Below are 60948 nucleotides of genomic sequence, written 5' to 3'. Positions count from 1 at the left end.
GTCAATCTAACGTTCTAGAGTTAGTCTTACGAAGGAGGATACCTTATTAAGGATCTAGACTGTAGTGATCAAGTCTTTTGGACATAAATATAGTAACCCTAAGTGTTAGTCACAAATGCATTGTGATCTCCTATTCTCCTATAGGTACCCGGTTTTGACCTTGCATAACTGTAGAACATGCCCAAAAAAATCTTACAAAGGAAAATACATTGATTGGGATAGAACGTCTCCCATGTGCAACTGCATCAGCATCCAAGTATGTGATATTGTACATCTCCAGTGACCTAGCTTAGTGCCATGGCACTTGCAAGCTAATATGCAAGAACAGATACCGTAGTCACCACTTATAAAAATGATATGTTATTCCTTCTCACAGTTTTCTTTTTTCTTTTCTTTTCTTTTGGATATTTTTCATGAATTGTGTTAATTCCTAACCAATTTAACAAGAAAATGAAGGAAGGAATACGAACCTTTCAAATGTTGATCTCCTGTAACTGCACAGAAACATTGTGAATGAGATTCCATTAGCTCAAACATTCTCAAGATTCATCCAGACACATCTGCTTTAAGAGGCTTGAAATCATCCTCCAATTCATGTTAAGCATCTCCAATCTGTACCTTCAGACGGAACAAGGACTCTGCCATGTGGATATGTCTGTAATAAGATCACGAAGCTGGTCTATGAGAAGCTTGAGATATTTGTTCTTATTTGCAAGTTCCTGCATTCAAATATGATATAAATGGATCAGATATTCAGCACTTCATTGAAAAAAAAAAAAACAATCACACATGTTATTTTAGCAGGAAACAAGGTAGGGCTAACAATGTTATTGTCAAAGACTCCAAATCATATTCAAATATGCTACTTATTTATGGATTACTTTCAGAATGCTATTATGATGCACGCTTGATAGAAGTTCTATGAAGTGCCAGTTTTGCAATACACATGGAATATGGGTGATCAGAAGTCAGGACAGCCAGAATATTGAGTTCTTCCTGTTCCATGTGAAATTTTTCTTCTTTTTTTTTTTTTGAAGAAATGGGCACCAAATCTCGAACCTTTGACTTATAGATTAGAAAGAAAATTTTCTTTTCTTTTCTTTTCTTCTTCTTTTTCTTTTTTCTCTCTCTTTTTTTTTTTTTTTTGGGGGGGGGGGGGGGGGGTGGGACGTATGAAAAGTAGCACATTACTTGAGATAACCGTCCATTTTGCAGGCCACTGATGGGATGTCTACCATAGTCTGATCACTTTGCTTTTTAAGCTATGGCCCATCAACATAGAGTAGCACAAAATTAACAGTCCGGAGTCCTGATCACCAAAAAGTGTTACATGAACATGCAGATGCTTTGCATGCTTCATGGAACAAATGCTTTTCGTAGTAGCATTCCCCTTCTTAATTCTGAACAAGTTAATCAATGGTAGAATTTGATATGTGTGACTATAACAGTTCCAACTTCCAAGCCAATGAAGGACAGAAGATCAAGCGAAACTGTAGAAGCTGAAGGAGCTGCCATCAACCGTGGCCGGAGAAAACAGAGCTGGAATCAAAAGATGTCGCACAATAGAGGTCTAACTCAATGAGGCTGCATTGAAGTGATAAATTTGATTGTAGGTAGTAGGTACTTGTGTTGCGGAGAATGGCCACTCAAAGAATGTGCATTTGGCATAATGGGCCTGCAAGGTTGCCCCGAGGAATTTATTGGCAATTTTTTCTGACATCTATGATAATTAGGGGTGTCAATGGGGCAGGCCTGGGCCAAGAAAAATGAAGATTTTAAGTACGCCCAGCCCAAACAGTTCAAAATCAGGGCTGAAGACAACCCCTAGCCTGGCCCGTTGACAGCCCTACTGATAATTGTATGTGGGTAGAGGTTCCAAGTGCGGCAATCCTCCATGCTCCAGAATTTAAGGAAATGGTATGGCAAGGACCCAGGAGGGTCCTAAATAAGAATATATTTGTAATATCAACAAAAATAAGTGGGCTTTTAGATAAAAATATATTTGAAATATCACCAAAATAAGGGTTAGAATCATCTAATCAATATGATACGAGGGATTGTTCCATCCACAGCGGAGCCACCAATTGGATTTTTCAGATTTTGGTAATTATACACCACATTTATATCTAAAATACACATGCATTGGGATTGTCATGGTATCCACGTGTACAGGATTGTCCAGAAGGAAAGAATCGGTTCTCCCTCCCTCCCTACTCCCCAACACAGGATTCATCCTGCCTGACCGATGCAAATATCAGACTTCAATATATGTTTTCTCACCTTCTTGGTGATGAACTTGTGCATGCACATACAGGGTACTGCAGAATCATCTCATGGTGTTGACTGTTGCATATCAGATCAACGCATGGGCATGACCTTGGGTATGTGACCTTCTTCTTTTTTTCTTCTTTGAGAGGTAACAATAATTTATTGAAACGCCGCAAAAGCAGACTAAGAATACAACCCCCAACACAAAAATCAGAAAAGAGCACCGCCCATGGCGGCCTTAACATAAACCACCCAACTATACACCAAACTTTTAAGTTTGTAGATAACCGCTTCTAAACCCACATCCTTTAAAACAACGGCCATTCTGGGCTCCCCGAAAGACCAAAAAAAATAGCCATTAGGAGCAATCTCCAAATCACCTTCCCTGATTTACTGACTCCTCCGCCATGCCACACCCAAATTAATTTTCTAACCATTTTTGGCATTGTCCAAGCCACTTGCAAAACATTCAAGAAGTGATCCCAAACTCAGCGGGCAAAGGAGCAATGGATGAAGAGATGATCAACGGACTCCGCATTTGCCATACCATGTATGTAACCATCATCTGGAGCAAAAGTTGCAAGAACCTTCCACCCAAGGTTATGCTCCCATTCCCATTAGTGCTCCAGGACCACATTACCACTCTTATTGCTTCATAGGAATTTACACTTGCATTTGGAATAAATGTTTCCCCACCCACAAGGAATGACAGTGTACAAAAAGCTATTCATCAGAAACATTATTGTTTCAAAGCCCGGTAAGGGAGTAGAAAGAATGAAAATTTTAAACAATATAAAAATGCCAAAAAAGACTGCTAAGAAAGGAGTAAGGCTAAACGTAAGGCTATGATGAACTCCCGCCCGAATCCACTCCTGCTCATCCTGCAAGCAGGCTGCAGCTGAGGTCACAAAAAGCACACACTCCACTTTCTTAGTGAGACATCTGACCTGGAATTGATGTTTCTAAATATAGCCAGTCCAAGGCTACAATGAGGATTGGTAGGAGCTTATGCACTTAGACGTGCACAAATCCACAAACCCACCATCTGTTTCTTTCTTCCACCCACCACTGAGATTAACCATTCAAATCAACTACAAAGGTTGCTTCTCATTCATAACTAGGACATCATTAGGAACCAGAAAAATGAACCGCAACAATGACAACGGGCAAAGAGGATAAGGAACTACCAGAACTATCCCTAAAAAAAGGAAACCATATAAACAAAGTCAATTGCAAAACTTGAGCAGCTAACCTGCTCAACAAATTGGCTGTTTTAGCAGCAGTAATGCCAATATATATCATCACTTTATCCTTTGTCAATGTTTCAGCATAAAAAACATTGCTAGGCTGTACCATTTGCTATAGCTAAAACAAGGAGAAAGCCCGCTGGATGCTTCTGAGTCTGATATGACTCGTCTGAGTCAACTTGGATTTGGTACTACCCAATCTGGTTTTGTACCACAAGTGAACCCCCCCAAGTTACCCTGCCTCAAGCGGGTCGGGCCGATACACCACGACTCGAGTTGAGACTGAACAAGTCAATCCAAGTTGCCGAGTCTAAAAAACATGGTCAAAAGACTCAAAAACATAGAAATCTCTTTCACTGGATTAAATTTTCTAGATGCATTATATAGTACCTTCTTTAAATTAGCAGCACGCTCTTCTAGTCTCTCGATTTCAGCTGCATCTGTTTTTGAATCCAGTGCACTGGCTGCAGCACCCAAGTCATGTGGTTTTCCCTGCATTAAGAAAACTTGCCCATTAATTACCCAATCATAATTTATTCTGCTATGAGAAGTGAAATGATTTGGTGTACAAGAACTACAACGTAGGTTTGCTAAGGGTGACTCTGTTGGCTGTTGAGGTATCAACTGCTGCTGTTCAAACAAGATCAGGTAGTGAAGTGGGATCAACTAGACCTATCACCTCCTAGAATATCAAAGCAAGCAGGAACCACTTCTAAGTACCATATGATTGCAACCGGATCATGATAAGACTACCCTATCAAATCTCCAAAATGGAAACTTTACACCAGATCATTCCCCTCGTACAAAAGTAGCAATGAGATGAAAATAGATGTAATGGTATGATAAGTGAAATGAGTGCAGCAGTGCTGGTCTAATTTAATCAAAACTCACACAGTACAAAGAAAATTAATAAATGGCGGTGGAGAATTTCTTCCATCTAAAATACTATTGATGGGTAGTCGAATACCCTGAATTTTTACTTCAAACAGAAATGCACCTACAGGTAAACCGCCTCTACTCACCTTATCTTTACAGCAGCAAGTCATGACAGAGCTGCTTTCATTAATTCATTCTGCCAAAATTAACAAAGACAAAAACAATACCAGTGCAAATTTCCATTTTTCCTGGCAGGTAATCACAAAAATTCTGAAAAAAAAAAAAAGTCCACCTTTTTTCTATAGGTAAGCTGGGCTAGAACCCAAGATCCCGATGTTGAAACACTGTCTACCATTGAGCTATGAGCTCATCTAGGTCCTTTGTTCTCATTTTTACATCAGGGTTTGCAAACTGATTCTTGCCTATCAAATCATTCACCACCGATATAGGGTTGTGTCGTCCTGTATCAAGCTGTTTTGAGCTGAGACAACCGTATCGAACAATATATCAAACCTTGTTCCACATTCTGAGAACGTGACATGGTAATGTGTTTCGATCCAATCATCTCTCCAAAAAGGGCTAGACTGGTATGCATATGTGTTTTTCACCATTTCTCAAATGGTAGTGAAAACATGTCATAATTGTACGTCAATCCACACCTGCCACATTCTTGGCCCATTGAAGATGGTGCATACCCTGAAAACATATTAATTGCACAATTCTAACCATCAGAATGGCGTCCCTAAGATGGAGGGCTAGTAAAAAGATGGTCACTGATCCAAATTCAAGCCAATATCTGATCGTTATGAGAATCTGATCAATGTGATTTTGGGCTGTGCTCCATCAATAATGTGAGTGGTCTGGTTTGAGGAAGGTGCCACATGAGTCTCCAGTCCCCACCATTCAAAAAACAGTGGAAAAAAAAAAAAAAAAGACAAGCTTTTCGAAATGACCACAGAACATGAGAACCGCACAATTATCCTTGTCACCAAATTGACAAACACAAAAACAATCCACAAATTCAAATCATCTAGGTTTTCTCCTTAACCTCTAAGAATTGGGGGCATGGTCATTTATAAAGGTGTTCCGATCAACTCAATCTGCCAAAGAACAACGATAACAAAACAAAAACAACCCAATCCCCCATTCCTCCTGACGGATAACAGCGAAGAAAATCTAAAAGAAAAAAAAAGTTATGAACATCAAGGTTTTCATTTTTGCCATTTTGGGGATTGGGACAGTCATTTTTCTGGAGGCATTCAATCAGTTCAATCTACTTTTGGGAGGGGATGACATCAGCCGAATTGTACTAATCAATAAAAAAAAATTGACCCACTTATCTATATATGAGATGCTAACAATTATCAACAAAATGAACGACAAGCAATTAAGGGCTGTTTTCACCCATCCGCCATGCATGTATGTCAATCTAGACCATCCAAATCATGGGGCATCATGGACCGATCATATCCTAAACATTAACCGGATTGAAGAGAAAAGCCTAACTGTCCAATTATTGCCACCAAATGAAGCCTAAATATAAATGAGGCTGGTCCACTGCAAAGCTTTGTAGGTTAAGCTTGACCAATAGGGCAATGTGTGGGGGCGAAGTGTGATGTATGTATGGCATCCAATCCGTTCATCAAGCACATTGTGATGCATGCATGAGATCCAATCCGTTCATCGTGCCCCTCATGTTCTCATTGGGCCCAAAAAAAAAAAGCCACTCCAAAATCAAGTTGGCCACACCACAAGGAACAGTTGGTATGGGGCACCCGCCATTAAAAACTTTCCAAATTATGCAACACCCACCATGCTCTTCATATTCCATCCAATCCATTTAGAAGATGTGCCCCACTAGGATGAATAGACAAACCAAAAACAGGCCATTCCGAAACTCAGGTGGGCTACACCACATGATTTTAGCATGACTTGACATTAAAAACTTTCCAGATTATGCAGCACCCACCATGCTCTTCATATTCCATCCAATCCATTTCGAAGATGTGCCCCACTATGATGAATTGAAAAACCAAAAATAGGCCATTCCCAAACTCAGGTAGGCTATACCACATGATTTTAAAGGCTTTAGGCATGACTTCATATAGTGTGGCCAACCCGAGTTTCCGATCTGCCTCATTTTTGGATGCCAAGGAAAACATGAGTGGGCACAAATGATGGACAGATTGGATGCCACACATGCATCACGTTGGGCCCCACACACCGCATTGTAGGTTAACGGGTTGTTTGCATACCTATAAGTGTTTAAGTTGTAAGTGACTTTCACTTGTTGCTTGTTTGGATGTAAATTGTAAGTCATTTATAGGTAAGTAGTTTTTTGGTATTTAAGCAACATGTAAGTCACTTACAGTTAAGAGTTTTTTTTTTTTTTTAGCCAAACTGTCAGTCACTTACAGGTAAGATGTTTTATATTCACACCGAATAGAGCTTGGAATAGGGAATTGTTCCAAAATCTTATAATCACGTAAGAAAACTTGGCACAAAATACCCCGTTAGATTTAGCCCATTGAGATGAATCATTGGGCTGATTCCTAGGCTAAACCAATCATTAGGTAGGTGAGGGAAATGTGGGCTGCGAGGGGGCAGAACAACCTTGAGTGCCCAAAATGCCAGAGTTCGTTTGCAAAAGAGAAGGCAAAAGGACTGGGCACCACTGAGGAGATTTGACGGCCCTGACGGCACCATCTTTCAAAAATACAAGCTAAGATAAACAGCAAAGGCTACAAATCACACTAAAATCACATATATTTCCAATTGGCAACGCCAGATCCAAATTGCATAGCAAGGCCAACAATGCTAGGCATCTCTCACTCAGTCCGACAGGCATTTCACTCACATCCTAGAAGGGAACGGACGAATGTCACCATCAATTTTCCAAATCTTCTCTGTCTAATTTCCCAGAAAACCTCTCACAGATCAAATGCCATTTCTGCAGACTTTCATATGAAACTTTTCCAACAGTCCGAGAATGTTACATCTGATCTCCGATCTTGCACAGAGGAAAAAAATTCCATCCTCTGACATACTCAGCTCAAATGCAAAGAAAAGAGAAAGAAAAATCATTTCCCCCAAAATCAAAGCAATTGAACTCAAACAAAATATGACCAAGATAGCTACAACGAGATCCACGGAACAAAAACCCATCAATCACACCCTAATTCGAGAAATTAGAGCTGAAACTCAACAATCCGGAGCTTGGGAGAAGCAAGATTTCTAGGGTTTTGAGTCAAGATTGAAGAGTTTACTGGCAACAGGAATAGAGTGTCTCACCCTCTAGTGTTTAATTTCAAACATTCGAACGTTGCCTGAAAGTCACTTAGGGGTTGTTTGGATGCCTGTAAATTCTATAAGTGGGTAGAGACTTACAAGTAAGTCCCTTACAGGTAGTGTTTCGGGGAGAAATTTCACCTAAAAGTCACTTACACTTACATTCAAAACTGCCGGGAAACTTCATAGGGCTGGGGGTGAGAAGTCACTTCCGTGACTTAAGCTGAAAATCACTTACAAGTGAAATTCACTTACAACTTAAAAACTTACAAGTGCCCAGGGGGTCATTTTGATGCCTTTAAGTTCTGTAAAAGTGGGAAGTGACTACAACTAAAAGCCACTTTCAGGTAATAAAAGTCACAACTTAAAAACGTACAGGCATCCAAATGAGCCTTTAGTAAGGTAAGTGACTTCCTACCTCCTCCCTCCTGTTTTCAAATGAGACTGGCAGCTGAGTGACTTACAGATAAAAACCCCCCTCCCAAACATGATGCAATCGACCCGCATCCCACACATGCACGCTCCGCATGTGTGTACAAGAAAAGAATCGCTTTCCCTTTTTAGTGCATCACTACTCTTCTTTTCTTTAAAATCTCTACATTAAGAAATTTCATTTTTCTTTCATATCTTTATACTAAGCGAGTAATAATTTTACAATTTTCTTATTTAAGTACTTTCTTGCTTAGGTGCTTTCTTATTTAGGTAGTTCCTATTTTCTCAAATCTTGGCTGGCTAGAAATTCTATTTTTAGATTCAATAGCTTTTATTATAGATTGTAAGGACTGATTATAAATAAGGCACATGGCATATGACCTATAGAATAAGACAAGTTGAATAATATTTTTTTTTTATGAAATTTCTCTTATTTTCCCTACGGTAGTTGTTGAAGCGGAAGTTATCTTTGGATTAAGACTAGAGGACCATTGAACTTGCTCACAGTCTTGCATTCGCATTCTCTAGCATTCAGCTAAAGGATTGTTGGGTCCTTTCCCACATTCTCATTCTACTTTTCTTAGACCTATTTGCTTCCGCTTTCGGGTTTGCATTAAAACACCCCTTGCAAGTGACTTATACAACTAACCTAACTTACTGGTATCCAAACAACCCCTAAGCTTAGCCTACAAAGCTTTGTAGTGGATCCGGCTTCAAAATAAACTAGAGAGCGGTCCCAATTCAACAGAGAAAAATCGTTAATATCAGTTGGCTTTTGGGCTATACACGATTTACGAGGGGCCCACAATTTTGGCAGTATGATTAATGTACACACATGTCTAATGAATCACCACCATTTTAAAATGAAGTAATCTCGATCTTTAATTTCTTTTCATTTTCTCTCTTTTACCTTCTGAGAATTTGGAATCGCCGTGAGAACAGCACGAAGAGCAGCAACAGCAGATTTATACCGAAGCCGAGCGTCTTCGAGAGCTCCACCTCCCAAATCCATCTGATGCGACAAATCCGAGCCGTCCGTGCCGTTAGAAGACTGAGCCCCAGTCGAGGCGGGCGTGGACCAGAGAGCGGGATTGCAGAGCTCGTCGTTCATAGAAGAAAGGATCTGGAATGCAGCTTCGATCGTGTCTTCCAAATGCTTCTGCCCCTCTACCGCCAGTTCCTGCGCGCTTTTGCCCCCTCTGTCTTCCATCACTGTAGAATCAGAAACCCTAGCTCCGCAGAGCTCTTCAAAACCCAAAGAGAAAATTATCACTGTAGATGCTACCTTTTATCCAGCTTCATTTCTCAACGTTTCAAAACTTACCTTCCCAACTTAGACCTTTCACGTACGGACAGAGCATTTGAGGACGAAAACCCTGAACGGCAGTGAAAAGCGGAAGCGGATTGACCGGTGTACCTCACTACTGTATGTACGTGTCGTGCGAAGACGAGCACTGACGCTCCTCGAGCTCCGAACGAACGGTTCAAAGGGGATCAAAGTTTGATGGGCCCCACAGTGATGTATGTATTATATCTACACCCTTCAGATATTTTTAGAGATCATTTCAGAGCATTATCCAAAAAATAAATCATATCCAAATCCAAGGATCATGGACCACACCATAAATAGCAACCGAGATAATGATTTTCACCATTAAAAAATTTGTACGACCCACCATAATGTTTATTTACCATCCAATCTATTCATAAGGTCACAGATACCTGACTTAAGAGGATAAACAAATTTCATAATGGTCCAAAACTTCTGTGGCCCCAAAAAGAGTTTCAATGGTAGATGTTTACTCTCCCACTGCTTTTTGAAGAGTGGTCCGCTTTATAATTGCATGTGTCTTATTTTTCGTCTCAAGTCTTAAGACGAGCTCGCCAAATGGATAGACGGTTTGGACATAACAGATACCTCTTCATGAGACCCGCACAACTTGCTAACGTCAATACAGCAGCCATATGGCTCATATGAGGTACATCGACCAATCCGCTTCCGTGAAAAGCGGACGTGGATTTCCTGCAAAAGACTCTGCGAAGAAGTCCCTGCGCTAGGAAAGCAGGTGGGGCCCACTGTGACGTTTGTAAGAAATCTTACCCGTCCATCCGTTTTTTTAGTTTATTTTAAGACTTGATGCCAAAAATGAACAGTTTCAAAAGCTCAAATGGGCCAATAACGTAATAATTAAATGTCCGTAGTTGAAATATTCGTGGACCACAGAAGTCTTATATCATGCTAATATTTTTTATTTCAATTCATCCCAGTAGTAATGAAGTTATTAACGGAATGGATGGTATTTAAACATTACCGTCGAACCCGTGTGGGTTTCAACGGTAAGAATCTTCCTAACTATATTTTCCTTTAGCATCGCCCACTAGAGCTTTAGATACGGTTCATATGTTGCATTATGTACTGAAATTAACTCATGAAACTGATGGAAGGGGAGGATTTCTCACAAACATCATAGTGGCACCGTCTGTATTCCAGCGCAAGACCTTCAGTACTTCACGAGGAAATCCGCGTCCGTGAAAAGCAGTGGTATTTCCGCCCTCCGTAAATGAAAGGTCTAAGTTGGAAAGGTAAGTTTTGCGCCGGTGAGAAAAGAAGCTGGTTAAAAGGCAGCGTCTACAAAAGTTTGCAGACAAACAGAGCGGATTGGCCGTCATGACATAGGGATATCTCTGTGCCAGGGGCTGTGTGGGGTCCACATAAATGTTTGTGACAAATCCACTCCGTCCATCTGTCTTGAAAGACCAGGATATGACAGGATTCTAAAAATCAGACACAGCCAGAACTCAGGTGGGCCATACCAACAAAACAGTGGAAAAGCAACTTCCACCGTTGAAACCTTACTGGAGCTAACCATGATGTTAATATGTCATCCAAACCGATCATAGAATTATTACCACTTAAATAAACTGTAGGAACAAATGTCATCCTGATGAGTTTCGTATATGCCTGACTTTCAAAATCCTATCCTTTTATAATCCCATCCTTTTATGATCTTTCAAAAAAAAATATACGGATTGGATTTGTCAGGGACATCTCAATAGCCACGCAGCAGGCAATCGGCTCCCGCTGCGAGTCATTTCCCTCGTTTTATCTTTTATGACACGAGGGTCCGCGGCTTTGGACGATACGAATAGGTTCTCAGTTCTTAGCATTGGGCCACCTTTTTTTTAATCCAGACCGTTGATCCGTTGATTCCCATATTAGATGGAGCAGTAATTTTTTCTTTAAAAAAAAGTAAATTGGATTGTAAGATCACATTGACCAATAATTGGAAGTTTCTAAGTTGAATGTAAACCGTTGTTATTTTTTTCTTCTTAACCGTCTATTTTTAGGCTGCAAATCGAATTGAAACGAACGTGGCTGTGCTAAAAAATTAATAGGGGCATCATCATCATCATATAAGTCACAAGCATCATCAAATAACCATAGGTCACCAGGTCATTTCTTAACTCTAATTGTGGAAGGGAGGTTGATTACTACCCTGCCCATTCTTAGGTACAGGGGCTCTAGGGCCACCATCATATTTGGGTTTTAAGTACATGGTACATTCATTTTGGCATATTATTTTAGTATACAGACTAAAAAAACAACGCAGCTCTAAAGCTCATGTGGACCGCATGGTAGAGATAGGACACCTGTTGACATTTTTTGAGACCCATAGAAGTTTTGAATCAAGCTATATTTGTGTTTTCCCTTCACCAAGGTCTGTGACCTTATAAATGGGTTGGATGGCAATAAACCATCACAGTGGGCCCTAAGAAGGTTTCAATGATAGGTGTCCTTATCATTGTTGTTTCTAGTGGTGCAGTCCACTTACGCCTTGGATCTACCTCTTTTGCATTCTTTTTTGTGTTCGTGTACACTAAAATGACATGCCAAAAGGATTGGATCTTAAATAAACATCATGATTGGCACTAGGAAGGTTTCAACGGTGGCTGTTACTGTCCCACCTTTTTCCTGGTGGGGTCCACTTGAACTTCGGACCAGCCTAATTCTTTGGCTCACTCTCTAAAATGATCTCTCCAAATGGATGGATGGTGTGGATACAACACATACATTTGGATCTTTCTCACTCTTTGGATTATGCCCTAAAATGATCTCGCGAAATGGACGGGCAGTGTGGATACAATACATACATAATGGTCCAACGGAAAGAGCATTTACCCTTCCGGGTCCTTACTCTTGCTCCGGTGGTAGACTCTAAGGAGTTTCAACCCCTGGTCAAGCGTTGAGTACCCATATGTGGTGAAATTCCACTAGCATGAGTGTGTGGGGGTGTGTGCACGTGTGTAAAAAAAAAAAAAAAAAGTATTTAACCTTCCGTGGTCGAGTGCCTGTACTAACATAGCTCCAACGGAAAGAGCATTAATTGTAAGGCAACAAACTTTTGGCGTGTCACTTCAGGCCTCTGAAGTGTTCAATATCTAATCCGCCTGGGTTTGCGGGGACATGGATATTTGACCAGCTTTTCTTTTAAAAAGACCAAAATTCAACCAGACGGACTGAGTGGATTATCTAGCACAGGGCTTGGGTGTCCTATGCAGTGCTTGAAATAAGTGTAGTAGAGGACTACAGTCCTTACTATTCTCTTCCTGCTGGATTTCCATGTGCGTCGGCTATGGTCAGAGAAATTCAATCTTTTTTATTCCATGGAAACCAGAATCAAAGGAATATATTTGATATTTTCGGATTAAAAAGAGAACAATATAGCAGAAGCAATTTTCCCTATCAATGTTTATCATCTTCCTGTTTGTTTGCTCCTCATCTCCTCCGTTCATTCCTATAAGGCCCCTCGCTCTCTCGATCCTTGAGAAATCCGAGGAAAGCAAGCAGGAGAAAGAAGTTGAACCCACCTGACCATCCATGGCCGCCACTTGACCGTCCATGGCCGCCACCTGACCATCCATAGCCACCACCTGACCATCCTTGCCCGCCGCCGATACCGCAATCATCACGTGGGGGGAACCCGGTTCCACCATCATCAAGGTCGGGTGACTTTTCCTTGCCTGAAAACCAACACATAAGGCGCATCCAGAACATGGAAGAGATGTTCACATAGAAGATTCATTTCTACTGAACAACATGCAAATGATATGATATGCTGCACCATAAGATCTCATCTAGGGTGAATCAGACCAATCTGCTTGTTATGTGGGCCACACTCGTACAATTGAGTCAATCATCGTCCATCTATTCATGTTGATGGTGTAGCTTGCCTGATGAATGGATCACCTTGGTTACTGCCCCAGGTGATCTTTATAATGAGACCCACCTTTTGCATGGATTGGATGTTATACACAACTCAGTGAAACATTGAGAGGAAAGAAGGAAGCTTTGCATGTGAATGTTCACATACACTGTTATGGGAACATTTCTCAAGATGAAATTAAATTACATGGTTTCTGTTGCCATGAAAATAATACAAAACAAACCTTCAAAAAAGAAAAGGGAATAATACAAAATAAAAATATTCATAATCACAGAAAGAAAAAAAAATGATTCATGAGACTCCACACTAAGACTAATTGTTAGTGGGTGCACACGCATGCTTTGAAAGCAACTGATTTACAGAGAAGAAAACATCGAATAAAGACAACCATCTTTGGCCAAGTCTTTTTAGCATTTTGACTTCTTGGGTGCAGAGGCCTGTGATCTGCTTGATTCTTGGGCCCAGGTTACAAGATGAAACCTACTGATGGATGGCCTGGATCGCATGTGTGCCATGATGCCACGTGGTGGCAGACCAACACGACTCAGATTAGCAAAACTCCAGTTCACACTATATTATCCCAGCCAGTAATAACTGGTTTCAAGAAAATAAGACAGGAATATAGGAAACAGCTAGGGCCCGTTTGGCTGGTCGGATTGGAAGGGATTGGATGGTATTGGAAGTTAAATCCCGGGTTGGCCTGGCGTGCTAAACAGAGTCGGTGATCTGATCCCAATCCCATGGATCTTAAGACAATCCACTGACAACACCATCATTACCTTTAAATCCCATCCAATCCACCCTAATCCGTTCAAATTTGCTTGGTACGTGTTTGGTTCGAGGGATTGGAAGGGATGGGAAGGTTTAATCCCGGGATTGGCCGGGCGTGCCAAACAGACTGGATATAGCAATCCAGGCATATAACAATCCTATAGATCTCAAGACAATCCACTGACAACACCATCATTACCTAGAAATCGATGCCATCCACCCTAATACCATTCAATCCCTTCCAATCCACCCGGCCAAACGGGCCAAGCGATATGGAAGAAGTCACTGATTGACTTGAAAATCTGCCAAGTTGACTCAGTTTGGTCAAGCTACAGGTAAAATCCAAACTCTTTGGCTTTTCCTAGGAAATTGTCCTAAGTTGATGATAGGCTCCAACCTGAATTTTATAAAAACAGCTAGTTCTCTAGAAATGAAGAGATATTTTTGCAACAAAATTTGCCTTTAATTACTGCATTGCCACTAATCATACAAACTAGCAATGAATAGATGTTACCTTGAATGGGTTCAACGGTGATTGTTGAAGACTGGCGAGTAAAGGTTTGGGTTTGCACTGCTCCACATCTTGCATTCTGCAAAAAGAAACCAAACCCATGTGAAGACCTCTAACGCAATTCACTTTGGACAGCAACAGTGCCTATAACACATGGATCTCCTTCAAATCCCATGGTGGAGCATGTATTGGATATGAAATGAAATGGGGGCAGGGTATGATTTCCATTGTTAGATATGCACACTGCTATACCCAAATGCTTTATACTCAGAGATTAAATATTAAACATTAATTAAAATAAATTACAAAAATATTTTAATAATATCCAGCGTGATATGATTCTAAGCGAGTCTGACACTTTTACCCATGTGAGAGGTTTTAGGCACAAGGGTATCAGATCTTGAATTGATTTTGGCAAAAATTCATGATTTCGATCTCCAAGAAGTGGGCGATTTGTAGGAAGTAGACAGACTTGAGAGAGCGGATTTGAAGGCAAAGTATGTCTCTCTTTCCAAAGAAGAGGAAATCAAATGGCGGCAGCGCTCTAGAGCCTTGTGGTTAAAGGATGGGGATAAAAACATGCGATTCTTTCTTAGTATGGTTAGTGGTTGCACCTGGGTTAACAAAATCAGTAGCTTGGTTGGTTGTCAACAGCATTAGAGGTACGAAAAAAAAAAATCAAATTTGTGATGCAGCTGTCCGATTTTTCAAGTCCTTGTTCTCTTGTGATCATTGGAGGGGACAAAGGCTGAATAACCTATCTTTTCCTCGCCTCTCGGCTGTAGAAGCAGATTCGATTGAAAAGTGATGCGGACACGGGTGCATTCAAGGTGTACCAACGAAGAAAGCGCCAACCACAAGTGCCGTTCTTGTGGATAGGCGAATATTGAGGAGTTGAAGACCTTTCACATGTGATTGAACATATAGAAGAAGACCCCACTTAGGGAAGACACATGTGAAGGAAGATTGGAGAAAGAGGACCGAGCGCCCAAACTTTCCCATACTTATGTTATTTGTACGTTTTTGACTTAGTTAGCGGTCTTTTAGTAATCTTATATCTTTATTTGCTTATCCTAGGGGTATTTTAGTAATTTTATGTCTTTATGTGCTTATTTAAGTGAGGTAAAGCCCTAAACACGAATTTCAACTATTGATGAATGAAAAGCAAACCCTTTGGTTGCCTCCTTCCTCTCTTCTCTCTAATGGTGCTTCTTCTCTCCCCCTGATCTTCTTCTTCTAATTTCTTCTTGTGCCTCTCCAACTTCCTCAAGGTAATAACTTTCTTTCTTCTATTTTTTTTGTTTTGGCTAATTCCTCTTCGATCAAAATCTTGAGAACCAATCTAAACCCTAAATCCCCAAATTCTCAAATCCCTAATCCGAGAAACTTCTTGGTTCTTCGGACTAGTGATCTTCATTGATCGATTGGGTGTGACCATGCAAGATCGGGAGGTCTCATCCCTCGCCGGATCCAACCTAAGTAGTAATTGAATTCCATACTCCATGGTTGTAGTGATGGCCCGCTCCATTGCATGTTTCCTTTATGATTTTCTCAGTTATGATGATTATTGTTAGAATTTTAGATCATTTATTCCTTTTATTTCCGCTGTTTAATTATCTCCATGAGCATGCATCATAATTAGGGCCGTCCTGCGTCAAATTTGGTATCAAAGCCTAGGCTTGCATGGTTTTTGTCTAGATCGAGTTATCAAATTAGGGTTTTGATTTTTAGGTTTAACTTGGGAAAGTTTCAAGTTTAGAAAGTTTTCAATTTTCGAAACTTTCCAATTTTAGAAAGTTTCTAATCTGGAAAATTTTCAGATTTGAGTTGTTTCCTGTTTCAACTTAATTGTGTCAGTTCATAGTAGTTTTGCATTCATCGCATTCATCTTGAAAGTCATAACACCTAGTAGTCTAGTTAGGTAGAGTTTGGTTCAAGTCTTCATTGTATGCCCACGAGAAGAGGTAGAGGTTTCGGACTTCAACCTACCATGAATAACGAGCAGTTATCTGAGCAACTTGCTCAATTGATACAAAAGATAACCGCCCTAGAAGCGAGTCAAAGGCGTGAGTTTGCCCGCCTTGAGAACCAAATTACCACCACCATGACTAAGGTGGAGCAACTAGAGGCGTCCCAAAAGGAAAACCCCGCTATAGGGGAAGATGCGCACTCCCAATTGGAAGGAATCATTGAAGAACGTGTTGCCACACGTGGTGGTAGTGAGGATAGAGATCGTGGTAACGGTCGTGGTGTGGTGCGAGAGGCACGAGCCACATGTGGTCATCAAGACCGTTATGATCCAGATGAGCGTGCGATGAAGAGTGTGAGAGTTGATGCCCGAGTTTTGATGGACGCTTGGATCCCAAGGCATTCCTTGACTAGGTTGTTGACATGGACCACTACTTTGAGTGGTATGGCATGTCGAGAAAACCGTCAAATGCGGTTTGCTAAGATGAAGCTTGTGTGTCAAGCGAAGCTATTATGGACCAACACCGAGCGTAGGGTAGAGAGAGTTGGTAGAGCCCCTATCACACATTGGTATGAGATGAAAGAGAAGTTGAAGGAGAAGTACCTTCCTCTCTCATACCGTCAGAAGCTCCTTGACCAATGGCAATCCTTACGCCAAGGGTCAATGTCTGCTGTTGACTACATCGCTAAATTTGAAGAGTATGTGATGCGATGTGATATCCGAGAAGACCCTCTAGTAACGCTCTCGCGTTTTAAGACGGGCCTTTGTGCGGATCTTCAGCGCGAGCTTATCACTCGGCCCTTAACGGACTTAGATGAAGCATATCAAGTCGTGCAGGAGTTAGAGCAGTATCTGAAGGCTCCTGTCGTTCGTCGTTTTGAGTCCCGAGACTCCAATACTAGATCTAGTTCCCAAGGAACTAGACCTAATATTGGTAATCAACCTAGGGCACAGGCGACCATTCCGCCTAAGCCTAGGGAGGACAAGGGCAAAGGGGTTCTTGGTGCCGGTCCTAGTAACATGAGCCAAGTGAGGTGCTATGAGTGTGGCAACCTTGGCCACATGTCTAATCAGTGTCCTACGAAGAGCCGTGGGAGAGCCTTAGTTATAGACGAATCCCACGAGGGTGGAGATGACCAGGGTGATTATGAAGTTGAAGAGTATCACCCTGAAGGAGGACTTACTGATGAAGAAGTGGATGGAGAAGCAACGCTTGCAGTAGTTAGGCGTGTGTTAGCTCAGTCTAGAAGTAGTGCTGACTAGCGTCGAAGCACTATCTTCTACACTATTGCCAAGTGTGGTGAAAAGAATTGTAAGGTGATAGTGGACAGTGGAAGTTGTCAGAATGTGATTTCCACTAGCACCTTAGATCGCTTAAAACTGAAATCCACACCTCATCCAGACCTGTATAAAGTTTCTTGGGTTGACAAGACATCCCTACCTGTCACCCAGCAATGTCTAATCCCCATCGAGTTTGGGTCATACAAAGAGTCCCTGTGGTGTGATGTTTTACCTATGGATGTGGGACATGTTATCCTAGGTAGACCGTGGCTATTCGATAATGATGTCACGATCTTTGGCCGTTCGAATGCGTGTACTTTTATGTATAATGGTAAAAAGATCAAACTTAATCCCATGCCACCTGAGAATACACTAGGAAAGAAGAAGGATGAGAAGGCAAGTGAGCCTAGAGAAATGGGAAAATCCAAACCTAAGTCTTTACATATAATCAGTAAGAGAGTTTGAAAAAGAGGCTAAGGAGGATTCTATGGTGTATGCCCTTGTGGCTAGAGAAATTACACCTGAGGTTCCATCAGAGTTGCCCTGTGAGGTGACCTCGGTCCTGAAGGAATACAGTGATGTATTTCCTGAAGACTTACCGAATGAGTTGCCACCTATGAGGGACATACAGCATGCCATTGATCTTGTCCCAGGGTCTACTCTACCGAACCTTCCTCACCACAGGATGAACCCTGCAGCGCATGCAGAGTTGAAGAAGCAAGTTGATGAGCTTCTGCAAAAGGGTTTCATCCAAGAGAGTATGAGCCCGTGTGTCGTGCCTGCATTGTTGACGCCAAAGAAAGACGGCACGTGGCGCATGTGTGTGGATAGCCGTGCCATAAACAAAATTACTGTCAAGTATAGGTTCCCTATACCTAGACTTGATGATATGCTTGACATGATGGCCAGGTCCACTATATTCTCTAAGATAGACCTCAAGAGTGGATATCACCAAATTCGTATACGCCCAGGAGATGAGTGGAAGACGGCGTTTAAGACGAAAGATGGGTTGTATGAGTGGTTGGTCATGCCCTTCGGCTTGACTAACGCACCCAGTACTTTCATGCGGGTGATGACCCAAGCTTTGAGGCCGTTCATGGAAAAATTCCTAGTGGTGTACTTTGACGATATTCTTATTTATAGTACCACTAAGGAATCACACCTTGAACATTTAAAGAAGGTCTGTAGTGTCCTTAGGAAGGAAAAGTTGTACGCTAATCTTAAGAAATGTGCATTCATGTCTAACCAAGTTGTGTTCTTAGGATTTATAGTGTCATCTGAAGGGATGCGGGCAGACCCTGAAAAAGTCGGGGCCATAGTTGAGTGGCCAGAACCAAGGAACATTCATGAGGTGCGAAGTTTTCACGGCCTAGCAACTTTTTATCGTCGGTTCATTAGGGGTTTTAGCACGATCATGGCTTCCATTACCGAGTGCATGAAAAAGGGAGAGTTCGTGTGGTCTAAAGCCGCCGTCAAGGCTTTTAAAGAAATTAAGGGCAAGATGGTGGAAGCTCCTGTCATGCGTCTACCTAACTTTTCTACAGTCTTTGTAGTAGCGTGCGATGCGTCTGGTGTCAGTATAGGTGGAGTGTTGAGTCAAGAAGGACACCCAATGGCCTATTTCAGTGAGAAGCTGAATGAGGCAAAACAAAAATACTCCACTTACGACAAAGAATTTTATGCGGTAGTGCAATCCATGAGACATTGGCGACACTACCTCCTACCGCAAGAATTCGTTTTGTTTTCTGACCATGAGGCTTTGAGATATTTGCATTCTCAGAAGAAACTCAACCCAAGGCATGCCAAGTGGGTAGCGTTTCTTCAAGAATATTCGTTTGTTTTGAAACACAAGGCCGGGGTTGAAAACAAACCGGCGGATGCCCTTAGTAGGAGAGTGGCGTTGCTCAACTCTTTGAGTGTAGAGGTAGTCGGATTTGAGCAAACTGAAAGATGAATACCCCATATGTCCCGATTTTGGGGGTACTTACACGTCGCTCTCTAGTGACCAGATATTATGGGTGGATATGTTCTTAAAGATGGCTTTCTTTTCAAGGGAGGCAGACTTTGTATTCCCCGTATGTCCCTTCGTGAATTCCTCATCCTGGGAGCTTCATTCGGGAGGGATAGTGGCCATTTTGGTCGTGATAAGACCATTGCCCTCGTGGAAGATCGTTTATATTGCCAGCCTCAAGCGAGACGTAGCCAAAGTTTTAGGGCAATGTCGAACATGTCAGGTGGCAAAGCAAAGAAAGCAAAATCTTGGGTTGTACACGCCATTGCCAGTGCCACATGCTCCGTGGCAGGACATTAGTATGGACTTCGTGCTCGGGCTTCCCAAGACTATAAAAAGCACGATTCCGTTTTTGTCGTTGTGGACCGTTTTTCTAAAATGGCGCATTTCCTCCCATGTTCGAAGACGTCAGATGCGTCTGATGTTGCTCGTCTTTTTTTGATGGTGTGGTGCGTCTCCATGGGTTACCTAAAACCATAGTGTCGGATCGTGATGTTCGATTTACTAGCTATTTTTGGAAGACACTGTGGCACATTATGGGAACTCATTTGCAATTTTCTACTGCTTACCACCCACAACAGATGGTCAAACTGAAGTGGTAAACCGTAGCCTTGGAAATCTTCTACGTTGTCTAGTGGGTGAACATGTTAAGACTTGGGACCTAATTTTACCAACTGATGAACTTGCTTATAATGGGTCAGTTAATAGATCTACAAGGTTGAGTCCTTTTGAAATTGTAAGTGGTTATAAACCTAGAATGCCCATAGATCTCTTACCTATGCCTGTTACCCAAATTCTGAGTCAGCCAATGCATTCGCACGCCATATTCATGATTTGCATACACATATTAGACGGTTAAATAAGAGCAATGATGATTATAAAGTTTTAGCTGATTCTCATCGTAAAGTGCAAGAATTTCAAGAAGGAGACTATGTAATGGTGCGAATAAGGCCAGAGCGATTCTCTCAAGGATCTGCAAAGAAATTACAAGCACGTAGTGCTGGACCATTCAAGATATTACAAAAGGTTGGGTCCAACGCGTATCGGGTTGACCTTCCATCTGAAATGAGCATTAATCCAACTTTTAATGTGGAAGATCTAGTCCGTGCCCATACTCCCATTGTTGATACATCATCCCTTTCATGGCCTTTTTCTGAGTTGGCTACCCAACCCCTTCCACCCCTCCTCCACCCATTACCCATAAAGAAGCAATTGAGGAAATCTTGGATGACGAGATAGTATCCACGAGAGATGGGGGTTTCCAAAGGTATCTTGTCAAGTGGAAGAACAAACCATCGTCTGAATCTACGTGGCTGTCGGGCGACGCATTGCAGGGTATTGATCCAGATCTACTTGAGCGTTACAAAAGTTTCAACTCGTCGGGGTCGAGTTTTTCTCACCCGAGGGAATTGATGCGGACACGGGTGCATTCAAGGTGTACCAACGAAGAAAGCGCCAACCACAAGTGCCGTCCTTGTGGATAGGCGAATATTGAGGAGCTGAAGACCTTTCACATGTGATTGGACATATAGAAGACCCCACTTAGGGAAGACACATGTGAAGGAAGATTGGAGAAAGAGGACCGAGCGCCCAAACTTTCCCATACTTATGTTATTTGCACGTTTTTTGACTTAGTTAGCGGTCTTTTAGTAATCTTATATCTTTATTTGCTTATCCTAGGGGTATTTTAGTAATTTTATGTCTTTATGTGCTTATTTAAGTGGGGTAAAGCCCTAAACACGAATTTCAACTATTGATGAATGAAAAGCAAACCCTTTGGTTGCCTCCTTCCTCTCTTCTCTCTAATGGTGCTTCTTCTCTCCCCTTGATCTTCTTCTTCTAATTTCTTCTTGTGCCTCTCCAACTTCCTCAAGGTAATAACTTTCTTTCTTCTATTTTTTTGTTTTGGCTAATTCCTCTTCGATCAAAATCTTGAGAACCAATCTAAACCCTAAATCCCCAAATTCTCAAATCCCTAATCAGAAACTTCTTGGTTCTTCGGACTAGTGATCTTCATTGATCGATTGGGTGTGACCATGCAAGATCGGGAGGTCTCATCCTCGCCGGATCCAACCTAAGTAGTAATTGAATTCCATACTCCATGGTTGTAGTGATGGCCCGCTCCATTGCATGTTTCCTTTATGATTTTCTCAATTATGATGATTATTGTTAGAATTGGGGACAAAGGCTGAATAACCTATCTTTTCCTCGCCTCTCGGCTGTAGAAGCAGATTCGATTGAAAAGCCATTTTCGGAGGAAGAATTTGAATCCATTCTTGACTCGATGTGTGGGGATAAGGCTCCTGGGCCCAACGATTTCTCAATATCTTTTTATCAGATTTTTTGGTCTTTGCTTAGAGCCGATGTTATGGATTTCTTTCACGAATTCTATGCTAAAGGTCGCCTTTCTAAAGAGCTAGGAACTACCTTTGTTGTCCTTATTCCAAAGACTGAAGGCGTGGAGATCGTGAAAGATTTTAGGCCTATAGGCCAAATGGGGGGTCCTTAAAAGATCCTTGCCAAAGTCCCCGCCTCTAGATTCAAAAAGGTTTTGTCTTCAGTGATCTCAAAGAATCAAGGAGCTTTCATGGCAGGAAGGCAGAACCTTAACACCATTCTTATAGCTCACGAATGCATTGACTCCAGGCATAAGCAAGGAAAAGGCGTTATTGTTTACAAGCTAGACATAGAGAAGGTTTATGATCATGTAGATTGGAGATTCTTGGATTATATGCTCGAAATAATTAGTTGTGAAGCTAAATGGCATGGTTGGATTCAATCTTGTATCCAATCTCCTTTCTTTTCTATTTTGCTTAATGGGCCTTTATTTCGCTTTGTCAAGTCTTCTTGTGATATCAGGCAAGGAGACCCTTTATCTTCTTACCCCTTCGTGGTCATTGGACAAGATTTTAGTAGGATGCTCTATAAGGCAGAGGAGACAGGCCTAATCCATGGTTTCGAGGTGGCTGAAACGGAGATGCAAGTTAGCCATCTCCAATATGAGGACAATACACTCCTTTTTATGACGCAATTTCACTTCAATCAATAATCTTCGGAAAGTTGTGGTTTGCTTTGAAGCGGTGTCGGGCCTTAGCATCAATATCTCCAAAAGTGAGATGCTTGGAATTCATCTCTCTTGCAAGGCCCTTTAACAGCTAGCTAATGTTTTCAGATACAAAAGGGGATCTTTCCATCCTCATATCTCGGGCTGCCCCCTTGCATAGAAAAACTTGCAAAACATCTTTAAGATAAGGTCATTAAGAGAATCGAACAAAAATTGTTTACGTGGAAGCATCACTACCTTTCCTTGGGAAGCCATCCGACTCTTATCAAATCGGCCTTTTTCCAATATGCCCACATATTTCATGCCCCCTCTTCAAATGTCCAAAGTCTGTGTTGGACAGACTTCAGAAATTCAGCTTGCTTAAATGGGATGAAGTGTGTAAGCTGATTGTTGAGGGAGGAGCAAGCCTGAGAAGATTGGACCTCATGAACATCGCTCTTCTTGGAAAGTGGCATTGGAGATTCAATTCAGAATCAGATCGAATGTGGAGGGAGCTTCTCTGATGAGGACATCACGTCACGTACACCCTTACGTACATATCAGAGAGGAGGCGGGCCATGCCGATTTCCCTATAGTTAGGCAAGTATCTGTGATCGTGCTGAAGACCTCATGTGCATGTCCGAGAATCTGGAAGACCCCACACTAGAAAGATGCACATGAGCTACTTTATGGAGTGATCCAGACTATTGGATCAGAGGGATGTGACGATTGGGCCATTGGATTGCATGGATCACATGATCGGGCCATTGATCGTTGATTGTTTATATCAGTTTTAGACTGTATCATATTTTAGGATTTAGTTTTTTCTTATTTTATATTTGTATATATTATGAGTGTTTTAGTTTTTTTTTATTTAGATTAGGGCTATTTTCGTTAAAATTCACAAGATAGGGGGATTTTTGTAATTTTTGAAACTTCTTGATCTATAAAGGGGGGGGGGGGGGGGTGACCTCTCACGTTAAATTTTGTGATTAAAAAAAAAATTAATTATTGCTTTCTTCTCCCATCTTCATGGGATTTAAAGATACTTACATGCGATTTGGAAGGAAGATTGGTACGAGCCTAATCTTCATCAACGGAGGTGCGAGGTCTCCATCTATCCCCACACCATCTTCTCTTTTCTTCTCCATCCAGGTATTTTCTTCAAATTCTTAATTCTTCAATCTCAAATCTTCGTCTTCTCCCAAATCCAACTTTCCCATACCTATCCACAATCCAAATCATAACCAACCTAAATCCATCCTCCCACGCCACACATGTGACCGTGCGGCCACACGTGTGAATCCCACCTACCCCTTTTGGGTTTCCCACCATCATTATCAAAACCCCTTTCTTCCATCCTTGAAACCTTAACCATAAACCTAAATTTCATAATTTTCCTATTTTCCCAAATTATTCAAACTTTAATTTTCACCCTAGGTTGTATTAGGTTTTCTATTTTGAAATAGACTATATCCTATGTTAATTGGATGTCTCTACATCCATTAAATCCTAGTTTCTTTTTTATTTAATGATCTTGTGTTACGATGTTGGTAGCTTAGGTCAGGATTATGCATGATTTTCCTTTTATTTTCATGATATTTGTGATGAATATAGTGACGTTTGTGTTTTTTTGTTAAATATCTTAATTCGGTTATTTGATCTCACATGTTACTTAGTTCATGTATCGGTCCTGCATAATTCTTTCTCTCAAGTATGGCTCTCAGCTAGGCGGATGGGGCATAAAATCTTCACCTTTATATCGTGCATCTTATGTTCGGAAGGCTATCGTCGCCACCAAGCAAATCTTTCGTTCAAGAACTTCCTTCGCATTAGGAAAGGGAAATCTCATTCGCCTATAGATTGACACTTGGTGTAGGGATAGCCCTTTACAGGACTTATTTTCATATTTGGCCCATCTTGCCTCTAATATCTTCATTAGAGTGGATCGTTGTTTTTCATTCATGGATGAGTCCATAGTTTGGGCTCCTCTTTGCAGGCGTAGCCTCTCGAACGTTGAAGTGGAAGATCTCCTCAAACTTCTCGACCATTTGAAGCTTCATATGCCCTCCATTCAAGATGAAGATTTGTTGGTTTGGGAAGTCTATTCTTCAAGTCTATTCTCCATGCATTCCTTCTACAAATTGATCTCTTCACTGCCCTCATCCTTCTCCTTCCCACACCTTTAGTGGTCCTATGGCACTCCTCTGAGGATTGCCACTTTCGTGCGGCTTGTCAATAGGAAAAGAATCCTGACCATTGATAACCTTCAAAGGAAAGCTCTCATTCTTCCTAACATCTATTTGATGTGCATGAGGGATGCATAATCTATTGACCATCTCTTCATCCATTGCTCCTTTGTTCGAAAAATATGCGATAATTTTATCAGTACTTTCCATGTCTCAATGGTCATGCCGTAATCGATCGATCAGTTCTTATGGCACAGAGGCATGGAGGTTAAGGCATGGAAGGCAATTTGGAGGCTTGTGGCAATGGGGATTCTTTGGTTCATTTGGAGGGCTCATAACAAGCGCTGTTTTGAAAACAAGTTTCTTTCTATCGAGGAAATCATATGTTCAGTCAGATTTGCTGTCTCGGACTGGGCTTTTATGTTAAATCAGCTGCTAACGCCAATCTTTCTTCATCGTTTTTTCGCTTAGCTCTTGTATTATGTTCCGCTTTGGCGGTTTCTCAATAAAATTTTGGTTCTCTTTAAAATAAAATAAAATAAAATAAAAATTTTTAAAAAGAGAGCATAGTTTGGACATATGGTACACCTATATTGCCAGATACTGAAATGGACCCTGGGATACATGCCAGATACTGAAATGGACCTATATACATGGCCAAAGAACCTGTTGGATAGTGGCATGGACCTGAATATTGGATAAAGCCAGATGCTCCTCTATTAATATCTTGGATATTTCCATGACTAAGGACGCATTCTGTTGCATGGAAATATTGTAATATTTCTTTTCTTTGTCAGAAATATTGTAATATTTCTCAAGGTTTTCCCACCTAGCATTGGGTGACTTTAGTCATGTGTAGCACCTGCAAGATTCAGTTGCCATTTCTGCATAATCCAACAATGTTTGTACGTCTAGCTTGGAGTCGAAGGTAAAACATTGTAATATTCAGGAATCATGGAAAACATCGCAGCCTTGCGGCCAAAGCAAGTTACATCTTCAGTACGCATGGATGGTTTGACTAAGATTCTAATGTCTCATGCTATTTATAGGATAGTGGATACCTTGTGTCCACGTGTTTGGAAAATGTGAGTTGTATTTATCCTAATGGATAGCATCTAGGCATCATGGGCTGAAAACCACATGAAGAAAATGTTAAGAGTCAAACAATATGCAGGTTCAGGCAAACAAAACATCAATATCAATGGTCTCAATGGGTTGTGTCCAGTTGCCTTTGGCCCATACCTGTGAATATATCCAGGCCCAAGCCCAACAGAAATCCATAATGGTCTTATCAAAATGAAATTGGTACCTATGACTTGCGAAAGAAGAGAAGGGAAGGGACTTACAAAAGCAGCAGCGCAAACCACCACGGAGGAAGGTGGCCGACGAGCACGTGAAACCAAGTTTCCACACCGAAATGGTTGGGATTGTATGCTGGGTACTGCCAGACCACATTCAATAAGCCGAATCCTCCCTCTATGTTGAATTTCTTCTTTGCCTGTACTCAGATGATACCGCATTTTAAGTGAGAGATCAAAAATACTGTTTAATCAAGGCCCACAAATGGAAAGCAAAACCCTATGCGAGTGTCAAGCTACACCTACAGCTTCATTGGCAAGCGGAAAACCATATGTCAGCAATGTCATGGCCAAGGCTCAAAATATCTAGGAGCATGTATCGGCAGGCCGCAAAATCGATACATATAGGCAGTGTTGTCAAAATCCTACGATTTATGATTCATGATTTACAATTTGAGTTGAATCTAAAGCAAAACGATTTAAATCCCACCTTTGAATCCCTTTTCATATATATCCTATGATTTTATGATTTGAATAGAACGATTTATGATTCGAATACTAATTTACAATTCAAATTATACTTGTTTTCTTCTATTTTAAGCTTTGGTTGGCTTTCATTTTATGTTTTTAAATTGGTGGGGGCTTTAAAAATCATTTAGATATTTTAAAAAAAAAAAAAAAAACTTTCGAAAAAAAAAAATCATTTAGAGAAGTTAAATTATTTTATTTTGTTCTTTACAAGAGATAAAAACTATATATATTCTCTTCAATGTTAAATCCTAGAGCTTATTTTATCATTTTTTATTTTTTATTTTTATGATTTCTTACTTCTTAACTGGTTAAAACACACCCAAAAAAAAAGAAGGTCAAAACACCAAATTGATGTATGACTTAACTAGAATGTTTGTGTGGATGTTTGCAATCATTTGCCGACTTATGTATTGTGTAATGAGGGTTAGAAATTCAAATATCATTCTGCATCAGTCTGCAGAATCAAATGCCACTTTTCCAAAGCAATTCTACATTTAAGAAAGGTAACAAGAACATAATTAATAAAGCATCCTTGTATGCTTTTTAAGAAAAATTTTATGAAAGACAAAGAAGAATCATTTAATTTTGAAGTAATAGCATGTCATGATAGTGTTAAAAAAATCTTGTGATTTGCGATTCGTACTATTCAACCCCTATTACGATTTGTGATTCGATAATGATTTTGTATCGGTGTTGTGCTTTATATATATATATATATAACATTGGAAAAGACCTCTGGCTTTCTTAGCAGTGGTCATGGTCTGAACCTCTCTCTCCAAGTCAATTATAAAATAAATGCATCAGTATCATTTTCTAAAGATACCTATACACATCTATCAATATTATATACATGCACTGGCCAACATTTTGAACCTTGAACACAGGTAAGGGTGGATGTGCAATCAGCTCACCTTCGCTTGTTAAGAAAATAGTACAGTATGTCATGATGATTATTGTTGCCCACTAACCATTCACATTTGCATCAAACCTGACCTTTGATGATAAAACCAAACTCATACACTCTTTTTTCTAGGCAAACATCCGCTAAGGTCTGTTTGGATTCATTGAAATTGAAAAGTGGAAGTGTTATTTCTGCCTTTTTTATCTGTGGAAATTAAATTTCCAAGATTCCCTTTTTAAGAGGAAAATCACCCAATTTCATCTTTTCAATTTCCTTTTCTAAAACCTTAGAAAAATAATTTCCTTGTGCTGAAGAAAAATCCATATCCTTGTAATAAAAGGCATCATTAGTTGTGTATTTCCGCATGTGTATTTCCACATGTAACCCATTGTGAACTGATCCTAACCATTGTATTTCCACATTGGGCGCATCGTTAGTTGATCCTAACCATATAGAATTCTACTTGGGGGAGAATCATTACTTGATCCTAACCACGTGTATTTCCATTTGGGCCCATTGTTTACTGATCCTAACCACGTATATTTCCACATGGGACAATCATTAGATGACCTTAACCATCTGGGGCCCATTGTTAGTCAATCCTAAGTTCCTACATGTGAATTTCCACATGGGGCCCATTGTTAGTCAATCCTAAGTTCCTACATGTGAATTTCCACATGGGGCCCATTGTTTATTGATCCTAACCATGTATATTTCCACATGGGCCCATCATTAGATGACCTTAACAATGTGGGGCCTGTTGTTAGTCAATCCTAAGTTACTACCATGTGAATTTCCACATGGGGCCCATCATTACTCGATCCTAACCATGTGTATTTCCACATTGGGCATAATTACATGATCTTAACCATGAACCACTTTTACTTCCACATGGGGCCATGATATTCAAAAATGGTTGCGAAACCACCGTAACAGTAACGGTGGAACCCATTATGTGATATGGAGTCGTAACACTCATTCTGAAAGGAAAAGAAGAAGAAGAAGAATGGCCCACAACAAGCCATTAACAGCCGTTACAGACCATAACAGGCTGATATGGAACGGATACATTTTCCTTTAGAATAAATTTTGACCATTACTGAGCCGTAACAGCCATAAGACTGACTGTTATGGCAATCATTACAATTATTGAATACCTTGCATGGGGCACACCATTAATCAATCCTAACCATGTGCATTTTCACATGGGGCCCATTGTTGGATAGTTTTAACCATGGGGGCATGCTATTAGTCAATCCTAACCAAGTTGTCATATCTGTGGTGAGGATATTTATCGGTATGAATACTGTGTCATAAAATTTGTGGAAACTTTGCAAGCTTCCAAACAACAAAGATGGAAAATGAGGTGAATTTCCATGGAGAATTTAGTAGGGGGGGAAAAAAAAAAAAAAAAAAGCAGCAAAATGTCATTTTTTTCCAATTTTCCTAGACATCTTTCCAATTTCAACGAATTCAAACAAGCCCTTGGAAGAGAAATCTATCCAAAAATACAGAGTTTCTACCCATTTCAATAAAAATACAAGCCCTTGGAAGAGAAATCTTTACCCTCCCTCCCTACCTCATCTCCCTAGAGAAGTTCTACGCCATTTAATGTTGTCTTGGCTTTGCGTGTGTACGAAAGGTGGCAGTGGGCCACATGGTCTGAGTCTAGCATTGCTTGTGTGGTGTCATTTGACATGGTTGATGTCATTTGTCACATCTGGAAGGTTGGCTAGAGGGTATCCACCATACCCTTCTTAGGGACGTCTCATTGGGGTCATTCATTTTCATTTAGTTTGGCATCTTTATAGGGCCTTTCTGCGGCATCAAATATCCGTTCTCTAATACAAAAAAGGACCATTTGGGGCTAGATTTTACCCTTGCATGACATCATCAATTAAAACTAGATGGCAAAACTCACGATAACAATACCTTTCAAAAAAAAAAAAAAAAATCGCTCGGGACAACACTCCCTCAAGAGGATTTCTAATGCAGCTCAGGGGCGCTGTCCATGCAACAAGCAAAGCATTAGCTATGCCCATCAACATCAGTGTGCAGTGACCAGTCCCCTCATTTCCAGAAAAGGAAGCATGCACTATGCCAACACATTGCAGTGACTAGTTATTTTTACAAACTCAACTAGACAAATTTTCAAGTACTTGAATAACAAAAAAGACACATGTAGGGACTTAAATAGAGCTATTTTACGAATGATCAAGGGCAAAGACAGAGTAGAAATCAAGGGATGGGATTCAGTAGGGTGCTGTCTTCTTGAGACAATGGTTTTCTCTTATTACGAGTGCTTTTACCCTATTATAGAGATAATCTCCTGACTCTTGTTTCACTATCCCATTCTCCACTGCTGTCTTTTTAGTGGAAATTTGGAATTATGTTAGAAGTAATACACAAATTAGAGGACTGATTTGATTATTGGCCCCCTAGTTTGCACCAATTTAGTGGCATCTCTTATGGAGATGCAGTCCAAACTGGGGACCACAACTTGTCCAATTAATTGGACCCCTCAAATCGTGACCAAACTTTGGGACTAGACAGTCGATGAAGTCGGACCATACAGTCCATGCTTTTGGGTTGGTTCCATAATCAGCAGTTTTAGTAAGCTAAATTAGCACGTTTCAGTCCAATTGTCTTTCCATCCAACATGCGACTTTCGGAGAAATTTGTATCATGCAGTAGGCCCCACAATGAAGATCACCTGGTGCAAGAACCAGGCTGGTCTTCTCATCAGGTGGACCAAGCCTTTGTAATCAATGATGAACAACCAACAGTCTGACCAAACTGATACGAGGACCGGCCTGATTTTTGTGCCAAGTGATCGTCGTGCCAGAGCCTAGCATTTGCATCACACGGATGTATTACACAAGTGACATGTCGGCAGTAAAGATATGGCGGGGGCAGGGCGGCTAGTTAATGTACTTACTGGCTGTATGTGATCAGTTCTCATCCAAGTTAAGTTAGTTTACGAACTTAACAGCCAGCAGTAGCCAAAGGAGGTTGGGGGAAAAATATAATTACTTGTTGCCTACTTGCCTAAGTTTCTGTTTTATAAAAATGAGTCTTAGGCAATAGTAGTTAGTGATTGGTTTATATATTGTTATTTGGAGTCTAATTTATCCTTGATAAGAAAGGTTTTATTTGAATCAGTCCTACATATGGATGGATAGACATGGAATTCCTATGATAGACACTTGATAAAACCCTAACATTTTTTTTATGTTCCTAAGATTGGACAGTTTTTGGAGAGATCCTTCAAATTCAGTGACGAGACCACCTTGAATATTTTTGTGTTGAGATGCCTTGACAAGTTCTTCAGCTCGTGTAATGCTTTTGATTAAGAATCGCGTGCAACCTCAGTTTCTAGATATTACCCATCTATCCGTTCAGCAAGAAATTTGCTTCCACACGTCAATGTTTCAAATATCAGCTGATTTATCCCACGATATATCTGGTATCCCACTTGTGCGATACGAAACGCACAGATAGTGCCGATATATCCCACATGTTCGATCCAGTGAGCATTTTCAATTTCCGATCCCTCTTTTTTTTTGTTGAAATTATGTTAAATCAGTGTCAAACAGTTATAAATCCATTGGCTCTTCATGTTTTGCATGAAAAATCATATAGTTGGAGCTTTGATTTCGATACCATTGGTTCTTCATGTTCTCCATGTTTTTTTCAAAATTTTCCTTCAACCAATTGTCAATTAAGACAAATTTTGAAGTATTTAGGAGTATGTGATGAAATGATCATCACATGCACTCTAATTTCGAAACTTTAATGTAGGTGGTCCGATTTGAGGAAAATTTGAAAATTTTCCAATTTCTCCCAAATGACTTGCAGTGTTGCACTCCAAACATGAAATGAAGAATGTATGAGGGCTGATCTACTGATTTGTAAAGTAATTGTCAATTTTTGAAAAATAAAAATCATTTTTAACTAAAAATTAATAAAATTTTAATAAAATATTTTTTTCCAAAATTTTCGTTCAACCAGTTGTCAATTGAGACTAATTTCAAAATATTTAGGAGTGTTTGACGAAATGATCATCATGTACAATCTAAATATTATGCATTTAATTTAAATATAGTTGCATTAGTTCAATCAAACAGTGCATAGATTAGGACCCCTATACAAACGAAACATATTATGTGCACGTCTTTTTTGAGATATTATGATTTAAAAGTGTGTATTAAGGTCTTTTTTAATAATCTCTGACGTTTCATTAAACAATTCAACCATTTTCCCAATGTTCCCCATATTTCCCAAAAAGTGCGATAGATTACCCGATATATCCCGTGCGTTAACCGATACAGTATCTATATCCCAGGGATGCAATACATAACACGAGACTGATATTTCGAACACTGCCACATGTTTCATAGTAGTTACTGAATCTTACACTTCTTTCCCTTAGGTCTGTGCAGCTTGTGAATTTATTGTTTTGATATTGACACGGCATCCATTATGGAATTTTCTACCTAAATCTATTGTTTCAAAAGGATACTCAGTTTTATACATCCGTGCAGTAGTTTGCTACATATTCAATTTCTATTGTTGTACTCACTCAAGGAGGGTTGATTAACTCTCTTATGTAGGTTCCATTGGTGAGATAGATAAAGCTATGATTGCATGTAAAGTTATAGTCACAAGGGGAGAGTGATTAATGATGTTGATTATATTAGTGACATTTTTAAGGTTAACAAGAGAGAGAGCATAGAGGATGGGTTGCCTCAGGAGATCATGTATTTGCTTTTTGGCCTTAGGGGTGCCTTTAAAATTTTCACATTGAAAAAGATCCAATGCTTGGATAACATGTTAGCTAATTGGAGCCTCAAGCAGCCCCACTTGTCCTTCCTTGAGGATGATAAATCCCATTTATTATCCTTTAATTAATATATCATGATTTATATAAATAATAATAATAATAATAATAATAATAATAATAATAATAATAAAATCCAATAACAAGTATTCATGTACCTATAGGCCTCTTGGGGGAAATGGGAAGCACTGGTGCTATTGCACTCAAAGAAGACATTTTGATGGAAACAAATAAACCTGCAAAATTCAAGTGCTCTGAATTAAAACCAAACTGACAAAGAAAATATTGAAGGAAATAAGGTATTTCTTGTGTGAAAACTTGGGATGAATTGATATCTTTGGGGAAAAAAAAAACAATTTTCATGTTGAAATCTACCATAAAAACCAATTCATCCTCTAACTAACCATCTACTTACCAAAATTCGACAATTGGGTTTTCTTTCAATTGCTTTGATATGTACAAACAAAGCATAGAATTGCCAAAATTTCGCAAGAAAAGGAAACGAAGAAAACATTTCTACCATAACACAAACAATTATATATATATATATATATATATATATATATATATATATATATATATATATATATATATATATATATATATTAAAGTCTTTCATCTTCAAACAAATTACAGAAATAACTATCTAATTACCAAGACCCAGAAATTGGGTTTTTTTTTTTTCCAATTGCATCGATACTTCAAAACAAAACATAGAATAGCCAAATCATTACAAGAACAAACAAGAAAAAACAGATAAAGGATTTCTAAAAAAATGCATGAATCATAAGGATAAAAGGGCATTCATACTCCTCATACTCCACCTATATAAGGGTATCAATATGCATAGGGTCCTACATGGGATGCATGCCTAGCAAAATATGTGTGATCCATCACACTCAACAGTCATAGTCACATTATGGAAGGCAATTTATTATATCTGGCTCGACCCGCACTTTCATTATACGGATATTCGCCGGCGCGTCCAACGTTAACGTGGCTTTACGCGAACACCTCAAGGCGGTACAACACGCAGTTGAGGGATTTACGTAACACGATGTGTTCATGGAGCGACTATTTGCGACATCCAATCCCGAAAGTTGATGTAACACTGCATTTGTGATTTACATACATCAATTGTGCACCACACCAACCAACCCATGAAATTACGTACCGACCAAGAGGGCAGCTACCCGTAACGCATTACGTCCATAGAGTTATAATGACTATTAGAGGTGGGATGACCGACACGATATTTGCGTGTAGGAGACATAAAATAAATGTGAGTATCTATGGGAACAATTCATAAGGGAATTTAAACGGAAATTGAAACAGTGTCATGCCTTGAAAGGAAAACAGGTAAAGAATATGATTAAATAAATTGCATGTGATAAAGGAAAAAACCTCACCTTAGCCTATTGATCCTTTAGCAATATTTCCTACGGTCAGGTCCTAATCTAATTCGCCTTCTTTTAAATTGAGCTTTTAATCAGGTTTGATACATCAAAAGATATTAGATTTAAATTATTCAAGTGGTGCATAGCGCCCCATGATTTACTATGCCTAGGTCCATCCCACCACCGAGTTGACTCGGTTGGGGGTGATGGCCCTACTGCATGGGAAACCTTAAGAAGGAAAAGGATGAAAGAAAAAAAAAAAAAAAAAAACAAGAAAAAGGGAAAGGTCTAACCCATTGGTAGAGCCTGGACCGGCCTTCCTCTTTCTCCACCGGCTTCAATCTCTTAATCTCTCTCTATTCTGTTGGGATTTCCACACGACCTGGAGATGGGTTTTTATATTTGATTCTGTGTTTCTGGATTCATCTTACGCAACTCTACTTGCGCGGGGAATAGTGGTGTGCGGCAGATTCTAGCCTAGAGTGGAATGCGGACGACCATTGATAGTTTTGGTTTCATCTTTTTGTTGCAGTCCCTAGATGGCCATTGAGCAACGGTCCTGATCGACCAGACTAAATCACCGTGACCAGCACTAACTTCCGGTCTTCTTTGCTTGTGTCATGCTCTATTTTAGTGGGGATTTGAATTATGGCCCTGATTCGTCAAATCCGCTCCCCTGGACGTTCTGGATTTGTTGTCCGACGATCTCTGACCCCTGGAATCGATGATCTGGATGGGTTTTATCGGAAGGTTTTTGAGAAGCGTCTTTTCCGCCCGGCGTAACTGTGTTGGAGTGAAAGACGGCAACGCGCATCTTCTTCCTCATTCGGACGCAGGGTCTTTTGCAGCATATTGTGAGGTCCAATGTGATGTTCGATTAGAAATCCACTCCGTTCATCAGCTTTGCGGGGTGACGTTGTGCCGTGAACTAAAATCTGGGGTAGATCCGACGATAGGACGGCCCACATCAGAGGCAGAAGATGGGATGAATCCTTTGCTGCAACGCTTTCACCGCCTCTATTACCGCGTGCGGGAGATTGCTATATGGGATGGTTGTTTCGAAATAGGTGGGGTCCATTTGTGATTGACTTCCGGAAGATCCATTTGCGATATGAGACGCGTTTGGAATTTTAGTTTTCGCTGCACTGAGATCAGATATTCCTGAACGACAGAGATTTTGTGGAGCCCTGTCTGCAATCAGCTTGGTACACATCAGCAGAACGCGCATGGAAGTACTATAGTGCGCCGGTGGCAATGAAAGCGTCGTGATTCGACGAGGGGGCCAGAACACGTGTCACAGACCGGGGTAACAGGACACGTATCAGAGATCTGGCCCATTCATTAGTTAGTAAGCATGTAGTGAACATCCCGTGCATCAAAAACAGACTCTTTTTTTTTAATATATATATGACCGCCCATTTGGCGGACCAACATTAATTTTTGGTCCACAGCATGTTTACAGTATATGCTACGTGATGAATTGCTCCGATCTCCGACGTGTGAACCATGTATCTCGAGGGATGACACGTGTACCTTCCCTCAGGTAGGGTGCACTACATCAAATCATGCACGTTAGAAAAAGAATTTGATGCAGGACGTTTTCTAACCCTACACGCGTGTTGGTCCTCCCTACCCCATCGCACGTGTCGAATGTCATACGTGTGAGAGATCCAAATTCCGCCAGCCGGTCTACTGGATTAGGTCGTCTAGTGAGATAGGTGCAAAAAATAGATGGACGGCTAGGAATCAATTTGATTCTGGTCATATTTTTGGTACATTATGGTGCATCTGATTTGCAGGATACAATCTGATTTGTAAAAAACCAGTGGAATGCGGATTAGGTGCGGCCCTGACCATGGGGCCTGCCTTTACGTGTGCATTATGCATCCACGTCGTCCATCTGTTTCGCCAGCTCATTTGGTTATTAAGTAGGCCGTATAGTGTGTTCAAGCGTTAAACCTCGCTCAAGAGAGACGTACCTAGCCTGCTATGAGAATTTGAAATTTAACGTAAATTGGATTCTTTTGTGTAGAGTTCACTTTATTATTCATAGTTGTTTGATCCGATCCGTTTATTGCGTTTAACACGCCCTTTTAGGATAAGGGTCTAAAAATGAGATAGATCTGTTGATCAGGTGGGCCATACTATCCAATCGAACATCAACGTTGACATGTAATGGCATTGACTATTTACAATCTCGCCATCTATTTCTCAACCAGCCCATATGATACCTATTATGTCGAAATACGCTGTCCAAATATCTTGAAATTTGTTGGGTATTCATCATTTTTCGTGCTCTTTCTATCAATCTATTTTGGTCTCGATCTCACAAGTATGTCCAAGATGCCCTTTTAAATGACCAACACACTCCTTAATTTATAATAATGTTTGTACATATTTAATTGACGAGTCACCAAGTGGCTTAGGCTTATACCCTGAGATCTACATGATGATCAGTTCACCACAATATTTATGTGGCCCATTTGACAGCTCCAATCATGATGGACGGTTAGATGGCTTGTTGAAAATAAGAGAATTTGATGGTTAGCACTTTGACCATGTATGTAGGTGGATGTACGGCCAGTTTCGTAAATGGATGATTATAAAGCGAGTTGCTGGAGTGATTAGGGATAGGACATGTATACCGTAATTCGAATGACTTTTTCACACGTGTAGGTTTCTTAAATTGTAATTCTAATGATGGATTAAGCATATTCATATGGCTTGACAAGATAGACGGATCAGAATTTTGATCCGATAAGTTAATGGCATTTTCGTAATTATTGTTGACCTGTGCATTTTGGAAAATCTAATGGTTCCATATAGTTATGTCATTTCTGAGTAATTCTTAGAAAAGAACATAATCTAAATCAATATAGATAAAGAATTATTTACCGATTTAGTCGAAGGAATGTACATATATCAAATCACATGATCAACAGTCAGAGGATGTTATCTATGAATGGAGATCATTCCCGACGGTTAGGTTTGTGTCAGGGCAAGGATGTAAAGCTAGGATAATTGAATTGGTATCGTGCACACATATATATTACGTTGAATCTTATGGTAACGCTTGAGAACTTTCGATGCTCGAGTATCGAAAAGTTCGGGTAAGGCCCAATATACCGTTTATTTAACATTCAATCTGTTGATTAGGTCATATAGACCTAGATGAGTAGAAAAAACAAAGATTAGCTTGATCCAAAACTTTTATGGCCCCCAAAAAGTTTTTAATGGTCGATGTTCATTCAACACTGTTTTCTTGCAATGTGATCCACTTGAGATTGGGATATACCTCATTTTTTGTCTCATACCATAAAATGATCTAGAAACATAGATGGATAGCATGGATGAAACACATACATCATGGTGGGGCCCACATAGCACCGACCATCAGCCATTGGCTGGTAGCAAGGGAGTAGCCAATCTGTTTCCGCGGATGCGGATTGGATACTGACAGGTTAAGTAGCGAACTCGCTTACTGAAGTTATGTCACCAAGTTATGTAGGCCCCATCATGATGTATTTGTTGTATCCACGCCGTCCATCCATTTGGAAATATAATTTTATGTAAAGATCCAAAGAATGAGTCAAATCCAAAGCTCCAGTGGACCTCACCGAAGAAAACAGTAAGGAGAGTGACGCCCACCATTAAAAACTTAAATAGGCCACAAAAGTTTTTGATTAAGCTGATATTTGTTTTTTCCCTTCTTTCATGTCTGGACAGATTGGATTTCAAATAAAAATCACGGTGAGCCTTAGAAAGGTTTTAATGGTAGGTATCAATCTCGCCACTATTTGTTTTTTGTGGTGGGGTCAACTACATATTTGGATCTGCCTCATTCTTTAACTCATGCTCTAAAATTAAACCTCCAAATAGATGAACGATGTAGATAAAGCACATACATCATAGTGGGCCCATGGAACTTGATGACGTCACTTCGGTAGCGAATCTCGCTATTCAACCTGTTAGTAGCTAATCCGCGTCCAAGTAGGATGCGGATTAGTTGATGTGATGTACACCGGCTATATAGCTGGTGTATTGATGTCAGCAAATTCTGTGGGTCCCATCATGAGGTATGTGTTATATCCAAACCATCCATCCATTTGGTGAGCTCGTATTAAAGCTTGAGACAAAAAATAAGCTGCAAAAAGCACTGGGAGATTAAACGTCTACCATTGAACCCTTTTTTGGGCTCCCAAAAGTTTTGGATCAATATGATTTTTTTTCCTCTTCATATAAGTATTTGTGACCTTATGAACAAATTGGATGGAAAATAAACTTAAATAGCTCACAAAAGTTTTGGATCAATATGTTTTCACTTCATCTAATTGGGAATGACTTTGTAAACGGTTTGGATAGCATATAAATATAAGGTGGGTCTTATTTGAAGGTTTTGTTGTTGATGGTGTTCAATCCTATACAACACACAATGGTAATCTTCCCACCGAGAGGAATTGAGGGCCTCGTGATGATATTTTAGTTTTTTATTAAGTATTTTAGTTTATTTATATTAAATATAATAATTTTATTTTCATTTAATAAAAAATAATTTCTTTATAATGTAAAATATTTCCAAACGAGAAAAATGGGCAAATGTGTCAAATTAACATATTTTAGATGTTTGTTAAGAAACAGTTTGTTCCAGATTCAGTACTTAATATATAGACTCCAGCCATAATTGTCAAATAAGTTTTTTTACTTCAGATTTCAGATTAGGCTTTAGATCTTACATTCAGGGTTTAGGTTTCAGATTCTATCTTTAGACTTCCGATTTAACAAACGGGGCCTAAGGCATCCTTTAAAAAAATTAATAATAATGCAAACCTGCTTGGCGGAGATCGCGAGAGGGCCAATGTGAGATTTTCTCTTGAATTCTTTTGGAGAGAGAAGACGAGCGGAAAAGAGCGAAAAGGATTGGATTTTGCAGCTTCGAAGGGGGTTTTATGCATTTGGGGAGATAGGAAAGATACACAAAATGCCCTTTCGTGGGAGTTGGGCCACACGCGTGCAAGATCTAGTCCGTCCAAAAAAACGGCCGATGGACGGCAATCATGACGAACTTTGGCTCCTCTAAAATCCGCAATCGATTTCTCCTGCACAACCGCCTTCGTTGATCATAGGTGGGCCACATAGAAATTCACGCTTAATAAGGTGATTAGGTTTGTGTGCTGGAACGTTCGAAGCGGACGCGGTTTAGCTGGTGACCGGACGCGGATTTCCTGCGCAAGGATGCTAGGTGGGGCCCACCTCCATGTTTTTTGTGAAATCTACCCCGTTTATCCGTTTGGAGAGATCATTATTAAGTTAAATGTAAAAATTCAAGGGGATCTAAAACTTAAGGACGCCACACGAGAGGAAAAATTAAAAAAAGAAATACCTATAGTTGAAACCTTCCTGGGCTCCACCTTGATGATTATATGCCATCCAAACTGTTTATAAGGTCATCCCAAAAAAATAAAAATAAAAATCATCAGAAAAAAAAAAAAAGAAGCTTTTATGGACACGAGAATGTCTCAACGGTTCTCACCAAATCCCCACTGTTTACTCTCGTGTGGCCCACTTGAGTTTTGGATCCATGTCATTTTTGGTCGAATAACCTAAAATGAGGTCTTAAAACAGATGAACGGGGTAGATTTCTCACAAACCTTTCGATGAGCCCCACCCAGCATTCTTGCGCAGGTACTTCTTGCAAAGGCTTTGGGGGATGCAATGGAAACTTAGGTGGGCCACCATGATGTTTGTAAGGAATCCACCCCGTCCATCCCCACCCAGCATTCTTGCGCAGGTACTTCTTGTAAAGGCTCTAGGGGATGCAATGGAAACTTAGGTGGGCCACCGTGATGTTTGTAAGGAATCCACCCCGTCCATCCCTTTTCTGAGCTCATTTTAGGTGGAACGGCTTTCACTGTAAATCCGGGTTCCCAACTCTCAAATCTATGTGGGCCCACCATGATGTATCTGTTTTGTCCACACCCACCAAATGTATTTGTTTTATCCACACCGTCCATCCATTTTTTCAGCTCGTTTTAGGGCTTGATCCTAAAATTAAAGCATGTCCAAAGCTCAAGTAGATCACACAAAAAAATAAAATAGCGCCTGTAATGATGTCCACCGTTGAAACCCTTATAAGGCCAAAGCGATGTTTGTCTGTCATCCAACCTGCTCATAGAGTCACACAAGCCCAAGAAGCTTTCAACGGTAAGTATCAATTCTCATTATTTCTTGTGGTGTGGTCCACTTGAGCTTTAGATGTACATCATTTTTGGAATTATGCTGTAAAATGATATGGAAAGGAGAATGAACGGCTTGGCGTAATGAGTAAACTCTGTGGGGTCCACCATGATTTATGTATTTTATCCTCTCCGTCCATTCATTTTATCAGATAATTTTAGGGATTGACACAAAAAATCAGGTATGTTAAATGTTCAAATTGACCACACCACTGGAAATAGTTGAATTGAACATCTACGGTTGAAAAATTCTTGGGAGCCACAAAATTTGGATCAAGCTTATATTTGTGTTTTACCTTCATCCATGTTGTACAATTTTATGAACATGTTGGATGACAAATAAACATCGCTATGGGCCTATAAAGGGTATGTTCCAATTGATCCGTGTATGTGCTTCAAATATGGGCTCTACACCTTAATTTTCGACGGTCCCACTGTTTCCTCTCATGTGAGCCATTTAATTTTTGGAACCTCCTCATTCTTGGTCGCATTTATTAAAATGATTTCGAAAAATGAATGGATGGGTTGGATTTTTCACAAACATCATAGTAGGCTCACACATAATCATTCCAAATTTCATGCTAAAGGCTTTAGCTAGAAATCCTCTTACAATTCCAAATTTCTCTCCGTGAGTGTAGAAGAGAGTCTTTTTTTAAAGATTCTCTCTCTCAATGAAGTTGAATATCACCCGTTCTCCTCATCTTGCGATATGGTTCGCAGGAGACCATTACTCTTGTTGATGACGAAATCTGGACGACTCCCCGCTCCGACTTGCGAGCTCCGAATCGCTACAGCCCCTAGGACCTATACACTTGTAACGAGCAAAGGAGACCTGGTCTAAGCAGGGGACCCTCCGATGCTTAAGTCAGGTCAAGGGAATCTGGGTCTAAGTTGAAGAATCGAGGGAGAGTGCAAGATGTTGCGTACCTGTAGCAATGGAGTCTCATTGTATTTATACCTGACTATCAGACGGTCTGGGTCCGTTAATCTCGGCACGATTCGCTTGATCAGAGGGATACTATGATCGTGGAGATACGACCCGTAATTCGGAGATCGTGCAACATATCGTGTATATCTGCGGGCGAGACAGTTGGTTATGTCTTCTTAAGGTAGTTTCCTAGTTCGGCGCATGATGCACCCACATTCTGCCCCGGCCTCGGCTCGGGAAATCTTTCTTCGGACAAAGATGAAGATGAGGACGGGCCTCGGCTCGGATGGCCTTCTTCAGATGAAGATGAGGACAAGAACGAGCCCTCGGCTCGGATGGCCTTCTTCAGGTGAAGATGAGGACGAGGACGAGCCCTCGGCTCGGATGGCCTTCTTCAGGTGAAGATGAGGACGAGGACGAGCCCTCGGCTCGGATGGCCTTCTTCAGATGAAGATGAGGACGAGGACGAGCCCTCGGATCGGACGTCGTTCTCTCCGGTAGTGCTCATCATTTTGGATACTTGACTGACCAAGCTAAGAAGATGTTGTTCCTTGGGACTATAAGGGCTCGGATCTTCCCATAACAGAATTCCCCTACTCTTCGAGTTCGGATACGGGCTCGGAGAGTAAACATGCACGGAAGATCTTGGAGAGTGAACATGCACGGAAGATCAACGGTTTCCGCCGTCGCACCTATCAAGCATGTAGATATCATTATGACTCTTATGTCAAAGAGGCGCGTCCTCGGGTCTTTCCATTCGTGGGCTAATCTCCAGCTAACGTGTGGCGATGGTTAAGATTTCGAATAATTGTTTGGCCTATAACTGATCGACACATAGGCCCTAAGAGGCGTCCTAGCAACGCTTCCCCTGCTAGGGCGCTGCTCCTGCTTGATGGAGCCCGTCGCTCGATGTTAGGATCGTTCAGCTTGGTAGTGCTCGAACCAATAGTCAGTGGCCACGTATGCTCCGAAGTCGGCTCGCGACAATTCGGCTATGGTCATCAATGTTTCTCCATTAATGCAGAGATTATGTTCAGTTTATATAAGGTCCTTCAGGAAAAGCTCTCTTCACTTGCATTCTGCGTTTGAGCGCGTATTAGAGGAGGTGATTTCCGGCGAAGGCGATTCCGACTGACCAAGGCTTTTTGGTGAGGCGATTCCGACCGGCTAGAGATTTCACAGTAAGGCGATTTCCGGTGATCGTTCGGTCAGTCTACCCTTCTTTTAGTGCCCTTCTATTCTCCTTCTTCGTAAGTCTCTTTGTAACATGTCGTCCGACCTGGAGATGGTCCAAAATGATTATGATGACTCCGAGCCGCGGAGCTTTGATGATGAAAGAGGGGCATCTGAAGGCCCCTTTGAAGTTGTGCCTCTCTTCCCTCCACCCCGGACACAGAAGGAGGCGGGGGCTCGGACTCACCGAGTGGGCAAAAAGAAAGCAGCCAAAGCCCCCCGAGCCCCGGTCACAAAGGCCGCCGAGATGCCCGCAAGTGATCGAGCCTCGGAGACTGTCCCAGGAGGCTCCGTGCTGACAGAATCTCAGATGGAGTGGATCCGCTCGGAGTTTGATATCTCGAACACTTTACGGATAAGGGCACCCAAGGCCCTAGACATTGCTGGTGCGCCTGCTGAAGGGGAGGTCGTCATTTTTCTATGTATTGCAATGTGGGCTCCGACTACTTTTGCATCCTTTCGTCCGAGCTCTAACAGCCTACCTCGGACTAGCTCCCGGGCAATTCACCCCCAATGCTTGGAGGGTATTGATTTCTTCCTTCATCATCTGGCGTCAAGTCGGGAATCTGGGGCAGACCCCAGAGGAGTTGATAAGCCTGTACCTGGTCAAGCACGACAGCTAAGAACTATGGTACTACTTCGCGACCTGAGGCAACAAGGGGTCGGGGCTGGTAATGAATCTTCTATCCTCTAATAAGGATTGGAAGAACAAGTGGTTCTGGGCTGCGGCCAAATGGGAGGTCCTAACGGCTGAGCTTTGGACTTTGACGACTCAGGTCCCGACCCAATTTTCAAAATCAGGTCGGACTCTAGGCATTCCCTCTTCTTTTGTGTCATTCTCTTTTACTCCATTCCGACTGAAGCTTTTTTTATCCTTATAGATTTCCCAAGGGGCCTACCTCTTCTTAATTCGGACCAGAAGAACCGCATTGCCAAGGCTAGGGCACGATCGGGAGAGCTTTGCTCCTTGTCAGACCTGATCACAGCCGCCAACCTTCACTGGTTCAGGCTTTGCAAGTTCCAACCTCTCCCAACATCTTTCAGTAATTTTCTCTTTCGTTCCCTTTGGGGAGGTCAAACTTATTCACTTGGTTGCTGATTTGTTATTCTCTGTGCAGGCATGGCAGAGGCATCGGGTTCTCAGAGGAGAAAAGCTACCCCAACGGCAGAGGAGATGTTGAGGGCTGAACCCCAGATGAAGACCACCATTCGGAGGAGGTAGACCGCTCCTCACGGGGAGGGCTCCTCAGGTCCAGTTTCTGTTGCTGTAGCTTCGGCTGCAGCCCCGATTTTCGTCGTCGCAGCTCTGGCTGTGGTGCCCACCGAGGCCCGAGTCCCAGCAATCATTGTTCCACCTCCGGCAATCATTGTTTCGGCTCCTTCCCTCCCTCCTACCGTCGCTCCCCCTACTGTGGAGGCTCCTCCTGCAGCCCCCGAGCCTTGCATCGTTGTGCCCTCTTCTTCCAAACGGGAGGAGGCCGTTCGGATGGCTGACAACATGCTTTCTCCTCCCGACGCAGGGAATGATCTCAGGGCCAATGCTCAAGTCTCAACAGGCAGCCGTACAGGGGCTGGGGAAGCAGTGGGCTCGGCCCAGGTTAAGACGAGCGGCGGGAGGTTCGAGCCGGGCTACCATATGTCCTGCCTGGTTCCCTGGGCCACCAAGCACGCTCCGGAGGAGGAGATAGCCAGCCTCCTCACTAAATCGGACGACTCTTTTCTGAATGACATGGCTTCCGTATTCTACAAGGTATCTCTTAGCTGTCATTTTCATTTTTCCATTCATGTGCTCATACTTTCATTTTTCATTCAGTCCGTCCCGAGGCTTCTTTTGACTCGGGAGAGGGCGCGGGAGCTGGAAAAGAAAGATGCCGAGGTGGAGGTCCTCAAGACCGAAGCAGAGATCTTACGGGATGAAGCCACTTTTCTTCAATTTGAGCAGGGTAAGTTGCGCCGACAGCTCGAGGAAGCGAAAGCCCAGGAACTCCAGCTATAGGGGGTTATGAGTGATCTTGAAGTTCGGTGTAGCATGGCGGTAGCTGAGCTGACACAAGCCAGGGCCCATGCAGATTCGTTGGCCAAGGAGAACGCCTGATTGGGCGACATCCTGGAACAGACTAACGTCGTCCTAGAGCAGACTAGAGCTGAGGCAGCAAAGGGACGGAGCTGGGCTATCTCTGAAGCAAAGAAGGCTCAGTGGGCTGAAGATGAGGTTTCCACAACTGTAGCGGTGGCTGCTACAATGGACGCCTTTAAGGCTTCAAAGGAGAGAGAAGTCGAAGCCACCAAGTTTTACAACTGTGGCTTCAATGCTTGTATTGAGGCGGTTCAGGATTTGTATCTGGACTTCGACCTCGAACCTTTGTTGTTCGAAGACGCTGGAGGGAAGCCCATCGGAGATGTCCGCCCGGACCAAGCCCCCGATTCCCAAGCTCCTCCGACCGCATAATTTTTAGTACTTCTTGATAAGGATAGTAGACTTTTAGATGCTCGGCGTTCCAGGGGTGAGGGAGGTGGCGGCCCTCAAGATCTTCTAAATGGTAGGAGCTTGGTTTGGTTGATTGGACCACACGGTAAGGTCCGAGTGCTCCAACCCCCAGCTCTGTAGTGTTATGAAAGACTCGGCAAAGGATTAAGTCCCCCGGACGGAATCGCTTGGTCTTGACTTTGGAATTGTAGAACTTTGTCACCTGTCGATGTTGAGCGGCGGCCCAGAGTTTAGAAGAATCTCTAGCTTCTTCAAGTAGATCTAGATTGGCTGCAATCTGCTCGGTATTCTAGTCCTCCTGATAATTTCTGACCTGAGCTGTTGGAAGGCCAATTTTGACTGGCATCATCGCCTCCGAGCCATAAGAAACTAAGAATGAAGTCTCCCTTGTAGATGACTGAGCTGTAATCCTGTAGGTTCAAAGGACGAGCGGGAGCTCCTTAGCTCAATTACCCTTCTCCTTCTCCAACTTCGTTTTGAGATGATGCTTGATCACCTTGTTAACAGCTTCTACCTGTCCGTTGGACTGTTGGTGCCGAGGGGATGAGCACGCATTTGTGATGCCGAGCCCTCGACACATGCCTCGGAACTTGTCGTTGTCGAACTGCTTGCCGTTATCAAACACAATGGTGTGTGGGATCCCCGAACCAACAGATGATGTTTTTCCAGACAAAACCAATCACCTTCTGTTATGTGATTTTTGCAACGGGCTCGGCCACGGCCCACTTGGTGAAGTAGTCGATTGCGACAATGCCGAACTTGACTTACCCCTTTCCTATTAGTAGAGGTCGATGATGTCAATCCCTCATTGAGCGAATGGCCATGGACCGCTCATGGGAGTCATTTCCTCTGCAAGTTACCTCGGAACAGCCGCATAGCATTGGCATTTATCACACTTTTGAACGTAGTTCTTCGAATCTTCCTTGATAGTCGGCTAAAAATATCCTTGTCGGAGTATCTTCAGGGCCAGGGCTCGGCTGCCAGAGTAGTTTCCACAGATTCCTTCGTGAATCTCCCGCATCACATAACTTGCCTCGTCGGATCGAAGGCACCTGAGGTAGGGCTGAGAATGTCCTTTCTTATATAGAGTACCGTCCAGGATGATGTACCGTGCTGCCCTGACCTTCAGGCGCCTGGCTTCCAGCCTATTCGGGGAGACTTCGCCGGATGCGAGGTAATCATAAATCGGGTCCATCCAGCTCGGAGAAGCACCTATTGGATTGATCACTTTCTCCTCCGACCGGTCGATGCTTGGATGTTATATGAACTCCACGGGAATGACTCGCAGGATCTTACCTTTCGTAACCGAGGCTAGTTTTGCTAGGGCGATGCCCATGAATTTTCTGCTCTGGAGATTTGATGGATGGTGCAACTCCAAAATCTTTCAATCAATTTTCTTGCATCGTCTAGATAAGCAATCATTCTTGTCTCATTAGCCTCATACTCGGTGGAGATATGGTTCACTACCAGCTGAGAATCGCATCGGACCTGGAGAGACTGGACTCCTAGACTTACCACCAGTCTGAGTCCTGCAAGTAGGGCCTCGTACTCTGCTTCATTGTTCGAGGCTTTGAAACCGAGTCTGATTGCATACTGGATGGGTGTGGAATCAGGTGTGATTAGAACAATCCTCGCTCCGGCATGCTTGGCATTAGATGAGCCATTTACATAGAGAACCCATCCTGGCTCTGACAACGCCTTTTGATTGCTTGGGGGATCAGTCTGAGGCGTCGTCGCAGCTTCGGTACTAATCACGCATCCGCTTGAAATAGCGAATTTCGGATGAAGTCGGCCACGACTTGACCCTTATAGCTGTTCTTGGACGGAACTGGATGTTGAATTCACCAAGTTTTATAGCCCATTTGGTTAACCGACCCAATACTTCGGGCCTCTAGAGAACTTGCTTGAGTGGGGAATCCGTCAACATGACAACGGAATGACGTAGCCTCTGGGCTGAGATAACGAGAACAAGTGCCAGCTTCTCCAACGTCGGGTATCTCGTCTTGGCGGGCACCATAGCCTTACATAGTATACGAGATGCTACTTCCCTGCTACTTCCTTGATCAGGGCTGAGCTGACAGCCAAGGCCGAGACTGCGAGGTACATGAATATAGGCTCACCTTCTTCAGGCTTGGAAAACAGAGGTGGTGAGCCTAAATACTGTTTCAATTGCTGGAAGGCCTGCTCGCATTTTAGCGTCCATTCTGCCTTCTCGTGTCCCTTCAGCTGCTGGAAGAAGGGCTGACATTTGTCCGTAGCTCTAGATATAAATCGTCCGAGCGCGGCTACTTATCCTGTGAGGCACTGTATTTCCTTGATAGTCCGAGGCGAACTCATGTCGATGAGTGTTCTGATCTTGTTAAGATTTGCTTCAATACCCCTCTGGCTGACTTCGAATCCGAGGAATTTATCGAAACCAACTCCGAATACGCACTTCGCGGAATTCAGTTTCATCTGGTATTCTCGGAGGATGGTAAAAGTTTCTCCGAGGTCTGTCAGGTGGTCGGACCCCCTAACACTCTTTACCAGCATGTCATCGACATACACTTCCATCGTATGTCCGATCTGTTTGGCGAACATCTGATTAACCAATCTTTGATACGTGGCCCCAGCATTTTTCAGACCAAATGGCATGACCCGGTAACAGTAGAGCCCCTTGTTTGTGACAAAGGTAGTCTTCTGCCTGTCTGGGGGATGCATCTCGATCTGATTGTACCCGGAGTAAGCGTCCAGGTAAGAAAGTAATTCGTGTCCTACCGTGCTGTCCACCAGTTAATCGATCTGAGGCAATGGAAAGTTATCTTTTGGACATGCCTTATTTAGATCCGAGTAGTCTACATAGACCCGCCATTTTCCGTTGGCCTTCTTGACGAGGACCACATTAGCAATCCATTTGGGATAATGTATCTCCTTTATAAAACCTATATTAAATAGAGTGGAGACTTCATCGGCTATGGCCTCATACCGCTCGGTGTCGAATGGTCTCCTCTTTTGCTTCACGGGTTTGTGGTCTGGGTCCACGTTCAGCCTGTGGACCATGATGTCTGGAGAGATTCCGGGCATATCTTCATGCTACTATGCGAAGACATCTCTGTGCTGCCGTAGGAAGGCTAGTACTTCGGATCGCTGCTCAGGGTTTAATGATGTTCCGAGCTGAACAGTTCTGCTCGGGTTCGCCTCATCGAGCGGTGCTTTTTCTGGGTTTTCCACGGACGAACCTTCTGCGGGTCCTTTGGGGTCTAGCATGTTAACAGTGAGTGCTTGCTTGACAATCCTTTCTTGACCGCTATAGTATAGCATCTCCGAGCCTCGCACTGGTCGCCTCGGAGATAGCCTATCCCACCCTCGGCGGGGAATTTCATCATCAGGTGATAAGTGGAGATGATCGCTCTCATTGCATTGAGGGAAGGTCTTCCTAGGATGACGTTGTGCACAGATGGTACATTGACAACTAAGAAGTCCACCATAAGGGTGACTTGGTGTTGCCCTTCTCTCGCAGTCACAATGAGGGAGATGACTCATTCAGAAATTACTCTTTCTCCGGCAAAGCCGTGCAGGGGGTCTTCATAGGTTTGAGGTGGGACCTCGGAATCCCCATTCTTTCAAAGGCCTAGAAATATATTACGTCGGCCGAGCTTCCGGTATTGACCAAGATGTGGTACACCTTGTGGTTCGCTATGATCATAGTAATTACCAGGGCATCGTCATGCGGGTGCTAGATTCCGCGTGCATCGTTTTTCATAAAAGTTACAATGCACGGGTTGAATTGGAGTTCCTTGCTGGGCCGCTCGGTCAAGTAGACGTAATGATCTGGATTGGACTTCCGAGAGTGGGCTTTTCGGGCACGGTTTGAATCTCCTCCACTGGATGAGCCCCCGAAGATGGTGCGGATTTCGGTCTGCTCTTCCGAGTGTTATTCGGTTGTTCCTGCTCTCGCTTCTCTTTCCGAGCGGTTCTTTCTCCCTTAGTATAACAGCGCAGATGACCCTTACGGATAAGGGTCTCAATCTCGTCTTTGAGGTTCACGCAGTCGGTTGTGTTATGGCCATGATCCCAATGAAAGCAGCAATATTTGCGTTTATCGTGATGTTCTGGATCGGCCCTCATACAAACGGGCCAATTTAGCAACGTTTCTCCTTGGATGTCCAATAGAATCTATTCGGTAGATGTGTTAAGGGGGGTATAGGAACGAAACTTTCCCTCCAGCTTTCTGCTTGGGCGACGATCGCGAGGGGGGCGGTCATCGGGCCCTTCACTAGACGGTTAAGCTTCTTCATTCCTTAGCCCCTTCCCTTTACCATTCGGCTCTGTCACTTGGACATTTTTGCGGGCATTGGAGAATTCCTCGGCGTTAGTGTACTTCTGAGCTCTGGCCACGAGTTCTGCTAACGTCTTTGGTGGATTCTTTCCAATGGAGAAGGTGAATTTTCCTTCTTTTAGACCGCTGAACACAGCAGCGAGTGTCATCTTGTCATTGCAATCTTCTACTAGCAATGCTTCCTCATTGAAACGAGCAATATAATCCTTCAATGACTTCTTCGGCTCTTGCTTGATGGCGAACAGGTAAGTATTGGATTTTTGACTCATTTTACCACTTATGAATTGGGTAAGGAATAGTCGACTCAAATACGCGAAGGAACCAATGGAATTAAGTTTGAGCTGACGGTACCAACTCCAAGCAGATCCCGTAAGGGTGATCGAAAATCCCTTACACATCATCGCATCCGTTGCCGTCTGGATTTGCATCCATGAGCGATAAGCCTCCACGTGTTTGGATGAGTCACCGAACCTAGAATACTGAATGACGGGAGGTATCTGAAACCTCTGTGGCATCACCTCGTCCATGATTGTAGAGGTGAAAGGAGGCTCGGTCTCTTCCATCATCGCTTGAATAGCCGCGGGAACCAACGACGGTGGTTGTTTCTTTTCCAGTGTCTGAATCTTATTGTTGAGTTCCGCAAACCGTTCTTCCCAAGGATCTTTATTTTCAGCTACTGTCTCCTGGGTGTTTGCTATCTCTGAAGTCTTCCTTCCCCTCCTCCGATCTAGTTTGTGGCGGAGATCCCTACGTGTCAGGGCTGAGGTGACCGAGGCATTTGTCGGAGCTCGAGTAGCAGTGTTTCGAGCCGAGACTCGGATTTAGGTTGGGGGTGGATTTTGAATCAACACTGGAGCCCGGGGACGTTGAGGTCCCTCAGGCCTCATACTCCTCGACACAGAGTAAGCTTCCACAACCAGACCAATTGGCTCAGGAACAGGATTTTTCTGAGCAGGGCGCAGTTATAGCTCTTGTTGCTGCTTCATTCGGTTATGTAACACCCTAAAAATCGGGGGTCGTGCATATACTCGACTCCCGAGTTCCCGGGGTCACTTATAGCCAATTTTCATTAATATGCTATCCAGTCTAAATGCGCAGCCTGGAATCTCCTGGAACATGAAGTACATCCACACAAGTCCACTGAAATGAAAGTGACCGAATACAAATATATATATATATATATATATACATGTCCAAAAGAATACATGGGTCGCATAAGATGCTACCCAACAAAATCGCAAAAGAATAGTAAGTCCAAAAAGGAATAAAACTGAGCCCTTGCTCAGCGATCCAATCCCACCTCTCAAGCTGGCGGAGAATCATCCATCAGCTGGAAGTATGATAGCTCGTCCTCCTCGTCCAGGCTCGTCTCGTCAGGCTCCTCCAGTCCCGAGTCACCTGTATCTATGAATGGGTCTGGTTGGTGTTTTAAAACATCGTCCCACAGTGGGAGTGAGTGATCAACTCAGTGGGTGCTATTAACCTCAAGTTATCACAGACATCAATTATATATGATCTTAATGAAAGCAGACAATCACATACGTCTAAGTAATCTTATTAATGCGCATGTATGCAGCATGACATGATGCATGCCCTCACCACAACGCTCCCCCGTGCGACACCATCTAACGATCGCCAATGCCAACACTCCTTCAGTGCGACCTCGACTGCCGAGTCGCCACCCTAACTAGTGCGATGCAATGATCGTGTTAGCCGTGTGATTAGTTGGGTCCATTCATCCAGCAGATTTAAAAATCTGGTACACCCCACATATTAATGCCTTAAACGGGTTGCGAGGCCAAGACCCCCCAATGCATGAGGCCGAGACCCCACGGTCCGTGATCCCATCAGGTTCCTCATCCCCAACTTCAAGCACATGAGGAGTGCCATGAGAAAAGGATCGCTCGCGGTCACTACGGGGAGGCGCGGTACCCCAGCATAGGCCGACAGCTCGGACACAGTGTCCCATTCCACCATGCCCGGCTCACGAGGCTGTGGACAAAATTTTAAGTGGGTTATTGATGAGCTACAACGGTTGTAGGGTGTTCCAGGTTTCATACAAGTGTGAACAAGCAGGGTTAACAATCAAGGTTGGTCAGACAGTAGGCTAAACCACCCGAGTCGGGCGAGCATGAGGTGAGTGACATCGGGCACAAAGGACCCATGTAGTCGAACTACAGCCACTCGCACACACCCGCCCAAACGCATGGGTCTAGCCATAGCATAGTCCAACCGATGGGACTACCGTCACTTCTCAAATTCCTGACCAACCCAAGGATAGGAATAGAGACTCATAGCATGCCAACCACCAAAGTAACATCAAGCATTTTTAACACCAAGTTCTCATGTTGCTCAACATACAATTCAAATTTCTCTAACAAGTAAACTATTAACATCATGAATAAAGTGTATGTGTGTGGTGTGGGTTGGTGAGGAAGTTAACACTTCCTCCATGTTGAGAAATCATATGTACAAGAGCAATAAATCATACATCCTATGAGGCAACAACACATGAGAAAATCACACAAGACATGAACATGCAATCATCCATACACCAAATCATGTGAGAGGTAAGAACAATCATCATAAGAGTCAAACCAACAATTCCATATTATTCCAACAAACCTACAATTCCTACGGTTTCTCTAGATTCTCCAAATATGACATCCAAGCAACAAAAATCATTAATCTCGTATTAAAATTGGTGCTAGGCTACCTAAGAACAATAGTCCGCACCTTCGAATTCGTTGGAGGCTTGGGAACGACCTAGGAGCGGAAATTTTTGGGGTTGAACGGCCGAAATCCCTAAGCAAGCATTTGTATGTTAGAATCCATGCTAATTTCTCCTCAATACATGAATTTTAAGAAAAAGGGGTGAGGGATTTTACCTAGATGATCAACGGAGCGAATGTGTGGTTGTGGTGGAGGGTTTTCTTGGAGAAGAGATGGAGAGTTGCAAGGTTGAGCTCCCTTGGGCCCCACCATCAACAACACCCTCCTTCACTCTCTTCTTCCTCTCTCTTTCTCCTCCTTTCTCCTCTTTCTGTTCTCCTTTCTCTCTTCTCTCTTTCCCTCTCTAGGGCAAAATCGTATGGGGAGAGAGGGTGCCTAAATGAGGCCCTTTTATAGTACCAGATTTGGTGAAAATGGCCCCAAGTGTTGGGTTTTTACTATACTAGACCTATGGGAGGGTCTTTTCAAGATCTAGGGCCCACTATAGGGTATACATATTGATATACACCGTAGGATAGTTAGCCCTACTGATGATCTACGTATAAACATGATCGGCCCACCATTTGGATGCGCCGATCGACAGATATGATTAGAAGTCTGTTCAACGGTCACCGATGGTCGATCGGGGCCACGACTATACGGATATGAGCAGGGAAATATCCTTACTCCATGTGTGAAGTTTGGTCGCAAACCGACGGTCCGAAATCCTCAACTTTGCATAAGAGTGGATGACTCAATTCACTTAAGTTCCAAATCCTTTCTTTAGGGTATTTACGCTTCTCATGCACTCGTCCTTCGGCTCAAGTTGAGCGGTTCTAGACACTATCTAGGTCCGACTCCCGCGATGGACGTCGAGCCCAGTAAGACGAACATTACTCTATAATTTTGGAACTAATGGCCCACCAACGAGCGGTCTAGAGCTTGTTCGAAAAATCAGGACATTTCTGGAATGAATTAGGTATTGAGATTTCTCGTGGGCAATGATCAGGGTTTGGATTAACTATATTTATAGGGTGACCTATTTATAACTAGTGGAAGTGGATATTTGGTCATGATCACTCTAAACGGTGGGTTTTAGACTAAAAGAGTAATGGGGTTGATTTAGTCTATTATTCAAGATTCGAGTTTTATCTAACTCTGCCCTGGTTAGATCTTTAATGTATTCATGCTTGCCTTGATTAGTTAGTGAAGGGTCGGTTAAATTTGGGCCCTCTAGCCTTGAGTTTCAATGAATTCTCACAATGGCCTTCTAGGACTCCTCATTGGCTTTGGGGTCGACCCAACACTCCCTTAGCCACCAAATTTGGTGTGTAGGTGCCTTATAGCCCAATGGGGGGCCATATAAAATTTGGGAACAAACAGATGAACGGTTATGGGGTTCGAGTAAACGATTCCGATCTTCAAATGGCCCTATGGGGTCCATTTTCGTGATTGGAGTGGTTCTGGTGGCCCTCTGGTTATGAAATTCATAGGATAGTTGCTCCATGGCCCGATGAAGGGCCACACAAAATTTGAAGACGATCGGATCTGGAGTTTGGTCGCATGGGCCCGATTTGCGATCAACGGTCGCCGTTCAACGATCGGGTCCCAGAGTTTATGAACGGGTGTAGGAAAATTCATTAGACCTCCCCTGAAAATATAGAAGAGATCTGACGGCTGGATAGCCTTGTATCTCAGCTTCATTTGCGAGCGCCAGATTCCGGTCCTGGCATAAGTGGGGTGCATTTAGTCAGTGCCAGATCCCACTTCTGGGTGTCCACTGGGTCCGTGGTCCGCGATGGTTCACAAGCCAAGTGAGCTCTATGGTTCCCTAAATTTTTAAATTTTTCTGACCTTCCCGCATTGCGGTACAGCTCGCACGGGCTGTCGCTAGGTGTAAACGGTCATCTGGCTTGGAGGCCCGCACCAGGTTCTATCAGGACCCGTCTGGCCTAATCCATTGGGCAAATCTTGGTCTAATTTATTTGTGATACCTCACTACGAGTAGCTTAAACGAACGGTCTTGTGGCAAATTCTACGTGGACACTCCAAGACACTGTTCTGGTTGGGCGGGACGTTACACTACACTTGATGTTCAAGTGATCGGGCGGATTCATTGGCTTCCTACAGCTGATTAATCAGACTAGTACGGTTCTTTACTGGTACCACCCCTGTATACGCTAACATTGAGTGCTAATGGCTAATAAGTAATATTATAAGTTAATAATAATAATAATAAATAAATTAAAGGAATTTTGGAAATCCAAAACAGTGAAAATCGAGGATGTTACAGGTTAACCTCATCCCACAGATTCTGTATTTCGCTTTACATGGCTCGATACTTGCTCGCTCGGTTACGAGAACGCAAGAGGGCCTTGGGGCTGACTCGGCATGAAGTAGCGAAGAAGAACGAGTCTGTTCATTTTGTTCTGGTTTCGCAGCTACTACTTTCTTCTTTCCTCTTGCCATTATGCTCAAGAATAGGAACCTGACTTTTCGTATCAACGTTCCCATAGACAGCGCCAAAAATGTTGATGATGAAATGTGGACGACTCCACGCTCCGACTCATAAACTCCGAATCGCTACAGCCCCTTAGACCTACACACTTGTAACGAGCAAAGGAGACCCTGATCTAAGCAGGGGACCCTCCAATGCCTAAGTCAGGTCAAGGGAATCTGGGTCTAAGTTGAAGAATCGAGGGAGAGTGCAAGATGCTGCGTACCTGTAGCGATGGAGTCTCATTGTATTTATACTTGACTATCGGACAGTTTGGGTCCGTTAATCTCGGCACGATTCGCTCGATCAGAGTACTGTGATTGTGGAGATACGGCCCGTAATCCGGAGATCGTGCAACATATCGTGTGTATCTGCGGGCGAGATAGTCGATTATGTCTTCTTAAGGTAGTTTCTTAGTTTGGCGCATGATGCACTCACATTCTGCCCTGGCCTCGGCTCGGGAAATCTTTTTTCGGACGAAGATGAAGATGAGGATGAGGACACGCCCTCGGCTTGGATGGCCTTCTTTCGATGAAGATAAGGACGAGGACGAGCCCTCGGCTTGGATGACCTTCTTTAGGTGAAGATGAGGACGAGGATGAGCCCTCGGCTCGGATGGCCTTCTTCAGGTGAAGATGAGGATGAGGACGAGCCCTCGGCTCGGACGTCGTTCCCTCCGGTAGTGCTCATCATTTCGGATACTTGACTGACCAAGCTAAGAAGATGTTGTTCCTCGGGACTATAAGGGCTCAGATCTTCCCATAACAACTATATATATACACACACACACACACACACACTAATGTTCACACACAACTTGTTGGACAATTCAAATTGGTCAAACCAGCTGAGAATATTAAATAACACAAATTCACCTTTTAATTCAATGTAAAATGCTATGTAAGGATGTGTGACATTAATATGTTATTGGACATCTAATCTGTTGATTAGGTCATATAGACCTAGATGAGTGGAAAAAACAAAGATCAAATTGATCCAAAACTTTTATGGCCCCCAAAAAGTTTTTAATGGTCAACGTTCATTCAACACTGTTTTCCTGTAATGTGGTCCACTTGAGATTGGGATATACCTCATTTTTTGTCTCATACCATAAAATGATCTAGAAACATAGATGGACGGCATGGATGAAACACATACATCATGGTGGGCCCACATAGCACCGACCATAAGCCATTGGCTGGTAGCAAGGGAGTAGCCAATATATTTCCGTGGACGTGGATTGGATACTGGCAGGTTGAGTAGCGAGACTCGCTCACTGAAGTTACGTGATAGGTTGAGTAGTGAGACACACAATTAGTTGGAGAATTCAAATTAGTCCAACCAGATGAGAGTATTAAATAACACAAATTTGCCTTTTAATTCAATGTAATGTGCTATGTAATGATGTGTAATATTAAGTCTTATATAAGTGTGATGAAAATTATTTGTCAAAGATCCAGTCCGTTCATCACATAGAGTTCACTAATTAAATTTCATCTATTAAAATTTAGTAACTCGTTCTCATCGATGTAGCCACACTAGTAAGTTGAATATGGACCATTGAAAAAGATTTCTAACTATCCAAATATATTTTTTAAAAAAGAATATCATACTATTGATCACAATTTTTTTTTTTTTTTAAGATCTTCACCTACTTACAAGGGGCATTACCTAATTGACAAATCAAATTTCTTACGTACGTGGCGCTTCATCCAAATACAGACGCGGATTGCGTCCCAGACTCTGTGAGGCCTACTGTGATGTAAGTGTTTTATCCACGCCGTTAATCATTTTTCTCGTATCATTTTAACATATGAGACAAAAAATAAGGCAGTTCCAGGATTAAGTGGACCACAAAGTGTGGATTGAACGTCCACCATAAAAAACTTCTTGGGAGCTGTAGAAGTTTCAGATCAAGCTGATATTTGTTTTTTCACTTCATCCACGTCTACGTGACCTTATTAATAGGTTGGATGGTATAAAAACATCACGGTGGCCCTTAGAAAGGTTTCAACGGTGGGTGTCATTATCACTGCAGCTTCTTTTGAGGTGGTCCACTAGAGCTGTATATATGCTTCATTTTTTTTTAGTAAACCTTAAAATGATCTTAGAAAAGCGATGAACAGCATAGATAAAACACTTACTTCACGGTGGGCCCCACAGAGCCCCCCCTGGCCAGATGGATTTTCGTCCGAGCGGGGTAGGACGCAATCCGCGTCCATCCAAATACATAACACATGTACATTTTTTTTTTTTTTATAGTTATCCCACATTCTTGGGAAAGAATCATCTTCCATCTTCTCTCACCTTTCATTGAATGCATCTCTTCTTATATATTATCTCTCCCGGGTACAAAAACGGAAACAAACGTACTCCTCTTCTACTTAGAGAAGGCTCTGTGAGGCCCGCCATGATGTATGAGTTTTATCCACGCTGACCATCTATTTTTCTGATCATTTTAGATCATGAACCTAAAAACGAGACAAATCCAAGGCTTAAGTGGACCACACAAAGGGGATTTAACGCTCACCATTAAAAACTTCCTGAGAGCTAGAAGTTTTGGATCAAGCTGATATTTGTGTTTTCCCTTCATCCAGCTCATTGTGAACTTATGAACAGGTAAGATGGAAAATAAACATCATGGTCGGCCGTAAGAAGATTTCAACGGTGGGGTCATTGTTGCAACTGCTTCTTGTGGTGTGGTCCAATTGAGTTTTGGATTTGACTGGTTTTTGGGATCATGCACTAATATTATTTGAGAAAATGGATGCCCGGTGTGGATATAACACATACATCATGGTTGGCCCACATAATGTGCCACGTCAACACAGCACCAGCTTGGGTTGCTGTGTCGCTGCCCTTGTCAGTCGGGTGTTGATTTGTAACACGGGTTATACTGTACTGGGTGTTTCACTGACCGTTGGGCTTCGTTCATATACCTGTTGTATATCCAGGACGTCCATTAGTTTTTCAGATCAATTTAGGACATGACCTCAAAAATGAAGTAGATCTAAATCTCAAGTGGACCACACTACATTAAACAATGGTGATTAACAATTAAAACTTAGTGGGGGCTACAAAAGTTTTGGATCAAGCTAATATTTGTGTTTTCCCTTTATCCAGGTTTCTATGACCTTATCAACAAGAAGTTGGATGTCAAAAAATCATTACGATGGGCCTTGGGACGTGTTTAATGGCAAGCCCTCGATGTCTACTGTTTCTGGTAGTGTGGTCCACTTGAGATTTACATCTGCTTCATTTTTGTGAAAATATATTATGATTACGTGTAAAAACTGATAAATAGCATGGATATACAACTCATACATGAAGGTGGGCCCCACGGTCTGGGAAGCACCCCACTACTTGTAATTCTGGAGCCGGTTGGATACTGAACGCTTCGGTAGCCAAAGTGACGTGGTAAAATAGCATTGGTGGATACCAATCGGACGTTTCCTTTCAATAACTACTCTTCCAACGGAGATCCGTTAGCGGTTGTTTTTCCGTTTAGGCATTGAACGCACTCCGCCACGGGAACGGATTGGCTACTCCCCCTGCAACCAGCCCCGTGGCCGGTGGTCAGTGCTCTGTAGGCCCCACCATGATGTATGTGTTTACTCCATTCCGTTTATCAATTTTTAAAGATCATTTTAGGGCTTGATCACAAAAATGAGAGGAATATAAATCTCAGGTGGACCACACCACAGGAAAACAATATTGATTGGATATCCACAATTAAAATCCTCTTAAGGCCCACTGTACTGTTTATTTGACATCCAATCTGTTGATTAGGTCATACAGAACCAGATGAAGGGTAAAAACAAATATCAGCTTGATCTAAAACTTTTATGGCCCTCAAAAAAATTTTAATGGTCAAAATTCATTAAACACTGTTTCCTGTAATGTGGTCCACTTGAGATTGGGATATAACTCATTTTTGGTCTAATACCATAAAATGATTTAGAAAACTAGATGGACGGCATGGATGAACTACAGACATCATGGTGGGGCCCACAGAGCACCGAACACCAGCCATTCGCTGGTGGCAGGGGGAGTAGCCAATCCGTTTCCCTCGGCGACGCACAGGTAATTATTTATCTTATTAAAAAAAAAAGTACACGGGTTTCTTTGGCAGGAAGTTCGTGCGCTGGGAACCCAGGTGGGGCCTATTGTGATGTTTGTGAGAAATCCTACCTGTCCAACCGTTTTTCGAGTTCAATTCAGGACTTAGAAGCCAAAAATGAACTGTTCCCATAGCTCAAGTGGGCCAAAAACGTGATAATTGAACGTCCACAGTTGAAATATCCGTGGACCACAGAAGTTTTGAGTCATGCTAATATTTTTTATTTCAGATCATCCCAGTAGGAATGAAGTTACTAACAGTACGGATGGCCTGTAAACATCACTGCCTGACCCAGGTAGATTTTAATCGGTAGGAATTTCTCCAGCCACATTTTCCTTTAGCGAGTCTCACTTGAGCTTTGGATACGGTTCATTTTTGGGATCATGCCCTGAAATAAACTCAAAAAATGGATGGAATGGGAGTATTTTTCACTAACATCACAGTGAGCCCCACCTAGTTCCCAGGAACTTCCGCGTCCAGAAAACATGTACGTGGAGTTTACCTCGCCCAGGGAAGCAGATTGCGTACTGAGTACACTCTGTGGGGTCCACTGTGATTTATTAATTTTATCCAGTCTGTCCGTCCATTTTATAAGATAATTTTAGAGCCTTAGCTCAAAACCTAAGCATATAAAAGACTAAAATCGACCACACCAAAGGAAACAGTGTGAATTGAATTTATACCGTTGAAAAATTCTTGGGGGTCACAGAAGTTTTGGATCAAGATTATATTTTTTTTTATACCTTCATCCATTTTTTTGATCCTTTGAACAGTTTGGATGAAAAATAAACATCACTGTAGGGCCTGGAAATGTTTCAACGGTGGAAATCATTATTTCCACTGTTTATGTGGTATGGTACGCTTGAGATTTTTATAAACTCCAATTCTGAGCTCAACTCTTAAAATTAGATCGAAAAACAGATAGAAGGTGTGGATAAATCACATAAATTCACAGTGGGCCAACTGAATTTTCTCAGTATAACAATCCGATTTCAGTTGGTATGCAAAACGCCATTGGTTAGATATCGATAGCCGAGTGGGTGCACGGTGGAAACGGAGAAAGATCCGTGATCTAACGGAAGCGTTTAGTATCCAATCCGCTCCCTTGTAACTCGGGTAACACGGATTCAGTCCTGTCCACCTTCTCGATAACGTCCCATGTTTATGAGAACTAACAGCCCGGAGTAATCAAGAGCCATGCCCACCTTATATTTTATATTGGGCCTACCGTGATGTGTACCATGAGATCCACTCCGATCATTGGATGATTATTTCCATGTAGGGCTCAGATTAAAAAAAAAAAGAAGCAACTATTGATTCAAGTGGGCCATACCAATGGAAACAATTGGGAGAGACGTCCACCCTTGATTGTTACTGTGCTCAATGTGATGAGCATGTGAAATCCATTCCAACCATTAGACTCCGCACCAAATGCTAGGCTTGATACCTAAAATTCAGGCCCATGCATGATTCAAGTAGGCCATATCAAGGGAAAACGTTTGAAGGGTTAGCTTTCCCTGCACATTTTTTTCCATCGTGTGATCTACCCGTACCATAGATGCGTCTGATTTTCAGGCTCTGGGTGTAACACGGGGTGACTTATCTAATGGTTGGGGTGGATTTTACATAAACACCATGATGGAGCCATCCCAGGCCACCAACTCCTCTCCCTCTTTAATTAACTTCTCGGGACGCATCATTTATTAACATTAACTAGCGTTTAATTTAGACAGCTAGTTGGACGGGCCAACCAGTTGTGTGTGAGCATATATATATATACACACACACACGTTTCTGTCGAAGCATTTAATGAAAACTTTCTTCTTAATTAATGTAAATGCGTTCTTTGCCTACTGATTTCATTTTAGCATAGAAAAGTAGCTACAGCTTGGGTGGGCCATCATGGTGTTAATATAAAATCAACCCCGACCATCACGTATGCCACTCCATTTTAGAGCAAGTTCTCAAAATTTATCTCCATCCCTATTTCAAGTGGACTACACTATTGGAATCAGTGTACATGGAAAGGTTCACCCTCCAAACAGTTTCCCCTGGCGTGGCTCACATGAATGATAGATAAATCTGATTTTTGGGACCTAGGCTTACTTTTGGTATGACATCTAATGGTTGGAATAGATTTCAAAGTTTTGCCATGATTGGTCCTGTAAAAATCAAGAGTGGATGTCTCTCTTCTAATTATTCTCGTTGGTGTGGTCCATTTGTATCGCTGGTTAGCCTGATTTATTGACCCGAGTCCTATTACTGGATTATACATCTAATTGTCCGAGTGGATCCTACATACATATTAAGTATATCCATACAAAAAAATAGGAGCGGAAGT

The 60948-nt window shown here is 42.2% G+C and overlaps 2 protein-coding genes across 3 annotated transcripts; both read right to left on the bottom strand.

Moving 5' to 3' along the window:
- Positions 1 to 344: 344 nt before the first annotated feature.
- On the bottom strand, positions 345 to 9407 carry LOC131239463 (mediator of RNA polymerase II transcription subunit 30). Its single transcript, XM_058237182.1, has 3 exons — positions 9022 to 9407; positions 3906 to 4007; positions 345 to 719 (listed from the first exon to the last, which is right to left on the bottom strand). Exons 1-3 carry the CDS (start codon positions 9319 to 9321, stop codon positions 621 to 623), a joined length of 501 nt encoding a protein of 166 aa, XP_058093165.1. The 5' UTR covers positions 9322 to 9407; the 3' UTR covers positions 345 to 620.
- A 3339-nt stretch (positions 9408 to 12746) lies between these two features.
- LOC131239462 (protein FERTILITY RESTORER RF2, mitochondrial-like) lies at positions 12747 to 39227 on the bottom strand. Of its 2 annotated transcripts, XM_058237181.1 has the most exons (5): positions 38906 to 39227; positions 32840 to 32917; positions 26458 to 26609; positions 14622 to 14697; positions 12752 to 13133 (listed from the first exon to the last, which is right to left on the bottom strand). In XM_058237181.1, exons 2-5 carry the CDS (start codon positions 32895 to 32897, stop codon positions 12889 to 12891), a joined length of 531 nt encoding a protein of 176 aa, XP_058093164.1. In that variant the 5' UTR covers positions 32898 to 32917; positions 38906 to 39227; the 3' UTR covers positions 12752 to 12888. The 2 variants fall into 2 exon arrangements, with proteins under 2 accessions (XP_058093163.1, XP_058093164.1); XM_058237180.1 differs by lacking the exon at positions 14622 to 14697 and having other exon boundaries at positions 12747 to 13133; positions 38906 to 39223.
- Between the last annotated feature and the right edge of the window lie 21721 nt (positions 39228 to 60948).

This window comes from Magnolia sinica, chromosome 3, assembly GCF_029962835.1.
Source record: "Magnolia sinica isolate HGM2019 chromosome 3, MsV1, whole genome shotgun sequence".
NCBI classification, from domain to species: Eukaryota; Viridiplantae; Streptophyta; class Magnoliopsida; order Magnoliales; family Magnoliaceae; genus Magnolia; species Magnolia sinica.
This window is presented reverse-complemented; position numbering and strand designations above follow the sequence as displayed.

Bases quoted from the DNA above. Each gene is read 5' to 3' on its own strand.
- LOC131239463 (XM_058237182.1), bottom strand. From the start codon at position 9,321: ATGGAAGACAGAGGGGGCAAAAGCGCGCAGGAACTGGCGGTAGAGGGG. The intron at 4,008-9,021 runs GTAAAAGAGAGA...TTCTTAATGCAG, and splicing joins CGATTCCAAATTCTCAGAAG to GGAAAACCACATGACTTGGG. The intron at 720-3,905 runs GTACTATATAAT...ATTTGAATGCAG, and splicing joins GTGCTGCTAATTTAAAGAAG to GAACTTGCAAATAAGAACAA.
- LOC131239462 (XM_058237180.1), bottom strand. From the start codon at position 32,897: ATGTCTTCTTTGAGTGCAATAGCACCAGTGCTTCCCATTTCCCCCAAG. The intron at 26,610-32,839 runs GTACATGAATAC...ATCTGAGTACAG, and splicing joins TTCCCCCAAGAGGCCTATAG to GCAAAGAAGAAATTCAACAT. The intron at 13,134-26,457 runs GTAAGTCCCTTC...GTTGGTTTTCAG, and splicing joins TGGTTTGCGCTGCTGCTTTT to GCAAGGAAAAGTCACCCGAC.